General features: G+C 31.5%; 1 protein-coding gene across 1 annotated transcript; it reads left to right on the plus strand.

Moving 5' to 3' along the window:
• Positions 1 to 2,872: 2,872 nt before the first annotated feature.
• Positions 2,873 to 31,806, plus strand: LOC133323229 (uncharacterized; the record flags this gene model as incomplete). The annotated part of the gene is made up of 3 exons (XM_061532187.1): positions 2,873 to 2,920; positions 28,822 to 29,535; positions 31,794 to 31,806. Coding segments are annotated over 3 exons (775 nt in total), but the record flags the coding sequence as incomplete, so codon positions are not given.
• Between the last annotated feature and the right edge of the window lie 40,283 nt (positions 31,807 to 72,089).

Below are 72,089 nucleotides of genomic sequence, written 5' to 3' on the forward strand. Positions count from 1 at the left end.
GTATTACATCGGAATCAAATCAGCTAGAATTTGCTGTTACCTTTTATAATTTCAAAATTCTCTTCTCGAAAAAGTTTAGAATTTTTATCAGTTCTAGTAGGGAAAGAAATCTATGGTGACAATATTGAAATACATGACCTTAAATACATTTATTACATTTTATATGGGTATATGATATTTACAACTTTTTGAGAGTCGAAAAAATATCGTTACACGGACCATCCCTGGCAATTGTATATATATATATAGATACCATATATAATTTCTTCCAAATTCATATAAATCGTGCTTCTGTCGCATTGCTATATTTTTGACCAAATTCATGTAAATGGAACATCGAAGTCCCCAACAAGTACGTCCGAATGACATTACATTTTGCATTGCGAACCGAACCGAGTATAGAATGAAATGTTAAGTTTTGTTCAATATGGGTCCCTTGTTTAATATGGTTCGAACGATTTTATAAAAATGGTGCACTAAAAACCTGATGTTTGTTCGCAAAATAAGCACAGCGTAACGAATTGAAGTTAGATTCACTTGTGCCGAGTTTGATTTAAACCGGTACGATTTTCATATTATTGCCCTAATTCGACCGGATATAAATATATATCAGGGTGCGCAAAAATTCGCTCGCGAATGAATTAATATACATTCTTTTCGTTTTGTGCTCATTTTAAGAATGTTTTTAGGGCGATAAATTCTTTACCAAACGAGCATTCGCCAAAGAATGTTCACACACACATAACAAACGAATGAGAGAACACAACAATGATCGTTCGTTTCGTTTGGTGGTTGAAATTCTTTCTGACATTCTCTCACTAATGAAAACAAACATTCCCGAATTCTCGCAAATGTTCAAAACAGCAACAACAATTGGACATGTGTTTTGTTATTTCACACACTTTCTGCTACACACACATTCATTCGTTGTGTGTGTTTACTTTTTTATGATTTGTTTGTTTGTGGAAGTTTTTAACAGTAATCGCGACCATTCGCGAACATTTGTTCTTTGAGTTTTTCAAAAGAATGTTCTTCAGCAAAGAATGTTCGCTCGCGAATGAATGAATGAATCGACGACGCTTGCAGCGAAGTTTTATCGTTCGGGAGAGATTGCATATGTTTGTTCATTCATTCTTACTTTATCATTCGCGATAAATTGAAAACATTCGAATTCTCGCCCGTGAGCATTAGTGAGAAAGAGTGTATTTTAATCATTCTTCGCACCTTGATATATATACATATAAATATGAAGATCGCATTTTTAACTTCCTCTGACATCATTTGAATGGTGCTATAAAATTACAACGCCTGTTCGATGAGCTGAACATTTGCTAAATTTGGTTCAAATCGTTCATAGAAACACCTCTTGCATATAGTCTAAATGGTGGCCTGTTCGGACAGATTTTTTGAGATTGTTGTGTTTGCTCTCTACGATAGACGAGCTAAACCCCCACAGTTCATTTTGGCGACATCCACATGAACAGGAAACATATTGTTTCAATCTGTGATTTTTGGAAAAATGGCCTCAAAATGCTAATCGAAGGTCATTTTGGGAGAATGCAATCGGTGTTTTTATTTAATTTTATCTACAGGTTATCTATCCCAATGACGTATTAAACATATGCCCATTAAAATAATTTATGACGGCATCCATTTGGAATTTCAATAGTACATATTTCCTATTCCGTATACAGTTTATTAATATTTGTTATCTTATCTTATCTACTCTACGAAAATATTTTATATATGACAAGTGAAAAAGCGTTAAGTTCGGCCGGACCGAACTTTTGATACCCTCCACCATAAAATAAAGGGAACATACCAAAAAGTGACCTTTCTACAAACTGTAGAAAACCATAATGTACACCAAATACAAATTTCAGCAATTTTTAATGAAAATTTATATCCTCAGCCTTATGGCTAATGAGGGTGCATACACTTTGGTACAGTGAAAATGTGCCTCGTCGAAATATTGGTTCTAGACCCCACGTTCTTTGGACCAAATCCAATTCAGAAAATTTTGATTTCATCTAAATTTTGTTCAAGTTCGAAGATGGGAAATATCGGTCCACTCATTCTGGTACGTCCCACACATGGGCTAGGCCTAGGCCTAAATCCGGGCTATAGTTCATATATAGTACATTATCGAACCTTACGTTCTATCCTCCGCAGGTGAAGTGATTACAACAGAGTCTTAGAACCAAACCCAAAACACCGAACAAATCAGATAACTATTTTAATATAAAAAAGGGGGTTATATGGGGACTACGCCAAAAAGGGGGCAAATATTAATAATTTTTAGTAGGGAGATTTGTTACCATATACAACTACAAAATACCAATTTGCAGCGAATTCGGTTGAAAACGCGCTGAAGACCTTACCCTTATATGGGGGCTACCCGAACAAATTGATCTATATTCATAATTTTTTGTGGAGAGATTTGGTACCTATTAAGAACTCAAAATACTAAATTACAGCCAATTCGGTGGAAAAATAGAACCAAAACCCCCAAAATACTGAAAATTATGAGGTACCGTTATATGGGTGCTATGCCTAAACGTGGACCGATGTTGCCCATCATCGAACTTGACCTGCCTGCAGACAAAAGGCGACTCTATGCAAAATTTTGGCGATCTATCTCAATTCGTTTAGACGCTAGAGTGATAACAACAGCCAGACGGACATGCTTAAATCGTCATAGAATTTTACGCTGATCAATAATATATATACTTTATAGGGTCGGAAATGATTATGTCGATGCGTTACAAACGGAAAAACAAAACTAATATACCCTCCATACTATGGTGGAGGGTATAAAAATTGCAATGTTTCATATATTAATCTCCATTATTCTATTCCCCTCTATTTTTAGCAATATGTTCGCCTTATGGTATTTATCATTGGCCGTCGATGAGATGCGGTAAGTACTACTAAACAATTTATTTCCATTTAAATGCAAAAACGCCATAAATGTGTTGATAACGGATAAATGCAGCACACAAAGAGAAAGCTTTTCAATATGTGAAAGCTTTTCTAAACAACACACAAACGAAAGTAAAAGTAAAGCATACCTTTAGGCGAAAAATAAAATTATATTGTGTATAGAGATGACAATATCGAAATAAATATGAAAAAATCTGATTTGTTTTTAATATAGGACTTTTTTCAAAACGATGTGTTTTATTTTATCTATGTGTACATATAACGGCAGACAATTTTTTTTTTTGATTTTTGATATTTTTGTATCGAATTATATTTCACGTTTGTTTAGTGACAGAATTTAGCATATCATCATGGGAACTATAAATGAGCCTAGAATAATTATTTTATGTGTTATTATGCGTTACAACAAGATTCTTAGAGAACCTCTTGTATATACCCAATGTAGTGTGGGTATCCTAAAGTCGACCCGTCCGACTTAGGACTTTTCCTTCCTGTCTTCTTTTTCTTTTGAAATTGTTAATAGTTGTGTATTTATAAAAACTTCTGATTACGTATGCAAAATTTTATTTCATCATAAAAACAAACAAATCTAATAATAAAAATAATTAAAGGTTATAATGAATTCGAATTATGTACTTATTTTGCCTGTCTCTATAATGTATTTATAATACCCTCATTTGAGAAACACAGTCATAATGACGATATAATTATATATTCATTAAATTCGTGTATACATTGTTTAAAATGTAGCTACTGTTAAATGTATAATTGTATGTATACATTTAACAGTATCTCATTTCAGTTCTATTTAAAAATTTTTTTAATTGCAACACTTCACAATGTATGTCTCTGTATAAAAGAAATGTGTGTAAAAAAAATTACGAAACAAAACCCAAAAATCTAAAAAAATAAAAAAATGTCATTATGTGCAACTAATTACACATGATTACATATATACGAGGGCTACTCCATTCATTTCTGCGCAATTAATAAAATTGCTAATATTCATAATCACATAATAGTTTTTTTTCCAAAGTACTCTCCAACATGAGTTGAAAATTGTCGAAGTTCTTTTTTCACTCCAATTGTGATACCTTGAAAACTTGAACTCCATCATCCAGATGTGACCTCCTACGCTTCAGTGCTCCTTTCAGGAACATCTCACATCTTCTTAAACCCCCGTTTGGATTGGATGACTTTTTTACATGGTTATGGTCTCACAAAGTAAAAAATCTGCAAAATAAACCAATTGTATGTTTATAGAAAATCGTATGCTATGTTATGGTATATACAAATCATACGATTTTCTATGAACATACACCTAAGTCTGTTTTTACACGGTATTTTTGTACACGGTTTGAAAATTGAATATTTTTAATTTTTTTAGACGATTTTATTCCATTTAGCACGATTTGAAATTTTATGTACTTAAATTTTTTTGTCAAATTTAATTTTTGCGAAGTATGTTCATATCACAAAAAAGTATTTATGAAAGAAAAAAGTCTGATACCATCGATAGTATCGATAGTTTGCGAACACTAGCTTAAAGATTTAAGTGAATTCCCCTTTAGCGCGTACAAACAATTTTTACTGGTCAAATCAAATGTGACTAGCACTAATTTAGGGGAATTCCCTTTATGTATAAGATCAATGTCTTTTTTTACACGGCTTCTTCTGGAACCAATCTACCGTGTAAAAACAGACTTAGGTGTACAATTGGTATATTGTTCAGACTATTTACTTGTAGATGGCGCTGGGAGTAATTATACTTCTAGAGTTCCTTTTTTAAAAAGGAACTAGTTCCTTAATGTAGTTCCTTTGTTCCATATAGTTCCTCTACTCTATACAGTTCCTTTGCTCCATATAGTTCCGACTCCTACATAGTTCTTTTGAATCTCTCTCTTTCATCGTTCTTTTTTCGTTTTTTCCATATGTAGTTCCTTTGCTCCATAAAGTTCCTTTACTCAATATAGTTCCTTTGCTCCATATAGTTCCGACACCTACATAGTTCCTTTGAATCGCTCTCTTTCACCGTTCTTTTTGTTTTTTTTTCGCTCACATAGTTCCGTGTTGACTTGTTAATAAATACAAAAATTGAAAATTGTGCAAAAATGAAGGTAAAGAGTTCAACTGCAGGACGATAAGCACAAAATACTTTTTTTATAAATAAATAAAAATATTTAAAACAAAATAAAAATACAATTTAACTATTTACACAAAATTTGAAATACGAACGAATGAAGAATATGGGAATAAAGGAACGAAATAAAGAAAAATGAACTATATTAATTACAGAGCAGGAACTAGTTCTGATCGTTCCTCTCTCGGAATAGTTCCAATGAACTAGTTCGTTCCGGAACTACCCAACTCTAAATACTTCTTTTTAGAAACCACATACAGAAATTCATAACTTTACTACTTCTAATCACTCAATAACCATGTATAATATTTAGTAGCTTCTGTGTCTTTTATAACCAATTAAAAAATCAGTACACTATTTAGAACAGAGTATGCCAAATTGAGTATGATTGTAAGATACCATTTAAAAAATGGAACTCATTAACTTAATTAATGTTTGTAATTTTAATCATAAGTTATCATTCACCTGTTAATTGAGTAAAAAAGTGTCCTACCCTTAGTACTAATATACCAACATTTACATTTATTTATCTTACCTTTCAATGTGGTACAATATTTAGTATATAGTTAATCTATTTATAATAGTTAATCTACATATTACGCTTTAGATTTCAATCGCTACCGTTTCCATTAAAATCTAATATTTAAAACTATTGTATTATTGTTTTATTATTTATAACATTTTAGTACAATTTCCAAAAAAATTTTTTTTCCCATTATTCTTTTTTACCAAGTTGCAGATATCTAGCCCTACATCTTCCATTGCTATATAATATTAAGTACTTTTTAGTACATTTAGTACTAATTTCCAAAATTTGTTTATACATGCCCCTTGCAGGTTTAGTACTATTTAGTAGGGGAGAGGGGGCACCCCTCCCCCGTGGTGCACCTTTGAACGTGGTACATCCTTGAACACCGCTCATAAAATCTAGGTTTAAAACTTTTCCAACCTGCAACATTTTTTATGGTAATCTTGTTCTCTAGCAACTTAACTTTTTAGTTGTCGACAAAATGTTGATGAGTGAAAATTTGTTTAGCTGTTTTCGCAGTGCCTTTGTAAGTTTTTAATTTTTTAAGGGCGCAGGAAGAATTCAGTGATCGTTTTCTTTCATTAAACATTTTTTTGCATTCCGACAATCATTTCAAACATTAATGTATTTTCTTTCATATATATATTACCTATTTAAAAATGATCATAAATTTCCGTAAAGTGCCACAGATGGTGCACCTTTCAACATGCCCAGTAAACTCCAGTAAAAACGGATTTGTTAACTTTTGGCTTCGATATCTCTACATTTGAAATGGATTAATAAGACTACGGAATTAACTGTAATTTTCACTATATTAATTTTTGATTTTATGCCTTTTTGGACTATAATGAATTTTGTAAATTTCGAACATTTTTGATATTTTTTTTTAATAAATAAGTACATTTCTGATATGTATGAATAAAATATATAAATATTTGAACATAATCACTGTAAAAAAGTGTTTAAAAATGCCAAGCCTTATTCAAAGCTGGGGGCGGGGTATGCGGGTTTCAACATAATGACTTGGTACAGCAAAACAGCAATAAAATATTTAAATCAAACTTAAAGTATGTCATATGTAAATTCACTGCGGATTTCATTCAAATATAATATTTAGTACCTCTTAGTATTAAATTCCAATATGTTTTTCTCCCATCATCTTATCATTGACAAAGCTACCTACTAATTTTCAGAGTTCTACTTCCAACCGTTCCCGCGTAATACCTTTTTAGTACTAATTTTCAAAACGTATTTTTGCACATCATTCTATTTGTAATAGCTTAAGCTACATACCAAGTTTCAGATATTTATGACTACCGATTCCATTCAAATATAATATTTAATACTTTTTAGTACCTATTAGTACTAGTACCTATTAGCACTTCGTTTATCATAGACAAAGCTGCATACCAAATTTCAGAGTTCTACTTCTAACAGTTCCCTCGTAATACAGTTTTGGACTGGACTCACCCTACAAAACTATCACAGAATTTTATCTTGCTGTGGAACTAAAACCCGATTCTGGATTACATTTCGCGACATTTCTAACCTTTAGTGTGGTGATGGCAATACGAATTCATATTCGTGTATGAGACCCATTTACATATTGTATTGATGTATCAGTCATGATCAACCATCCACATTGCATGTACTGTCAACTTTTTCAATCTTGCTTTTGGTCCAGTTCATCTGCTTAATAACAATAGATTCTTACAAAAAACTATAGGTGTATACAGCTCCACTAGAGTTGGTTTCCGAAACGAACTAATTCATTGGACATATTCCCATAAAGGAACGATATGAACTAGGTCCAATTCTTTAGTTCCTATAGTTCCTTTTACTGATTAATTGAAGGAGATCAACTGTTGTTGAATGCGGTAGCTTCTGAATTTTAACATCAAATGAACTATCTAGGAGTCGGAACTATATGGATGAAATGAACTATTTTAACGACTAGTTCCGTTTTAAAAAAGGAACGAGAAAGATCGAACCTCTACGTGAACTTGATAATCCAAAACTAACTATAGGAACACTGAAATTTATTTGCATTGATGTTTCATATATACCATAAATGTGGACCTATACGACAAATGAATTAATGATAATTTTATAACCATCAATAATACTAAATAATCATCGTTACTACATTTACCTAAGATCCGGAAATTGTGATAAATTTTATGTGCCCAATCTGGCAAGGAAAATTTACTGCTGCTCACTCAATTGGAAAATGTGTCTAAAATCCTCAAAATACCGTTATATGGAGAAATATACCTAAACGTGGATCGATATTCATAATGGGGACCAAGGTATATTAACCAGGTAACCGTATCGAGCCAGGTGATGGTAACATTATATGTCACAACAATTTGTTGATGTTTGAATTCGCCGTAAAAAAACTATTTCAGAAGACAATTTTTAAATAAATACAAATCATAAAGTCTTCGATAGGAAGACGTGTTGCCTTATAGAATGGATGTCCTGCTGTATTTAATATGTAAAGAGGAATTTTTGGTCCCTAAGACAAAATTATGAATAATTTTCGGTACTACATAAAATGATTTTGTGGTCTTTGATTGAACTATTGGATTTTTGATTTTATGAAGAGATATGTTTGTCTTCTATAGATATTTTGGTTTATTATAATTATACATTATAATCTTTTATACAAAGGCATTTGGTACATTTCAAATAAAATTATATCCTTCATGGTCAGGTGGTTCTATATTGAACCGAGAGTTTAATTCGTTTATTTGGCGGTGAGGGTATATTCCGATCCGAAACGATAGCTTCCACACATTCTTTTGATAAAGATGATACAACCATATAAACAATGGAACCAAAATCACTTTTTGAAGGTCTATTATTGAACACCAATCAGGCAGAATTCAAAAATATTTCTTGAATTTGGACTTTGGTATTTTAAAAAATCTGTCAGTTGCTCCAGCTTCCATGTAGTAATACGTTCGATTTCGGTTGTAATTTCACAATTTTGAATATAATGCAATATTTTGTTAAGTCTTGACCACTCAGATGCTTTAAAAAACTTCCCGAACTATGTTGATTATGGGTCCAGTTCTGTGTGTACCAAAAAATTATCCATTGCAAGCCATTTTTAAAGATCCCTTGCGTCATATTTAATTTATACGGGTATGTTCTGGAACTCACGGTGTGTTCTTTTCACTTCACACATACACTTCACCTCAGAAGCTACCTCCCGTTCTGCTTCTCACGTGAATTGAAATTTTGAACTGCGACAAAAATAAACGTCGACATGGTACTTTGCAGAAATAGTGTTGCCATACAATATAACTGTATTCGTTTTTAACATTGTTTCTGTATTTTTTAGTAATTTCGTTAATTCTAACGACAATTTTATTATTATTTTTTAATATTTTATTATTTGCAACACAAAATATATGTATGAAAAACTCTGTAATATCATTAATTTGTTGATTGATTTAAGGGGAACCTTTGGTAACCTTATCTTCTTCGGCCTTACTTCAAATCAGCTGTTTGTGTCAAGCAAGAAATTCAGTTGAAGAAAATTCAAAACAAACCTTAGTATCTATTTAGAATTTGTTTTAATGGTGTTTCATGTACTTTTTGCGATTTTAAACAAATTATACGCAATAATAACATATCAATCTATCATCATGTGCGTTTTTTATTTCAAAAAAGATTTTCTTTTATATGAAAAAACATGAATACACCCGACTCTCACTATGGAAATGTAAGTGTAAAGAATACACCTCAAATGGATGTAAAGTGTGTTACAGAACACCTCGGCGTGTGTTCGATACACTTCTGCCGTTGAAGTGAATGCCGGAACATGCCCGATAAATACTTTATTTGAGAAAAATTATGGAATTTTAAAAATGTAAACAAATATTACACTCAAATGTTTCAAATGTTATATGTCACTGCGAATTAATGTATAATCGCTTTGTTTACAAATTTTGACATATCATGTTACCAATTCGCCGATGCGGCTACCTTATATATCTACCTTGATGGGGACAGTATGTCTCTTTTAGTCGTTTTTCTTCTAAATTTCTATCATTTCTTCTGTCATATTAAAAAATCAATCCCAGCAATTGTTTTCAATTTATGTTATCAACAAATTTATTTTCCGGCTTAACTTTCGTTTACTATTTCTATTATTTTTTCCCATTTATAAAAAAAATCATTACCGATTTTTATTAAATATGACTCCACTATCTACAACAATATAATATTAGCTCTTGGATGGGAACAAAAAAACAAACATACAACTCATAGCCGCTAACTGGCAATTAGAATTTGTACTAATACCATTCGAAGTCTGTTATTAGTTGTAGAGATAATACCCTGCAGCGTATCGCTTACTCATTTTAGTTAGGTTTTTTTCTTTCTTTTACTTCTCAACTTTGTGCTCAGTAACACAACCACAGAGCAGTTAATGTGCCGGTAAATGACGAATGTATGGGTCGAATGTGTTTGTGAGGAACTGCACGTATGACACCGTTGCTGTTTTTGTTGTTGGGTTCAAACAACTCGTGTTGTTCAATTAGCAACGATGATTATTAATTAACACTCAACTTCTTGTTTGTTTTTTTAACGTTGTGTCATCTTTGTTTATTAGAGTGGAACGTGCAAATTGTGTTGGATACAAATGAGTTACGCAAAATTACAATCAAATTTCCATAACTCGAACCACCATTATCTCGACAATCAACACCCAGACGAAACGTATGAAGCTAGAATTTTGAAATTTTGTGTGAGGGTTAACCCTTTCAATGTAAAAAAAAATTTGTCGGAATAAAAAACTAAAATTTTTTTACTTAAAATCATATGAAAAATTGCAAAGGAAGAGAGTAATTTTAAATGTCGAATATATTCGACAAAAACACTGAAAGGGTTAATATTGACACATACTTACTTAGCTGGCTTATGGCAGAACGGTTGTCCCAATTAGCCGAGCTTAAAAAAGATTTCCAAGCGCGTCGGTCTTGTGCGCACCTCATTCAATTTGAAAGACCATGTTTCGAGATGTTGTCTTCTACTTGATCTTTCCATCGGAATCGTGGCCTTCCCCTTTTGAACCATCGTGAACCATCACTTGGTTCGCCTTTTGAGTGGGGGAATCCTCATCCATTCTCACAGCATGACCTAGCCAACATAGTCGCTGCAGCTCGATCCGTCTGACTATGTCGATGTCCGAAAATTATATGGTATATCTCATGATTCATTCGACTACGATATTCATCGTCTACCCCGATCAGCCCATAGATCTTCGGAGAAATTTTTGTCTAAAATACTCCAATTAGCTCAAAGGCAGCTTTTACCGCTCGCAATGTTTGACTCATTATGCCGATGTCGTCGGCGTAAATGAGTAACATGTGTTGTTGGGTGTACAGAGTGTCATTTCACTGTTCACCTTTGCATCTCATATGACCTTTTCCAGCAGGATGTCACACGACAAAATGTCAACTTGTCTTAACCCTCGTTCGATATTAAAGGGCTCCAATAGGCCCTTTCCGGCTTTAACTGCTGACCTTGTGTCAGTTAAAGTAATCCTGCATAGCTTTATTAATTTTGCAGGAATGTCGAACGCAGACATGGCTTTAAACACCTCTGAACGGATAAGGCTGTCGAATGCGGCTTTATAGTCGACGAATTGGTAGAATGTGTCGATGTATTTTTTGTGGGGTTTTTCCAGGATCTGGCGCAGGGTGAAAATCTGGTCAATATGGTCGATTTACCAGGCATGAAGCCGCATTGGTATGGTCCAATAATGTCATTGACCATTGGCTTCAGTCGTTAACACAGTACGCTGAATAGCACTTTATATGCGATGGTAAGGAGACTTATTCCTCTATATTTGCCACATATCGTCTCAGGTTCCAATCATTGGGCATGTATTCCTCTCCTCCAAATTGTACAAATCAGCTGATGCATGCTCGTGATCAGCATCTGATCATCGGTCTTGAATTGTTCGGCTGGTAATCCATCGGCACCTGCTGCTATATTATTCTTCAGTCGATTACTTGCTATTCTGACCTCATCTTGGCTAGGTAGTATGCAATCTATACCGACATCTCTTATTGGTTCTGGGGTATCTTCTTCACCGCCACTATTCGGTACCTCCCTATCTCTATATGTTACCAGGTTTCCATTTTCATCAGGAGGATGTGCCTGCACCAAAGCCTTCGGTTTGCTGTTTTACACGTTGGTAAAATTTCCAGACTTCATTGTGACTCCTGTACATATTGATTTCCTCACGCTCACGTTTTTCTTGTTTTCTGTGAAAATACGTTTTTCCTCTCCACTTTTCTCCCGATAATCCTCCATCGCATTATGTGTTGTTACAGTTTGCAGGGTTGCCCTGCGTTTTTCACATCAGTAGCATTACGACACTCCTGATCGTACCATGGGTTTCTTAATGGTGGTGTTTGGTATCCATGTGTTGCTTTTGCGGCAATTTGTAGGGAGTGGACAATTCTTTGCCATTGTGCTTCTACATTATTATCGGGACGGATTATGCTTCTGCTATCTGTTGTGCTTGCACTTTTTCGACGTCGATTTTCCGTGTTACATTAGATCGCACCTTTGCGACGGATGCGAACCTTCACTGTCACAAGGTAATGGTCCGAATCGATATCCGCTCCTCGTATCGATCGAACGTCTAAAACACTGGATGAATACCTTCCCTCTTTCACAACATGATCAATTTTGATTTCTTGTTGCTTGATCGGGAGAAATCCAGGTGACCTTGTATATATCGAGATGTTTGAATCTGATGCTGCTAAACTACCATATTTTGTGCTGACGCGAAGTCAATAAACCTCATGCCGTTGTCGGATGTTCCTTCATGGAGGCTAAATTTTCCGACGGTGGGACCAAAAATATTTTCCCTTCTGATTTTTGCATTAAAATCTCCTAGCAGAATTTTAATGTCATGGCCAGGGCAACGGACATATGTTGTTTCTAGGCGCTCGTAAAATATGTGTTTGGATAATTTTTCGATTTTTTCCAAATTCATGTATTTTTTTATTTTAAGTCAAACTATAAAATACTTTTTTATCGGCCCCATCTAATATACTTGTAAATACAGCGACATACATATTTCTAGGTTCACAGCCCTTTTGCTTAGTCACGTCAAAAATAAAAGAAATATATCACTCCAACTGAATTTTGGTTGTTCGGTTTGATAGACGAAATGGATAATCAATGTCAGACACGTTTCGATGTTGCCAAGCCCCCTTTACTGCCCTTATCAATTAAACATACGAACCACTTCAACCAATTTTTTTTGTTCTGGAACTAAAATACAACTCTTCAATGCTGATGTTGTTGTTGTTCTTTCTCTTATCACATATGGCAGATCAAATCAAACAACTTTCATTGGAACAAACAATAATGTTGTTGTAGACTTTCTATTATTATTATCACATGATGAACATTAAACTGCACTTGAGAATAGTTCTCCGCCTCCACCTACCCCGCCCTTATTGTATTCCCCCAAACATATGTACATTTGTATGTATGTGTGTGTGAATTCCCTCAGCTGAAACAATTCACATGTGCTAAATATTTGAATTTGCAATTTCATCGTCGTGCAGTTCTAGAACATTTCCCCTATTGCAAAAAATTAGCACAGAATTGATAAAAGAAATGAATAGAAATCGCAATCAGGTGTTACGCATGGCCTGTCCTTATCATAAAGCGAATGAAGATAAGTTTTTTTGTTTGAAAGTGGGGAGTTATAAACCCATTATGGGTTATTTGTCATCAGAAATTGAATGTTCTGGTCGCAATGCAATGGGAAATGAAATGCTCAATTAGGTGATAATGGAATGATGTATGATTTGATTTGTGGATAATAAGTTATTGCATAATAATCTTTCGTTTTTTTTTTTTTTTTTGATAATGCTTTTGACAAATGTCACACAAATGGAAATTAAAGATTGCAAATTTGATAAACGTCTACAATGCCATGTGTGGGACATTTAGAAAATTATATTTCAAAATAAACCAGTTATTATAAATCAGTTTCGCGATTTTTATTGCGGAACCTTCATCGATTTTTTTTATATATATTTTTTTTATATATTTTGCTCCAAAGTTACTCTGACTATAACTTCTTACAGTATTGCCATTTAGTGGACCTTTGGCCCATAAAATAACTCTCTAGACGTTCCAATAAAAATATAAACAAGCGATCTTTAATGTATACCCTATTATCCAACCGCCAGATGTTTTAGGTTGGGGAAAATGAAATCCATTTTTTTTGTGTGTAAATGGTTTAAAACAGTTTTATGGTAGATTTTTAGCTCCTGGGCTATGTTACCATGATTGCTACCATGTCGGTCAACTTCGATCATTTCTTCATTTTTATCGACGACCGGTCTACCTGTGCAGGAGCATTTTTAACATCAAAAATTTCTGAATGGAATTTACGAAACCAAAATTGCACATAATTGGTTGTTACAGTATCGGAACCAAAAACACCATTCACAATTTTAGCCGCTTGGCTAGCATTTTCGCCTTTGTCCAAGAAATGCTGTAAAATGTACCGAATTTTCTCTTTGTTCACCTCCATTTTTAACATCCTGTAACTCACAACTGGAGGCACCAGTCTAAAAACAACAACATAATTTTACTGTGTCACCCTTGTCATCCTTCCAAAGAGCATACATCTGAAATTGTTTGATCGATACTTTACGAGAAATCTATCAGTACATCAATCTACCAAAAAAATAATGGATTTATTTTTCCCCAACCAAATAAAACCTCAAATTGGCTCAAAATACCTTAGAATCTTCATAGGAATACAAATATTTTATCTATATTTCGACAGTTTCCGATCCTAGGAAAACACCTCATTGGGCTGAAGTATGTGCAGATTTGGTCAAAGGATAGACCATATTGTCAATATTCTCCAAAAGTGTTGTTAACCCACCAAGAACCTTTAATAATAAATTACAGCCACTATGGTACGAAAATTTGTCTATCACCATGAACATTTTAAAAATGACATGGGACTTCATATAGGGTTGCTTACTTAGCTGGCTTGTGACAGAACATTTGTTCCATAAGCCGAGCTTAAAAAAGATTTCCAAGCGCGTCGGTCTTGCGCACAGCTCTTCCAATTTGAAATACCATGCTTCGACATGCTGTTTTCCACTTGATCTTTCCATCGAATTCGTGGCCTTCCCATTCTGCGTTAACCATCAGTTGGCTCCTTTTTATATGCATTTTAAGCTGGGGCACCGTCATCCATTCTCACAACATGACTTAGCCAACGTCGATGTCCGAGAATAGATGCTAAAATGCAGGATTCATACGATTGTGAAATTCACCGTCGACGCAAATCGTTCTATAGATTTTTCAGAGAATTTTTTCTCTCAAACACTCCAAGAGCTATCTCATCTGCTTGCGCAAATACCTATGCTTCTGATCCATACCCCAGCATGGGTAGTATCAGCGTCTTGTAGAGTGTGAGTTTGGTCTGGCGAGAGTTGCCTTGTTTCTAAATTGCTTACTTAGACCATAGTAGAATCTGTTGGCCAACACATTTCTTCTTCTTCTCAGTACTGATGTCATCTATATATATAAGAGTTGCGTTATAAGTGACTGACTGATCATCAACGCCCAGACGAAACGGCTAAAGCTAGGAACTTGAAATTTGGCATGTAGGTCGGATTCGGTGCGTAGGCGTGTTAAGGCGGCTTTTTCTTTTTTTCTTACTAAAAGGTACTAAAAACTGTATTACGCGGGAACGGTTAGACGTAGATCTCTTAAATTTGGTATGCACCTTTGCATAAGATAAGCGAAGTGCTATGTGTGAAAAAATTTGGAATTTAGTACTAAGAGGTATTAAAAAGTTATATTATAAAAAAAATTATATTTGAATGGACATACATATCTGAAACTTGATATTGAACTTAAATAAATAGAATGATGTGTAAAAATATATTTTAGAAATTAGTACTGACATGGTACTAAATAGTACTAAAAACTGTATTACACCGGAACGGTTGGAACTAAAACTCTGAAATTTTGTATGTAGCTTTGTCAATAATAAGCAAATCAGAATGTTTGAACACATTTTGGAAATTAGTACTAAAGGTACTTAAATGTACTAAAAATTATACTACGATGAAACTGGTAGGGATAGATATCTGAAATTTGGTATGTATCTTATGCTATAACAAATAGAATGATGTGCAAAAATATTTGGAAATTAGTACTAAATAGTACTAAAAACTGTATTATGCCGGAACGGTTGGAACTACAGCTGGTATGCAGCTTTGTCAGTGATAAACAAATCAGAATGTGCGAACAAATTTTGAAAATAACTTATTACAAATATAATGATGGGTAAACATATTTTTTTGAAATTAGTACTAGAATATATTAAAACCAGTAAGGAAAGTAGTAAAGTCGGACGGGGCCGACTATATGATACCCTTCACCACTTGTGTATATTCAACCGATGAATCATAACAGACGTCGAATTTTCGAAGGACCACTAACATGAAAATCGATCCATAAACATGCCATTCTGCAACCTATACTAAATTTTTCCTTTGGTCAGATATAGAAGCTATATCTAAATCTGAACCGATTTCAGGAAACTTAACACACATCTAGACCTAATTCATTACGCTGTGCCAAATTTAGTGCAAACCGAAAGATATTAAGGGACTTTGGTGCACCATTTACATTAAATCGGAAGAAAATATATATGGGAGCTATATATAAATCTGAACCGATTTTCAGGAAACTTAACACACATCATTCTAGACCTTATTTTGTTACGCTGTGCCAAACTATGGGTCTATCTCGTTTCCTTTTGCCTGTTACAAACATATGCACTACGACATAATACCCTGTACCACAGTGTGGTGAATGGTATAAAAATAATTTGGTTGAAGAACCTCAACATACCGAAAATTGGGGGGTACCCTTATATGAGGGCTACCAGAAAAAATTGACTAATATTTATAATTTATAGTGGAGAGATTTGCTACCTAAAAAATACGTACTAAATTACAGTCTGTGTGAAAAAAAGATCAGAACCCCCAAAATACCAAAAATTTTGGGGTACCGTTATATGGGGACTACCAGTAAAACTGGACCTATATTTATAATTTTTAGTGGAGTAATTTGGTACCCAATAAGAACCCAATGTACAAAATTTCAGAGAATTCAGTTATAAAACGAGCCCATGAACCCGAAAATACCGAATATTGAGGGTACCCTTATATGGGGGCTCTCCGAAAAATGGACCTATATTTATAATTTTTGGTAGGGAGATTTGCTACCCAATAAGAACTCAATGTACAAAATTTCAGCGAATTCAGTTAAAAAACGCGCTCAAGAACCTCAAAATACGGAAAATTTGGGGGTACCCTTATATGGGAGCTATGCCTAAACGTGGACCGATTTTCTCCAATTTCAATAGGGTTCGTCCTTGGGCCAATTAAGTGACCTGTGCCAAATTTCATCCAATTCGGATCATAAATGCGACCTGTACTTTGTTTACAATTTAACATGGACAGACGGACGGACAGACGGACATGCGTAAATCGACTCAGAAAGTGATTCCATGCATATTCTCAAAAGGAACCATGGGTCTATCTCGATTAGTTTTGCCTGTTACAAACATATGCACAAAGACATAATACCCTGTACCACAGTGTGGTGAAGGGTATAAAAATATAAAATGCCTATTTTATGGAAATTAATACTAAAAAAGTACTAAATAATAAAATACAATGGAACTGGTGGACGTAGAACTCTGAAATTTGGTATGTAGCTTACTCTATTGCAAATAGAATGATATTCATAATTCGTTTGAAATTAGTACTAAATACTGTAGAACTAAAATGGTACAAAATATTAAATTATAATGAAAATGATAGAGATTTAAATCTGAAATTTAGTATGTAGCTAAACTATTACAAATACAGCGATATACATAAATATTTTTTGGAAAATTGTATTAAATATTGTATCACAGTAAATGGTAAAATATAAATGTAAATTTAGAGTACAAAAATGTCCAACTCTTTGTACAAATAATAGGCCAGTTTAGTGGAAATTCGTACTAAATGGCATAAAAAATAAAATATTGTACTGTGTGAAAAAAGTATAATTGTGAAATTCGATATGCAATTTTGTATATTATAAATAAATAGAATACGAATGGAATACAAGTACTAAATTTGGTGTACTGTGGACAAAACAACGTTTGCCGGGTCAGCTAGTTAGTATATAAAATCTTTGACTACCTCGAAGCTGTAGTTCTCAAGTTCCACAGTGAGTCCGAGTCTACTAGACATTTTGCGCGTTAATACCATCACTTTGGTCTTTTCGCCATTTACTGCGAGATCCACTTTGACAAACTCCTTCTCAAATTGTTCAAAGGTGGCTGTTACCGCTTGCAAAATTCGACCCATTATATCGAGTAATGTCGGCGTAGGCGAGTAACATATGCTCTTTGGTGTCAGAGTGTAATTTCTATTCACTTTTTATTAATTAATAATAAAGTTGATTCTCCAGATTTATTATCGTTAGTACCCATGTTTGTCCCACCGAGGAGTGTACGTGGACCCTTAACTCGTACATTTTTGAGTATAAATTCAATTAATAATAAATTACATTGAATTGCATTGATTTTAGTATGTCTAAAGAAAATGTTAAATCAATTTTATATGTAATATAGCTATATTAACTAGCTATATTATCTTAGTCTGTAAGTATACTTAATTCCATTGACTAAATAAATAAAAAATAAAATAAAAAGTAGATAGCTCTAATATTTACACCTGCATAAAAAACTTTTTTTGAGTTCAGTCTTCTATGAGAAGAGTATCTTATTCTTCGACAAAATGATTATTTAGTTTTTTTATAAGAACATCGTTTGGGCTAAGAAAATTATTCAATATTCTATAATATGATGACAGCAATTAGTCTTTTTTATGAATATCATTTGCCAAATTTTAAAATGTTGCTCCCAAGTTCATTCTACGTTTCCATACTCTTCTTTCCATTCACTTCACAATCTAATTAACACTTCAATTAACCTATGCCTTTTTCATCGAATTTTCATACTTTTTTGTTTTATACGTCTGTTTGTTGAGATTCTGTATATTCCTATTATGAGATGAATGGGCAAAGTAGAGACAATTGCCTGCAATTTGTTTTTGGTATCTCACCATTTGTTATGTTAGCGAATTTTCTCGAAATATTCTTTGCTAAAAAAATATTTCCAGCGTCTCCCAGATCTTGACGTCATATTTTTTGCTTTTGGGCAAATATCTATAGTATACATATGTTTGTTCGTAACGTGATTTTGTTCTTGTTTTTTTTTTTTTCAAAATAATTTTTTAGTGTGAAAATTACTGTTGTTGTTTAGTCGTATTATACAAATTGTACCTGTCCGTGATTGATATGCCCAAAGTGACTTTAATGGACTTGGCACGTGTTCCGCTATTAGAACCACTTGAACAAACAAAAAAATGCTTGTATAAATAAACTGTTATTATTTGAATTGCATAATAATGTCTTGTGTGAAACTAATGCAAATGCAAATGAATTTTGTTTACTTAAATATATTTTTTAAATTAAATATTGATTAATATGTTTTTAGAGAGATTATAACTAACTGACAGATCGTTTCATGGAAGAAAAAAACGTTGGCCTAATATAAGAAGTCGATCTAGACATGTGTGTCCGTCTGTCCACTATAATTTGTAAAAACGATACAGGACCAATCGTCACGACATTTTGTATGTAGGACAGTTTACTTAGAGAAAGGTGTCTGACCATAGAATAAGCATGATTGTTTTTATGAAGATCGGTCAATTAAATTCTTGTATGTACTCGGATGTGGGAGTTATACGTAAATATTTACATTAATCTACGTATTCTGATATTATTTAGTAACCCCTTACTACGTAGAAGTCGGAAATATAGCGGTAATCCCTATAAAATGTTACACGAAGGTCCGATTATGGTCCTTCGTTCGGTGATTATCAGGAAAAATTTATGGAATGTAATGAACCGACAACATAATTGTTATTATTTTTTTTTTCAAGTCGCGTCATAGGCCACAATTATAAGCCGAACATCATAACACATCACATGGGGAAGGGAATCTGACGGGTCAAATCACCCCGGAATAATATGCCGGGGTAAGAAAGAGGAAATATTGACCTTAAATCGATCAAGAGGATGCAAATATCGCGAATTATTGATCAGGCTCAGAATATATATACTATACTGCATTAGAGTAGAATTTGGTCTTCTGTAAAATATCTTATGGACTTTTGTAAGAAAAGCTTCAAGTCTTCTGGACTTCCGAAAGAAGATAGTCTTATTCTTCAGGTTTCCTATAAAAATATTTTCAAATCTTCTGTTTTCGGTTCTTCTTGTGAAAAATGAAATTATTTCGTGGAGAATGCACTTCGAAAAAATGGTTGCGGCTTCTTCTTTTCTCGATGCAGACCATTAAGAAGTCCTTTATTGAATGAACTAATGGCTATTTTGACTGACCTTTACGTAGACCCTATTAATTGTAAAAATTCAAAATATATGACCATTTTCGTGAAGTATGAATATTTCTTATCAGCAGTAACCATTCTTCTCACTTTCTTCTCTCTTTTTCATCAGTTGTTTATGATTTTGACATATTTTTGTAACTGTTAAATTTACACATGTACAAATATACATATGTATGTTTTATATGTATTTAGATATGTGCATAAATGCATCGATCATTCCATATTACAATGTCGGGTTGCCAGATGTATGACTTATGAATGAGAAATAATAAAGTTCGCCTGGATTGAATAACTAAACCTCAGAGGAGGAGTTTTTGATCGAAATCGATAAATTTTTGGCAATAAATTTGATGATGATCGCATTGAAGCAAAACGTAAAAACGGCATTAAATTCCGTCAGGACGGACATTTCCATTATGTTTAAAAGAATATCTTCTTCAAAATGTCTTGAATCGCTTGGTTTTATTTGAGGTTGTAGGTTGTATATAAGTACTCATGGTACAATTATAAAAGGTAACAGCAAATCCCAGCTGATTTGATTCCAACGTAATACTAGTGTCAATATAAATTTGACAAATTATGTTTTTAAAAATCACCCAACAGGAAAATTGGGAACGCATACAATTTGAAATTGTTCTTTATTAATGTACTCCCGTATTCAATTTACTCAATCTGCCTGCTGGGAAAGTTTGAGGAAGCAAATCTTTCTTGAGGGAATTACTCGCTATTCCCAGCATTGTCATATGTGTTACACATATATATGGCAATGGCTCAATTAAAGGAAAGATGTGGAAGCGATAGAAATATAAATTTGATAGATTTTCATACATGTTTTTCAATTTTTATTTTGAGGATTCGAAAATATTCCATTTTCAAAATAAAAAACATTTGTTTGTTTGTTTACATTTTTCCATGTGGTTGTTGTATCGTTTTTGGTACAACAACACTTGCTGTTACCTTTTATTATTATACCATGATAAGTACTCTGACAAAACAAAAGTAAGGCGATAAAATTTTGAAAATAATAGTATGTATAATAATAAATAAGATTAAAAAAAATATATAAAACGTACATTTAGATTTACTTATAAATATATAAATTAGTTAAAAAGTCGCTATGTACGACGGGCCAAATTTTTGGTCTGAAGCGAATAATCTTAGGATCTACGCAAATTTTCACATAGAAACATAGAATCCAAAATATCAAATTTACAAAAATAAATATTGATGAAGGTTTTAAAAATATAGATGACAATGATGAGAGATTATAGAAATAGATGACAAATAGAGGACAATAATTTTTTAGATGACAGCCTGTTAAAATAGACGATTATCATCTAAAAAAGAGGACGAATGGTCACCTATCTTACAGAAATTCCAGTTGGAAATTAGGTAATTCAACTTACTTGAAAATAGGTATATTTAATTTTTTTAGCGAAGTATAAATTCTTGATTAGAACAAAATTCTATGTCGATGTACCCATGTCCGTCACAGACATTGCTAGTACTCCTAGGATGTTTGGTATTGCAAATGGGGTATATCAGTCCACGTTATGGTGTAGCCCCCATATAACGGTTCCGAATTGGCTGTAATTTGGTATTTTGGGTTATCATTGTATAGCACAACTCCATACTAAAACTTATTAATATAGGCCCAAATTTCAGGGTAGCCCCCAAATATTCGGAATTTTGAAAATTTTGTATTTTACAATTAAATTATTAATATTTACACAATTCTTACTACCAAAAATATTACATATCGATATATAAATATATAACCCCATATAACGGCATTTGGTTGCAATTAGTATTTTTATTTTGACTAGAATTTAACCAAATATTTCTCTCAAGTTGTGGTATAGCCACATATAACAGCAGACCCGCTATTTGATATTTTGAGAATTTAAAACATATTTCACTCGGTGTTCAAAAAAGACGCATCGGATTTTTTTTTACAATGAAAGCACGCATTTCAAATTTTTTCATGCGTCTATTTTGAACACCTGTTTCTATATGAAGGAGTTGTCAGATCGAAACAAAATGTAACATGTGTTCATAACAGAGATTGAAGTTTCCAAAATACTGAACTTTTTTCTGTTTATATCGCGCTCTTTGTGATAGGCTAAGAACTTTCCGAACTACCGTCGTAATCCACAACGACGATGTAGTCAGGCTCGGTTGTCCTTCCTGATTGATTCATACACATGCGAATTTTTAAGTTTTCTGTCAAAAAGGTGTAAAGCATAATCTGTATAAAATGTAATAAATAAAACATTTATATCAATATTATCAGCATATGTCAAGAATATATATTATTTTTAAATATATCTGACTATTTTCACTGATAAAAATTTCTAAATTTTTTTGAGAAGAAAATTTTGTAATTTTATATCGATTTGAGTAAAGCATGCGTAATTCCCAAATTGATTAATGGAAATAGCTATTTTGTCAAAAACCTAATGGATTTAGGTAGGTTTCCAACGTTTCTGACGTATGTATTATACGTCGGAAATGTATGTCATTTACGTCACTGTTTCTGACAGGCTGTCTCTGTTCATATATGCTTCCAAGCATAATCTGATAAATCGATCTTTCAAAGTATGAGAAGTTTATTATTTTGCCATCAGCAGAACGTACATAACTAAGGAGGAAATAAAAATTGCAATTTTTAATAATGAAGGTACAGCAAGAACAAAATTTTGAACATATGAGTGTACGAGACTACATTTCATTTTATACCATGGGAGCCCTCATTAATTTTTAGATATTACGAATGTCAACCTCATGGTGGAGGGTATAAAATGTTCGGCAAACTTGGCATTGTTCTTACTTGTTTTTTAGTTACAAATTCTAATGACTAGTCGAAATATGACGATGCTAACAATTGCTTCTCTACGAAAAAATAATATCTTTAGCTTCCATAGTCCCAAATACACAATCGGTATGCTACGCTGTTCAAAATTTCATCACAATCGGCAAACAACATGAAATTGGACGACAACATGTAGGTGTTATATCTAAATCTCAACCCAATTAAACGAAACTTAAGGTAACCCCCTCCATTCTCGATTTTAATTTTTCAAGATTTTCAATGGACTGGCAAATCAATACCAATGCTTGTTAAGGTTTGTAACTTTGCACATATATGATTGAAGATTTAAAAGAGAAGAAAAATAATTTACAAACATTTTTGTTATTGTTTTGTTGTTGTTTTTGTAATTAAAGAAAAGTCCTTATTTTTGATAACTCCTCACTGGAACATCGGAATCCGAAAATTCAAACGGTGTTACAAAGAGTACATGTCTGGCTCTGGTATGAACTAGGATTATTGACTTCGCTCTAAAATTAACAAAACGGTGGACCTTTGAAAAAATATTTTTGAAAAATCGCCGATTTTTTACCAAAAACCAAGCTAAAAATAAGGAAGATCTTCGCCGTTCGCAAAAGAGAAAAACGCGTTTAAAGTTTGAAAATTTAGTTTGGACAGCAGAGGCACAAGCGGCACTGAGCGTGAATATTTAGCGGTCATTCAAGCCATCAAAAGATTTCGATGCTATCTTGAGATGCAAGAATTTTAAGTAATAAAGGACCACAGTAGTCTTGTATGGCTTATGCGTCAACCCAACCTAACCGGAAGACTTGCTCGCTGGGCCCTACAACTGCAAGGTTATAAGTTCAGTGTAAGTCACCGGAAAGGTAGAGATAACGTGGTTCCTGACGCCTTATCCAGAATTCCTGACTCCGAGATAGCATCAATGGAAGCAATAACTCCTGAAATTGATCCTGACTCGCCACATTTTCAAGACAAGGATTATATAGAGTTAAAAGGCAAAGTTGTTGACAATGAGAATAACTACCCTGATATTAAAATTGTAGATAATTTTGTGTATATTCGAACTGAACATTACACAGGGGAAGATCTACAAACAACAATGTTGGAAACTATGGATACCTTTAAATCTTTAGCCGTCACTTGATGCTGACACAATAAATCGGCAATATCTTCAAGAGTTCTTGAGTTTTTCACTTGAAATGTTGTAGGGACATTCTATAATTAGTGTAGGTTCGAATTATATCAAAAAAATTTTTTTGCAATATTGCCTCGCTATCGGGCACACTTCATTTTATATTAAATCGTATGGAAATATATGTATGTGGAAGTTATATATGAATCGATTTCAACAAAACGTAACACACGTTATACTAGATTCAATTCAATGGGCCATGCAAAATTTCGTCTCAATCGGACAAATCATGAGAATTTGTTGCACCATTTAAAACAAACTTTACACATTTTATTATTGCCAAATTACATCTAATTGGGATAATAAATGCGAGCAGTACTTTGTTCGACTCAGAAAGAGATTCTATGCATAAAGTCAGAAGTAACTGTGGGTCTATCTTGTTTCCTTTTGCATGTTACAAACATATGCACATAATATCCTGTACCACAGAGTGGTGAAGGTACATAAAAATCTGGCAATACCGAACACAAAAATAAATTCATTAACGCCAACTCATTATCTCCGAAGTGAAGATTATTTCATTCAGAGCTGTGCTCCGAAATAAAAGTGTTTCATTTCTGCTCTTTTGCAAGAATTCTGCGTTATTCAAGGTAATTATCATCAAATTGTCAATGAATTAATTCAATATTAAATTTTGTCATATGTATTTTTTATGGAAAAAAAACAAAAAAAAAAACAAATTTTCAAAAAAGTTTATTAATTAAATTAGTAGTGAAACTCTAAGCTCAGCCAATGACAATTTTTTCTTTTAATTTCCTTTAATTTTTTTATGCGGTCCCAAACCAAAAATTTGGTTATTAAATTTTAATTACATATTTTTTTCGCTGTCCTGTGTCTGTGTTTTTTAATTAAATATTTACAATGTAAAGAAAAACATATTTTTTGAAAACGTATAAAAATAGTTTATGAATAATAAGTGTCAAAAACGAAACTGCAGCACATGTCATATGTTCGTTTTTTTTTTTTTTTTTTTTGGTCAGTGACGGCGGGCCTGACAATGCGGAATATAATGAGAAATGAGGTCTCTTTGAAACAAAATGTTTTTTTGCAAGCAAACATGATTGGTGTTCATTTATGTCTGGCCTGGTCGGGTGTTGTCTGTTCTGTTCTGACTATTTATCATTGTGTCCGTCTGTCGATGTTCCCATCAACATAGCCAGCCCAGCCCATCCTATTTTATTTTGTATTTTCATTTGTTGTTGTTGGTCTCAAAACGGTTGCGGCTCAATGCAATTTCCACTTTAATTAATTCCTTTCTATGCAATTTGATTTACTCTCCGTGCTTTTGTTGTTGTTGTTACTGCAAAATGGATAAATCCGCAACAACAACAACAAACGTTGAATAGAAGAACTCTGACAAAATAGAGACCATAAATAATGACATTACGTTGTTGTTCCGTAGGTGCAGTAGAAAATGTATTTTACGAGTAATTAATGTGGACAAGAAAAAAGAAGGAGGGAATGAAGGAGAATAGGAATAACGCGAGCAAACGAATGGAAAATTTCATATTTCGTTTTAAATTGAATTACTTTGTGGCGCCTCTGAATTTGTACTCATGTACAAATATTTTTACACAATCTCATGATGATGTGTGTGTCCCATGTGCTTCTGCTTTCGAAGTTGGTTTAGGTTAGGTTGAGGCTCCAAAAAATGAAAATAATCGGAGAAAATATTAACGGTGGCTGCTCAGAAATAAGCATACCCTACCTAACAAGCCTTTGTAACTCCATAAATTATGAGTCTTAGGCCCACATTTTAATAAATATACCTATCATCATATATCCACTAACTGAATCAATCTAGGAATGTGTGTCCGTCCGTCTTTAGACAAGGTACAGGCTGCAGTTATTAGACAATTGTAACGAAATTTTGCCGTGCAGATTCGATCCTGGCCGAATACGACAATTGTAGTTTTTTTTATTCAGACTTAATATCCAGAGGATCAAATGGACCAAAAAAAAATACTTTTATCTACTTTTCTAGCCCTCTAAAGACCACAAATATGACCCGAATGTCACGAAATTTTACACAGCGAAGAGGATATGGCTCTCGAATAAGGTTAAGATAAATCAATAATGAACCAAGATTTATGTAAAAATTTTTACAAATGTTGCATTTTATGGCGTATATATTTGGCAGTATATCCAGGAACAGTGGTGAACCTTTAAATTGATATAATTATATAACATTATTATATCCTCTAATGAAATTCAAAAATTGAAAGGATGCTACCTTTAGTTTTCGTTGATGATCTATTAATATTTTGGGAAACAAATGGACCATAAATATTTATTTGGATCTTTTTTTCCTAGTCGCTCTCTATACCATATTTTCGATCTGAAGACTACAAGATTTTCCATGAGAAGTGGGTCAGAATGAGGATGCATTTCTGCATGATGATCAGTGTGAAAAATTATAAAATTTAATTTAAGGCATGCATGTTTTCTCCAAGAAGTTCAGATGTGGAGATGCTGCCAAAATATTAAAGACGGTCTCTTATACGTCAAATTAATTTTTTACTATATGATCAGATACATTATATATTAGTATTATAAGGTAAAGAATTCTATATTCTTTAATATTGTATAGTATTATTAGAAGATAAATATCGACTTTCACAAAAAATTGTATAGAATCGAGATTTAGATCCACTGAAAATTTAAGTTCTGTGGAAGCTGTGTAGTGTACCATTCGATCGGTCTCAGCTGACACTACTGGTCAGCAATTTTTAAACCAAAAAATAAATGTTTGTTAAATAATTATTTTTCAACTATTCACCTTCGGAATACCTATGTCTGATCTGAAGGTACAGTGTGAAAGTTCATATCCTTTACCTTTCGGAAATATTTTATTCAGAAATTGTTTAAACAGAAATTTGAAGGAAAACATATTAAAAAAACGTTAAAGGTAATATATTCGGAGAATTTTGTTCAGAATTTTTTTGGAACAGAAAATAAAAGAGGACCTCTGTACGGGGACTATAATACCTGCGCCTGATCTGAAAGCTCATCTCCTCTATTTTTCGAAAATATTTTTCAGAATTTTTTGAAATAAAAAATTTAGAAAAAAATAATTTTTAAGGGCTAAATATTCGGAGTACCATTGTGCGGGGACTGTAATATCATACGTACGCCTGATCTGTTTGAAAGATAATCTTATTTACTTTTCGAAAATATTTTATTCAAAATTTTTGGAACAGAAATTTGGAGAAAAATAATTTTGAAAAAAAAAATAATTTTTAAAGGTAATATATTCAGAGAACCACTGTGCGGGAACTTTAATACCTCCTCTACTTTTTGAAAATATATTATTCAGAATTTTTTGAAACCGAAATTTCGAGAAAGAAATTATTTTGAAAAAATTTAATTTTTAAGGGCAATGTTTTATGAGAAACCACTGTACGGAACTATAATACCTATGCCTGATCTGAATGTACTGTGTGAAATTTAATCTCCTATACTTTTCAAAATATATTATTCAGAATTTTTTGAAACAGAAATTTGGAAAAAAATTATTTTAAAAAAATTTGGTTTTAGAGCAAAATATTCGGAGAGCCACTGTGCGGGATCTATGATACCTACGCCTGATCTGAAAACACGTCTCCCATACTATTTTTGGTAAAAGAAATTTGGAGAAAAATTATAAAAATTATTAAATTTAATTTACAAGGGCAATATTTATTTGGAGAACTATAATACCTACGCCTGATCTAAAGGTTCCGAATTCGAATTGCATACCTTCTTCTATATGGAATCTTTATTAAGGATGTAATTATCTATATCTATTAAAATCGCGATAGAGCTCACAATATTTAAAATAGAGCTTTGAAATTGTATATGTCGGGTCATTTCTTGATATAGTCCCATGCATAACGATATTTTTTCATTTTCGATGTTTTGAGGGTCCTAGAGGCATTTTCCAGTATATAGGCTGTAATTTGGTGTTCCTGTATCTTGGATAATGAAAAATATATTTGCAATAAAGTTGTCAATATAGGTCCATGGTCTAGCATAATCTTCATATACAGATCCCGACCAATTTTATATATATATATTTTGACGGCCCTAAATAATATTTATAATCGGTGTTGCTAAAAATTGCAATTTTCGATCATTAGTGGATAGAAAAGTAGATTTAAGGTGCGGTCTGGCCACATATAACAGTACCAACTCATTATCGTAATTTTGAGGGTCCTTGCTGCAGGCGATCAAAAGCTCTGAAAATCTTCTTCCACAAAAAAAAATATGTTGCTCATAATCAATTGTCCTTGAATCCTTGAAAAATTGATCCGGTAGGATAGTGATGGATTTTGTTAACTGAGAAAAACATTTTTCAGCAGCTAAGTATAAATTTTTGTATATTTACTAAAAAAATCAAAAGTTATCAAATATTTTTTAAATTATTTCTTGTCAAATTTAATTAGGATTTTTTGGAAGATTTGTTTAAAATATGAACAAACATCTAGCCGTATAACCCAAATACCTTTAATATTATATAACCCCTATAATCTTAAGTTGTTTTCCCCTTCGATTTAATATATTTAAAATTTTTATTTATTTAATTTTTATAATTTATTTAAATTTTTTTATTTTATTATTTTCTTTTTTATATGTTCTCAATTTTTTTAGCAAACGTTTTGGTTGGACATTTTTTGATATTTTTTATACCAGTAATAAGACTGTTAAAACACCAAACAAGGCCTTAGATAATAAACCTGCCAACAGTTCGACCTCGACGACTACTACTAATAAGCCAAGTGAAGCTAGCAGTTCGAAAGCGCCCGAACCAGCGAAACCAAAACCGGTTGAAGTTAAACCTGCACCAGCTCCAGCTGCTCCCAAACCCGCAGAAGTTAAACCTGCACCAGCACCCGCACCTCCAAAACCTGTTGAAGTTAAGCCTGTAGCTCCTGCACACCCAAAACCTGTTGAAGTTAAACCTACACCAGCCCCGGAACCACCAAAACCCGTAGAAGTTAAACCTGAACCACCAAAACCCGCTGAAGTTAAGCCCACACCACCACCTGCACCAGCACCCGTTGTCCCACAACCACCATCCGTTTCGCCACCAAAGCAGGCACCTTTTCAAACACCCCTTGCTCCCATTACACCAATCGAAGACAAAATGCCAGTGCCCATTGCCGTACCCAATCCTCCAGCTAATGCTGATTTGAAAACGACCGAGAATGGCACCGCCCAAGATGTCATGGACAAGAAGTTGCAAGAGAGTGCAGCCCTCAAGGAGAATGGCGAAAACATTAAGAATAATGCGAAAAATGCCACCGCTGATTTTTTGAGTGGTGAATCGAAGTCGCCCTCAAAAATTATGAAAATGACCGATGGGTAAGTGTGACGAGAGATTTTATTTATTATACCCATTTTTTATTTTATTTAGATTTCAATTTTTAGTTGCGTATTTTATGCTTTAAAAATTAATTTTATTTTTTTTTTTTATTTGAAATATTGGGTAAACGACAAATTTGAGAAATTTTGAAATTACAAACATATTATGCGGCTTTTTTATGTAGATTAGATAGATTTTTATGTTGAATAAACAATTCCGCAAAGGGAACAATCTGTACTTAGTCCAATTCTTTCGTTCATCTAGTTCATTTTGCACTAGTCATTCCGTTTTGCTCCCGTCCACATAGTTCCTATTGACACAATCGTTCATTTTGATCTTTACCGTCATTGAGCGGGCTGACCAATGAAGGATTGAACTAAAAGAGACTATGGAACTAAATGAATGTCCTAGTTCTATTGGGAAACAAACCGACAAAATCAATCCGCTTCAGGAACGAGATTACCCAACTCTTATTTACAATGGAATTAAATGATGATAAAAAAACATATTTCCCTCCGTTCGTCCGAACTTGATGACATTTTTACAATCTAATTTAATGCCGGTGGTTATATTAGATATTTGCACATGTGTCCCTCCATCTGTATTTTTATTTTACAATTCTCTTTTTTCACATCAAACCTCATCTAACCGAACCAAGCGAACTGAACTGGTCAATTAACGTTGGTATAGCGTAGGTTGATGATATCGTTTGCAGTTCTATTTCAATTGCAGCACATGCCGGGCATTTCCTTTTCTTATTTTTTCGATTTTCTTTATTTAAAGTGAAAATTGTTTTTTTCTTCAGACCTCGTGCCAAGATAATTTCAAAGCAAGAAGGTGTTTTATTTTTATAAATTTAATGTCTCAAAACTATTCCATTTGAGTTGACAGTATAACGCATGGTGTCGGCTAATGTAAACCCCTACCCTGGCTGCCGCACGGCAACAGCGTGTCTGCGGTGCATTCACCCCGTTAGCAATTAAGAATACCTCCCACAGTAGTTCAAAAAAAATTTTTGGTTACGCATTTCGTGAGGATGTCTTCTGCTCGACATCATGCGTGGCCAGTCAGTCGGCAGCCAAGCATATTGTTGCATCGCCTGCATTTCTTCCTCTTCTTGGGTTCAATAAACTCTATGTGCAACTAAAATAAGTTTTTGGGGAGATTTGAGATTCTCGTTCTTTTTGGGATTCTGATTTTTTTCTACGTGTAAATAATTTTAGGCATTCGCCGCTTGGCGACATGTGCTGCACAAACAAACACACACGTCTAAGTTTATAAATTTCAATCATGTTGTTGTGTTGGCTTTACTTGCAGGAGGTTGCAACTCATTTCCTGGTTATGAAAAGAAATTTTCATTTCATTTTCTAAAATTAAGATTTATTCTCTGTTTAGGTTGACAGCAAAAAATATAAAAAAAAAATTGTGGACGACAAAAATATTTGTTGAACTGTCTGCATGTCAGACGTGATTAGAATAATTTTAAAATAAAAATATATTTTTTGGTGATTTTATTTGTGGTTCCATCAGAAGATGGAAGGTACTGCATTTAACGCTTATATGCACTCAAATCTGATCAAATTTTATATACATTTCTCATTTGAATCACTAAAAATCGTCCTAATTCAAATGTGCATATGAGAGTTAAAATAAATATCCAATTTTTGTTTAACCAATTTAATCAAAATTTTATTAAATTCCATCCATACTTGGAACAAATTCAAAGATGCAGATAATCGGTCTAGTTCTTATAGAACCTCCCCAATTTAATTTCATTTTGAAATCTATACATTCTTAAAATGTCTGAAAGTACATCTACATATACGATTTTAAATCAACTCGATTAACGAAATCCAGAAATACACACTAAATGTTTACACATACCTTTAATCATGTCAATCAACTGATGTTTGCTAGTATACATACAAAATTATTAATTTGCGCCAAAAATATATGTTTGTTGGACATGTTCATCTAAAATTGTACAAAACCCGTTTAGACTATGCCCTCTAAATTGACTCCATTTGTAAATCGGTGACCGAAATCCTAGCTGTTTAGACTAGTATTAAATGATATAATTTTGATTTATCAGCTGTTATTTGTTTACATATACATAAACATTTCACTGGCTTCATAATGATCTAATTGTAACACCAATATGGTGCAGCTTAACAAATATATATATATATATATATATATTTTTTTTTTTTAATTTATTTATTATTATTATTATTTTCTTCAACTAACTTGATTGCAGATTCTTTAAATAGATTTTTGAATGGGCATATAATCAAAACAACTTTTATATCGTGATCATGACACAATAAATAGGTAGTCCATTTAGCGCAGATGATGTCTCGATTAACTGTCAAGTGGGTAATTTCTACTTGAATTTGATCTGCCGTGTTGCCAACCATGTGAAATATTATAAGGAAAAATTTGGCAGATAATCGAGACAAAGACAAAAACAAAGGTTTTTATTCTGATACACCACCTAATTATCGCATCATTATCTCCATTTATTTGTTAAATCGATATAATTTCAAATACAACACTGTTTTTGCACAAAAAAATATTACTTTTATCCAAAAGTAAAAAAATGGCAACTCTTATTTACTTTTAAATTCAAATACGAAGGAATTAAATTACATTTCGGTTTTTATGATGGAAAGGAATCCCTAAGAAATTAAAAATAAGGAGTGTATATGTGTACATAAACAAATATCAGCTGACTGACAATTTTATATTATTTTTTCTAGTTTTAACAGCTATGATTTAATTCTTCGATTTACAAATCGATTTGATTTAGAAGGCATAATCTACACTCGTCTTAACGTGTGAACTGATCTTCACCAAACCTTAAGTGCTGCTTCAACATCATTGTGTCTCCTTTTCTCGGCCACATATTTTTCAGGTTGGAATATTCACCAAATTTTCATTATTTGTCTCTACATTTTTTAATTTCTTAACAGTAGGTTTATCTACATTATATTATTATCGTAATAATGTACATTATATCCATTAATGTGGTAAATCGAGCAGAATTTCCCTCTATAGGTACTCCATTTAACGCAGCTGACTATCCGATTAACTGTCAAAGTGCATAGTTTCTACTTGAATTCGATGTGCAATGTTGCCAACCATGAGAAATATTACTACATAAAATGTGACAGATGGTCGCATAAAAAACAGCTGTTTTTGTTTTGATACATAACATTATTATTGCATCAGGGATTTAGCATAACACTATTTTTGAACAAAAAATACATCCACTTTCCTAAATTCAAACTAGTTGCTCAATAAAATACAAGGCCGCATCTGAAAATTTTTAAATTTGTTTATACATACAGGGATGGTCCGTGTGACGAATTTTTAGGTTTTCCACTGTCAAGAAGGTGTAAACGTCGAAAACGTCATATACCTGTATAATATGTAATAAATGTAGTAAACGTCATTTACTTGAATATTATTACCATATACAGTTATTTTCAAGAACATATATCATTCTTAAATATATCTGACTATTCCTTACAAGAACTGATAAACATTTCTGAACGTTTTGGAGAAGAAAACTTTTAAATTTGATATGGATTTGAGTAAAGCATACGTAATTTCCAAATTGATTGATGGAAATAGCTATTTTGTCAAAACCCTAATGGTTTTGGATAGGTTTCCGACGTTTCTGACGTATGTATTATAAGTCGGAAATGTATGTCATCCCTGAATATATATTATGAAAATATTGATTGAGAAATTGCCACAAAAATTATGAAGCCAGTGAAATGTGTATGTATACGTAAACAAATAACAGGTGACAAATCAACATTTTATCATTTAAAAGTCATTTGAGATCGAGTGGATTTATTAGTCTAAACATGTTTTATTACTAGTCTAAACAGCTAAAAGGTACGTTTTGATTTACGAAATCCACTCGTCAAATATAATCCACTGGATTTGTGAACAGGATTAACGTGACGTATACCCAAGGAATTAACATTTGAGATCGAGGGGATTTAGTAGCCTAAACGTAGCCTAATATTAGGAACCCAGATTTACAAATCAAGCCGATTTTAGAGGCATAGTGTAAACTCGCCTTTAACCTTGAAAATGAACATGGGAATCAATATGATATGAACAAATACCAGCTGACTGACATCTTTATATAATAATACTAGTCCAAACAGCTAGGCTTTTGTACATCGATTTGGATATTCAGTAGATTTAGGAGGTATAGTCTAAATGAGCCTTAAATCATTTCCCTACCTCATCATAAAAGTCCTCCGAAAAAAAAATGAAATCAAAAAACAGAAATGCAATTTTAATTTCTATCATAATTTCTATCTACATTTTAATCAATTTGCAAATTTCTAAAATTGAAATCAAATTCTTTTTAAATTCAAAATTACAAAAATAAAAATGTTGTATATTGAAATCAAATTCTTTTTATATTCAAAATTACAAAAATAAAAATGTTGTATATTCTCAATTTATAGTTGGTGTAATTTTTTGGGCTATTGGCAACAACAGAATTTAAAATACTTTCATTTGTTTATTATTGAAACAGTTGTTGGATGTTTTTTTTTTTTTTTAATTTTTATTCAGTTTTATTTTCTATTTCAAAAAAGAACAAAAATATTTAAAATGTTGTTGAAATTTTGCCAAAAAAGTGAAACAATGGTGGCTGTTGTTTTCCCGGTGATACGTTCCTCGGGCGGACGTTCTAACAAGTGGCAAAAAATAAATAAAAAAGTGAAGAACGTTGGCCAAATTTCAAAATTTATGCAATTATATAGTCCGGCATCAAATTATACATCATATTAGATACACGTTTATATTATATGTATGTTTGTTTAAACATATATATTTTCGTTCTAAATGTGAAATATTTTACTTAAAACATCTGAAAATATGTATACGTATATAAATCTGTGTAGATATGTTCTGATCTCGATTATATATTTGTTTGTTTTATTTTTTTGTTTTATCTTAACAAAGAAAATAATATTTTTTCCTTTGTTCGCGATTATATCTGTTTGCCATCCGATTTTAGATTTGATTTTTAAAATATATATGATTTGGTATATAACATCGAAAATTAACTTTCCAAAAGAAATTTAAGCCACAAATGTGTCATCATCTCGATTTAAGTACTAAATCGAGCTGAATAAACCTCGAATTACCATACAAAATTAAATACACTCGTTATCTCGATTTGCTTGAAATCCTATGCTACATCTGGATAATTTTAAATGAAACACTGCTTTTGGACCAATTACTTCATCTAAAAATACCAAATCAAAGCTGATGTTTACATTAAAATTCGAAATAGTTGTCAAGCAAAAAATGGCCGATACCGAAAAAATTTAAAATTTTTTAAAAAAATATTATAATTATTTCTTTATTTTAAAACAATATTTATTTGTCTATCAAAATCAAATTTATGAAAATATTGACTAAGAAAAATTGTACGTATACACATAAACAGTGAAATGTGTATGTGTATACGTAAACAAATAACAACTGACTGTCAACATTACATCATTTTAATAATATTCTAAACAGCTAAAACGAATTTACATATAACATTTAATCATGAATAAAGGCTGAATCAGGGTTTATTTTCTTAATCAGGCCGAATTCACCACGATTTACCATACAAATTTAAATCATCGTGCGGCAGGGTTTATTTTAAATCTTGGTCGAAATCCTGATACCAATGAGATGCAACGAGGTTTTTGTACGAAAAAATACAACTCTCTCATAAAGTACCAAAATTTGCAACAGTTTTCACATGTTTTTATATTCGACGGGTGCCAAATGTAAAAATGAAAAATTAAAGGAAAACAAAAATTATTTATAGAATTTTTGAGATTTTAGTTAATTTTTTATACGGCATTTACATTAGAACTTTTTACCGGTTTAACCTACTTTATGAGGATTAATTTGACATATATGCAAAGGAAGTGACAATTTAAACCCACTGGGTTAACCAAATCCGGTACAATGTAAACGTACTTTTACTTTCCAAATGATCCAAATGATTGCAAAAACAACTCCATTGTTGTACTTTTTCTTTTAATTTTCAAATTGCAAACACATATTTTGGGCGCAAATTAATAATTTTGTGTGTATACTAACAAACATCAGCTGATCGGCGTTTAGATCATGATTTAAGGTATGTGTAAACAACTAGGGTGTATTTCTGGATTTCATTAATCGAGTCAATTTAAAATCGTATATGTAAATGCACTTTAAGATTTAGTAACTCGGTCATGATTTAAGGCATTGTTGCACGAGCCATCAATGTCATATGTGCTATCAGTTTTTCTGTACACACGACATTTTGCATTTATGTCAAAATTGCTTCTTTTGTGTTTAATTGTTTTCCTTCCACAAATTTAACTTCAATTCTTCAAGTTATATTCCACCGCAAATATTGGTCTGCATTGGTACTGCAAGAATCTACTAGATTTCACTATTTTATATTTCGATAACATAAAGGAAAATTTGTTATCGTAGTAGAAAGTAGTTTATTCTTGCAGTAGGGGAACAGGCCGTATATCTTCACCTACCAAACAATCAAAATAGCCATATTTGGTTTACATATGAAAACCTTTACAGAAATGGAGTGGTTCCTAAATTACATATGTGTTGTCATATCATTTTAACCATGATCCAATAATAATGTGATGTATCAAAATAAATGCCTTTATTTTTGTCTCGACCATCTGTAAATTTTTTCCATATAATAGTGCACATCGAATTCAAGTACAAGTTACGCCCTTTACCAGTTAATCGAGACATCAGCTGGACTACCTATTTATAGTGCCATGGTTTTAACAGATGCAATTTTAATTTTTAATTTCTGTCACTTTCAAAGATTTTATTATTTAACAATATATTCGCCATCACATATTTTCTTGGAAGATAAAAACACTTCTCTTCTCTGTATTTCTCAAATGTATCATGTAGAGAAATTCACGTTGCAACATTTACAATACAATAAAATAAAACCACAAATATAAATGCTTATCTTATATTTATTTTTAAAATAAATATTACTACTCATAAATATCGAATATAACAAAGCATGTGGTTTCGTAGATTCGTTAAAATAATATAAATATGTAATTATGTTGTATGTGCGTGTGGTTTAATACCACAAAATCTTAAAATATTTTATAACAACTTTTATTATTTCTAAATGTATATTCTTCAAATTGTTTACTAAAATCGTTAACTATGAATAAAATGGCAATTTTCGGTTAAAGATTTTTTAAAAATACTTACAATTTGTTAATCTTTAAACGCACATTTACATATGCGCTTTATATGATGTGGATTTACGAAATCCTGAAAATAAATTAATTTTATGTACACTGGCTTTCAGATCATTTAGGAATGACAGTCAGCTGGTAATTGTTTACATATACACAATCACACTAGTTTGCAAAAAGAAAAAAATATTACCAACAAATTTTAAATTAAAACAAAAAGATTTTAACTCAATTTTTTATTGGAATTTGCACATCGAATTCAAGTGGAAACTACGCACAAATTTTTCCATATAATATTTTACATGATTGTCAACATTGCACATCGAATTTAAGTAGAAATTACGCACTTTCATAGTTAATCGAGATACGAGCTGCATTGAATGGACTATCTGTTTATTGTGCCATGGTGCATAGTTTCTATTTGAATTCGATGTGCAATATTGCCAACCACGAGAAATATTACTAGAAGTAATTTTGACAGATAGTCAAACTAAAAAACAGATGTTCTGGTACATCACCATATTATTGCGTTATACCGTATCCGATGTTCGTCACTTTGTAAATTATTAAGAGGAGAATTGTTATAGTATATCAAGGCACATTTAGACTATGCCTTCTGGATCGATTCGATTTGAAAATCCTAAAACGGCATTTACATTAGAACTTTTTACCGGGTTAACCTACATTCTGAGGATTTATTTGACATATATACAATGCAATTGACAATTTAAACCCACTGCGTTAACGAAATCCGGTACAATGTAAACGTACTACAAATTACTATTATTAAAATTATATTTAGTTACCAGTCAGTTGATATTTGTTTATCTTTCTGTGGCCATTATTTGCTGATAATATTTTCATAATTCTAATAGGAATTTTTGGGAAAAGTGATGCATTTTTGGTATAAAAACAGTGTTGTATTTGAAATTATTTACCAAATTGAGATAATTAGTGTTTTAATATTGTAATGTAAATCGATATAAAATTCAATATATGTAAAAAATAATATGTAGTCACGTTAAATTTTTATTTTCCTATCTCATGCATACACCTTATCAAGAACGCCTTGGTTCATTGCAACCACTTGCCTTTTCTAATAAATGTAATCAATATTAAATATGAAATGAAATGCCATTAGAGTATATCTGACGTACCACCAACCTCACTCCCCCATAATTGTTTTAACTTTGAAACATGTGAAACTATCACATAAAGCATAATTTAATACAATTGTTTAATTGAACTATCGCATGATTATTTATAAGAATTCCGTAAAGGAAAAGAAAATTGAGACAAATGTCATTTAAAGGACATTACAAAAAAACACCTGAAAATCAAATTGCTCTTTACAATATGACCACAATTACAAACGTCAAACCACCATAGTCCAATATTCCAGTTGGAAAAAAATTCTATTGTCACAAAAATTGTGGCCATTAAATGAAATAAAAATGTGTATGAACCATTATTTTGGAAAAAAAAAACTAAAATAAAAAGGAATAGGAAAAAAAACACATGCAATGAAGGTCAACTAATGGAATTATTTGTGTATATATATACTGTTCGTTTGAAGAAAAACTACGTAACGAATTTGCCATCCTGCGAAACAATAAATCAAATTCAATTAAATGTACTTGCACTGGGAATGACGTGTTCCCAAATTGGTTTCATAATATTCTGACTCAACGTAGCAATGTTACTTAACTTAAATTGCATTGATTTATTTCAGTTGATTTTGTGTTTTCTGTTTGAACGCCTAGACGCTAAGTTTAGACCAGATTATCTAGGCGCTTGTTGGTTTTTCTTTTCAATATGTATTGCTCCATAGTATTTGAATGGTTGCCAAAAACAATTTTTAATTTAATTGTTTGTCTGTCAAGCAAATTTACTTACATATAAGAAATATACATATGTATGTATGTATATATTATTCAAATAAACGTAATGAATTAATAAATTAAATATAATGGGACTGACATGGTACAATTATAAAAGGTAGCGTATATTTTCGCCACAAATGAAAAATACATATCTACCTTGTTGCTGTATGCATTTGACATTTTTACTACAAAACGTAACGTTCTTTCCAAAATCGATCTCTTCAGCCCCTCAATCCTGCGTGCAATCGATATAATTTCAAATACAACACTGTGCACTAAAAAAATGTTTCACTTTTCACAAAAGTTTCAAAATGTCAACGATTCTACTTGAAAGAGTGTAGTTTTTACAATGAGAAATATTACTAGATAAAATTTGACAGATAGTCGGGTAAAAAACAAATGTTTTTCTTTTGATACATTAGCTTATTTATGTATCATGGTATCACCCATGGGAAAATAAATTTAGCGCATATGATATCTCGATTAACTGTCAAAGTGCGTAGTTTATGCCAAGATGCAATAATAAGGTGATGTATCAAAAACATCTGTCAAATTTTTCCTTATAATATTTTACATGGTTTCCAATATTACACATCGAATTCAAGTAGAAATTACTCGCTTTGACAGTTAATCGAGGCATCAGTTGCTCTAAAAGGACTACCTATTTATTGTTTTTACTTGAATTCGATGTGCAATATTGCCAACCATAAAAAACTTTACTAGATACATTTTGACAGATGATGCAATAATAAGTTAATCGAATCGTCAGCTGCGCTGAATGGACTACCTATTTATTGTGCCATGCCTAATAGTACCAAAATGACACCTCTTTAAGGCGTGTTTAGACTATGCCATGATGCAATAATGATGTATCAAAACAAAAAACTTTTTTTTTTAACTGAAGGTGGATCCTCCTCCAGCTAGTCCTCTTTCTATTAAAATAGAAGATATAAGACCATACACCATATGCAGACACCGTCTAACTATTTATGAATCCTTTGGATTACTGTTGTATAAAAACGAGATCTTTTTATATTGTAAAATTTTGAATTAAAAATTTTAAGAAAAAATAAATTTTTGCATCCTATGCAAATATGGCTGTTGATTTTTATACCCTTCATCACACTGTGGTACAAGGTCTTATGTCTTAGTGCATATGCTTGTAACAGGTAAAAGCAAACGAGATAGACACATGGTTCCTTTTGAGAATATGCATAGAATCACTTTCTCAGTCGATTTATGCATGTCCTTCCGTCTGCCTGTCCATGTTAAATTGTAAACAAAGTACAGGTCGCGTTTATGATCCGAATTGGATGAAATTTGGCACAGCTAGTCTATTTGGCCCAAGGACGAACCCTATTGAAATTGGGAAAAATCGGTTCAGATTTAGATATAGCTCCCATATATATTTTCGTCCGATTTTATGTAAATGGTGTACAAAAGTCCCTATATCGGTTCAGATTTAGATATAGCTCCCGTACTGAATTGAATCTAGAATGATGTGTATTAAGTTTCGTAAAAATCGGTTCAGATTTAGATATAGCGCCCATATATATTTTCGCCCGATTTAATGTAAATGGTGTACTAAATTCCCTATATGTCCTTAGATTTAGACGAAATTTGGCATAGCGTACTGAATTAAGTCTAGAATAATGTGTGTTAAGTTTCGTGAAAATCGGTTCAGATTTAGATATAGCTCCCATATATTGTTGCCCAATTTAATTTTAATTTTGCACGAAATTTGACATAGCGTACTGAATTGAGTCTAAAATGATGTGTGTAAAGTTTCCTGAAAATTGTCCTATTTTAAGATCCAAAGTTAGGCAAATTGCCACACAATTTTGCTCAACGTACTAAAGTTTGTGTAACATAACATTTGTCAAGTTGAAATCAGTTCGGATTTAAATATAGCTCCCATATATATTTTCTTCCGATTAAAAAGAAAATGGAGCACCAAATACTCAGGGTTGGGCCGATTGACCCCAATCGGCCCCTATAGTTTCGTCCGATTTTATGTATGATCCAATATATGTCCATTTGGAACAAAACGTGCATAAATTAGTCTAAATTAGTTTGTGATCTAAGTCGATTCACATTTAAATAAAGGTCACATATTTTAGTTCATCCAATTTCACGTTAATGGTACTTCTGTTAGGATGCATCTTTTTAATACACCCCAGTGGTGTTTTACCTAACGCCATATAATTTATTATATATTTCGACAAAATATCCTCATTTCAGTGTACGAATGAAGGAATGAATCAAGATTGTTAATAAATTTTACCGGTAATGCCATGTACAGACGAGCGTTGTTCGCTCTCTCATTCGTTGTTCGACCCTTATGCCATGTCCAGACGAGCGTTGTTCGCTCTCTCATTCGTTGTTCCACCCTTAATTATGAAGGAATTACTTAGTTCCCCATACAAAATTGTCTGAGCGAACATATGAAAAGTAAAAAATTGTATAGTTTTTATATATGCAGCAGGATGTAAATTTTGTTTTCTACATAATGCAATATGCATTTCTTTCCCTTGGTTCTAATTAGCGTACAAAACAAGAAACAAATGTGGGGCAACTCAAACAAAAAATTCTCCAAAATTTTATTTGTGACAGTATGTGACATTTGAATTGAGAAAATATAAAAATGTATTAAAAACAACAACATTTTCAGAAAAAATGAAAAACATGAATGAAAAGTAAATAGATATGGGTTCATACTATAGTCAGGAGAAAGAGAATTATTTTTTCTATTTAGATCCCTATGTAATTCACTAAAATATGTTACATATTTGGTGTAAAACAAGAAACAAAAAGTTTGAAATAAAAAACTCTGATGATATGAATTATGAATAGTGTTGTATGAACGGGTTAATTCATGTACGTAATTCTGAGAGCGAACTACGTTGTTCGGATGCCCGTCAGAACATGGCATTAATTATGAAGGAATTACTTAGTTCCCCATACAAAATTGTCTGAGCGAACACCGACTTTTGTACGTTGTTAAATTCAAATCACTCTCTGAATAACCAAGATATATGTCCCATCCCTAACAATTGAGAGTATTTATCGAAAATAAATTAATTTTGACAGTTTGAAAATATTTATGAAATTTTCAAACTTTTTCAGTAAAATTGAAAATCATGAATGAAAAGTAAAAAATTGTATAGTTTTTATATATGCAGCAGGATGTAAATTTTGTTTTCTACATAATGCAATATGCATTTCTTTTCTCTTGGTTCTAATTAGCGTACAAAACAAGAAACAAATTTGGGGAAACTCAAACAAAAAATTCTCCAAATTTTTATTTGTGACAGTATGTGACATTTGAATTGAGAAAATATAAAAATGTATTAAAAACAACAACATTTTCAGAAAAAATGGAAAACACGAATGAAAAGTAAATAGATATGGGTTCATACTATAGTCAGGAGAAAGAGAATTATTTTTTCTATTTAGATCCCTATGTAATTCACTAAAATATGTTACATTTTTGGTGTAAAACAAGAAACAAAAAGTTTGAAATAAACCAGTAAGGAAAGTAGTAAAGTCGGACGGGGCCGACTATATAATACCCTTCACCACTATGGGTATATTAAACAGAACTATTAACATGAAATATATATGGGAGCTATATAGACCGATTTTCTCGAAACTTGGCAGACATCACTCTAGGCTCAATTCAGTACGTTATGCCAAATTTCGTGCAAATCGAAGGATATATAGGGACTTTGGTGCACCATTTACATGAAATCGGACGAAACTATATATGGGAGCTATATCTAAATCTGAACCGGGCCCCCAGGGCTCCCCCCTGTGTACGTCCCTGATGGCAGGTATATATAAATCTGAACCGATTTTCTCAAAACTCGGCAGACATCACTCTAGGAACAATTCAGTACGTTATTCCAAATTTCGTGCAAATCGAAAGATATATAGGGACTTTGGGGCACCATTTACATGAAATCGGACGAAACTATATATGGGAGGTATATCTAAATCTGAACCGATTTTCTTAAAACTTGGCAGACATCACTCTAGACTCAATTCAGTACGTTATGCCAAATTTCGTGCAAATCGAAAGATATATAGGGACTTTGGTGCACCATTTACATGAAATCGGACGAAACTATATATGGGAGCTATATCTAAATCTGAACCGATTTTCACGAAACTTGGCAGACATAATTCTAGGCTCAATTCAGTACGTTATGCCAAAATTGGTGCAAATCGAAAGATATATAGGGACTTTTGATGCACCATTTACATGAAATCGGACGAAACTATATATGGGAGCTATATCTAAATCTGGACCGATTTTCACGAAACTTGGCAGACATCATTCTAGACCTAAATGATTAGGCTGTACTAAATTTCGTGCAAATCGAAAGATATATGTGGACTTTGGTGCACCATTTACATGAAATCGGACGAAACTATATATGGGAGCTATATCTAAATCTGGACCGATTTTCATGAAACTTGGCAGGCATCATTCTAGACCTAAATGATTAGGCTGTACCAAATTTCGTGCAAATCGAAAGATATATGTGGACTTTGCTGCACCATTTACATGAAATCGGACGAAACTATATATGGGAGCTATATCTAAATCTGGACCGATTTTCATGAAACTTGGCAGACATCATTCTAGACGTAAATGATTAGGCTGTACCAAATTTCGTGCAAATCGAAAGATATATAGGGACCGTTTACATTAAATCGGTTAAATATATATATGGGAGCTATATCTAAATCTGAACCGATTTTTCCCAATTTCAATAGGGTTCGTCCTTAGGCCGAATAAGTGACCTATGCCAAATTTCATCCAATTCGGATCATGAATGCGACCTGTACTTTGTTTACAATTTAACATGGACAGACAGACGGACAGACGGACGGACGGACATGCATAAATCGACTTAAAAAGTGATTCTATGCATATTCTCAAAAGGAACCATGTGTCTATCTCGTTTCCTTTTGCCTGTTACAAACATATGCACAAAGACATAATACCCTGTACCACAGTGTGGTGAAGGGTATAAAAACTCTGATGATATGAATTATGAATAGTGTTGTATGAACGGGTTAATTCATGTACGTAATTCTGAGAGCAAACTACGTTGTTCGGATGCCCGTCAGAACATGGCATAATAAGGCCTTCTGTGGTCTTCATTGACTGTCAAAACTACTTTTTTGAAGAATAAATAAACAAAAAATATTTTTATTCCAACAAAACTATACGTGCAAACTTATATTATTACTTTTTTTAAAGATATTTTATCCTGTTCTGGTCAGTATTTTCCGATTAAATAGTTAATAGCAAGAGAAAACTAAGGCTATTTAGAAAATATTTTTTTTTATTTTCCAATTTTTTCTTTTTAATGCCCAGTTTGGGCACTGCTGTTAAACGGCATTTACATTAGAACTTTTTATCGGGTTAACCTACTTTATTAGGATTTATTTGACATGTATGCAATGGAATTGACAATTTAAACCAACTGGGTAAACAATGTAAACATACTATTTCAGTTATATTTATGGGAAATAGTAAAGAGTAGTTTTATAAAAAAATTTATATTTTTCCGAAATTCATATAACAAAAGTTATCGAATATTCGAATTTTGTTTTTCCTCATCCATTAAATGTGCTGACTAAAAAGATTTTTCAACAAACAAACCGCCACACAAAATTTCAAAATGACAAAGGTTGATTTCAAAAGAAAACAAAACAAACAAAAAATGACAGATCACACATTTAAAGGTGACTTTGAAGTTCATGGTTATTATTAAATTTCCACAGAAGAAATAGAAAGAAGTGAATGTTTAGAATTGACTGAAGAAAGAAAAACACATTGACAAAGGTGACAACTATCTATTTATGGAATGTTCTAGCCCACCTTTAAGAAATTTGTATGTACTTTTTAAAAGTCCCATGTCAATTTTCTGAAATTTTTAATATTTGTATTTTTTATTTATTTTGTTGTTCAATAGTGTTGAACATTAATTGACATTTTGAATTTATAAGAGATTCACAGAATTCTGAATAAAGGGGGAAACTCTTACGAGGATTCAGGCCTGGCATGTTAAGTTGGCTTAGTATGAAATGTCAACTTATAAAGGGATTCTTTTATTCTTTTACAGCAAAAGAAGCCAACTTAACATGCCAAAGCTGAAGACCTTTTATGTGTTCCCCTTAAATGTAAAGATTTCGATGTGTTTTTGAAAAGACTCCGACTACATGTTTCAAATGGAATCTAATTCTCTAAATGGCAAATAACTGCTGTATTTGGGGTTAACAACAGGAACAAGGTTTTCATAAATATACGTCTGTGATATAGATTTTTTCGTCTATTTTCGGTATATGAATCTATATTCTAATCACGAAGCAACAGTAATTTCGGTGGGAAATACCCCTATAAGATTTAAGATACATGCAAATTAGGGTAATGCCCATATGAGTGGGCTATACCAAAATGTGGATCTATTTTCATATATGGAGAATATAATAGTTCCGTTCCAGAACCTAAAATAATCTACTAGATTTTCAAGTTTTGCAACATTTTACTCGAAAATCGTTCCTGAACCACCAGAACATTGAACCAAATTTAAGAGAACACAAAACAAAATGGCGTTGCCTTTGTAAACTTTTTACTCGAAAAATTTGTCCGAGTTTAAATGGTAAACAGGAATGCCAACTTCTTTCTCATGGGCTGTTATGTTGATTTTGAAGTATTGTCATCTAATTTTGACATATTTACTAGATTTGCGTTCCCGATTTTGAAATGTTTCCCTTTTACTAGTTTTACTATTAAAAAGTACTGGAACAGACCAAATAATGCTGAAAATAATTTTTGGATAGTGAAAAATCGGATATATCCGAATTATATCCCATTCCATATATTGAATATGGACATCGGATATAAAATAAAAATTGTGTTGGTTAACATTCACTAGTGCCTAGGCCCATCTTTAATCTGTAGGTATTTTCAAATTTACATCTCCAATTAATCACATTTCCGTCTACTGTTGGGTTCACACAATACGCTGCTATTATTCAATCCATATGGGCATCATACGGAACAAACTGTCATCATTACGTAAGTGGTTAATGTTCCGAGCTGCAAATGAAAGATTTATATTCTATATCATCAACACATCTATACATACATACACACGTACATACAATCCGCAATATTCTCTCAGCTGTATTATTTTCTCAAGAGTATTGTTGTTGTTATTGTTGCGATTCGCTTTGCTTTATTTTTCTCCAAAAGTCAATGAGACTGTTTATGGTCTATGTACATATAGAAGAATTGGGGGCTTGGTGCCAATAAAAAAAAACAAAAACTTTTATTGTAGTTGTAGATGGGAAAATAAAATACAACTGTATATACATACATATATTTAGTACATCATATAGATTATATGATGCTTTTTTATAGTTTTGTCTACACATTCACTTTATTACTATTACTATTTCCATGGACGTCATAGGTGAAAATGAATATACATACGTATGCGTACATACATTCGTGTGCAAGTTTGTACTATTTATATAATTACACGGGGAAATGGTTATAAATTCAAAGTTTAAAATGAATATGTTAGAAGAAATTTTAATACAATTTTAGCACATTAAAATTAAATCCCTTAGTGAGTATAAAACGGCATTTACATTATATCTCTTTGTAATTGACATTTGAAACCTACCAGATTTACTAAATCCAGTGGAATGTAGACGTACAGTATGGTTTCGAGTCCGAAACTAATCAAACACACATACTTCCTTTGAAAGTACTATAGAGCCTACAAGATTTAATGGCATCATCGAATTTGCTTATAATTTGGCAAAGATCTAATGGATAAGAGGCCCACAGAATACTGAATAATTATAAGGTTTAAGCTATTATTAAACAGACTTCGTCTGCAAACCCCAAGTGGACTTCAAAAATCGACGTATTTGTTAATCATTTAAAGTCGATGTTGAACTGAAACGAGGTCTTTAGTTAACATGGTTATTTTTATAACTACAGTAAAAACTCGCTAATCCGGATAATTGATTGCAGACCCCAATCCGGATTACCGAGATTTCCGGTTTATCGAGTTTTATTTAAATTTATATTAATTTGGTGATAATTTAATTATTTTTATGTTTTTATTAAAAATGAAAATTATTCATTTCAAAAATATGAACTTTGAATATAATAGGTACCATTTTCAATTAAATTTGCAACGATTTTTTTTATTAAAATAAAAAGTAACGTATCTTTACAATCCGGATTTTTGAGTCAAATAGGTCGATATAGGATACGCAATGGGTTGTGAAATGCAGTCCGGATTACCGAATAATCCGGATTGTCGAGGTCCGGATTATCAAGTTTATACTGTATTTAGAATTAGGAATATGAAAAAAGCTGTCGGATTTAGGTCGATCTTCGAAGTTTAAAAAAAAAATGATTTTATATGTAAGCTACATGATTATTTAAGGGGACCTCCCACTCCATTGAATTTTGGTTTTCTATTTAATTCGAACCTACACTTATTCAATAACGTCAAGTGATAATACTAACAACTCCCTTAAGGGGACCCCACCCATTCTCGGTTTCAAAAAATTAAATTTTTTATTTTGATTTAATTAGAACCTACACTTATTCAAGAATGTCCCTATAAATTTTCAAGTGAAAATCTAAACAATTTTTGAAGATATAGCCAATTTATTGTGTTAGCATCAGGTGACAGCAAGAGGGCATGCCAAACTTTAAACGCGTTTTTCTCCAAACAGCGTTTTTGCGAATGGCGAGCACGATAACTCAAAAACTAATAACCCAATCGATTTCAAATTTTGGGACGTTTCTCTGTGAGTGTATAGCTATCGTATGAACTAGGATAAAGCCAATCGGTGAAGATCTTACTTATTTTTTAACTTAGTTTGTGGTCAAAAATAGGCGATTTTTCAATAAAAAATTTTCAAAGTTCCGCCATTTTGTTAATTGTTGTGCGAAGTCAATAATCCCAGTTCATACGAGAGCCAGACATGTACTCTTTCTTTAGAATTTTCGGATTCCGATGTTCCAGTGAGGAGTTATCATGCCCGCCATCAAAAATAAGGTAATTTCTTTGATCACAAAAAACAACAACAAAGCAACAACAAACATTTTTTGTAAATTATTTTTCTTCCTTTTTAAATCTTCAAATATATATTCAAATATTGGTATTCATTTACCAGCTCATTTAAATTCTTAAAATTAAAAAATCGTGAATGGGGGGGGGGGGGGTGTTCCCTTAATAGAATAGAACAATCTCGTTCCTGAAACGGTTCGATCTTTTGGTTTCCCCAAATTTTCGTCATTTCGAGTTCTTGGGTTAACCCACCAAAAACCCGTCTTCGCAGACACTTTTATACCCTCTATGTCGATTTATGTGTGCCCGTCTGTTGAAATCACGATAGAGAATATTTAAGATAGAGCTCTAGACATTGCTAGTATTCCTAGGATGTTTGGTATTCCAAATGAAATATATTGGTCCACGTTTTGGTGTCGCCCCCATTTTACGGTACCCATCACAATATTCGATATTTTGGAGATTTTGGACCCCTTTTTCAACCGAATTGGCTGTAATTTTGTATTTTGGATTCTCATTGGCGGTCAAACCTGAGTATCAAAAATATCAATATTGGTCTCCGTTTTAGTATATATATATATATATATATATATTGAGAATTTCAATCATCTTTTTCCCTCGTATTTTTCGGTATGTTTAAAGTCCTATCACAACATGAGTTTTCTCCTAGGATCCCCCATTAATTGTAGATATATTGATTGTCATCCCCATCGAGGAGGATATAAAATGTTCGTCTGGGCCGAACTTAACATCTTTATACCCTTCACCACACTGTGGTGCAGGGTATTATGTCTTTGTGCATATGTTTTTAACAGGCAAAAAGTATCGATATAGACCCATGGTTCCTTTTGAGAATATGCATAGAATAACTGAGTCGATTATTCATGTCCGTCCGTCTGTCCATGTTAAATTGTAAACAAAGTACAGGTCGCATTTATAATCCGATTTGGATGAAATTTGGTACAGCTCATTTATTTGGCCCAAGAACCAAATCCGTATATATCGTTCGATTTTCCACGAAATTTGGCATAGTGTACTGAATTAGGTGCAGAATCTGTTTGCTAATTTTCGTGGAAATCGGTTGAGATTTAGATATAGCACCCATACATATTTTCGTCCGATTTTATGTAAATGGTGCACTAAAGTCCGTTCGATTTGCAAGAAATTTGGCATAGCGTACTGAATTGAATTTAGAATGATGTGTGTTAAGTTTCGAGAAAATCGGATCCGATTTAGATATAGCTCCCATATATATTTTCGTTGGATTTTATGTAAATGATGTACCAAAGCCGTTATATTTCCTTCAATTTGCACGAAATTTGGCATAGCGTACTGAATTGTGCTTCAAATGCTGTGTGAAAATCGTTTTAGATTTAGGTATAGCTCACACATATATTTTCGTCCGATTTAATGTAAATTGTGCACTAAAGACCCAAAGTTTGGCCGATTGGCACACAATTTTGTACAATGTACTGAAGTTAGTATAATCGTACGTGTGTCAAGTTTTGTTGAGATCGGTTCAGATTTACATATAGCTCATATATATATTTTAAGTAAATGGTGCACTTAAGCCCTATAGCTAGACCGATTGCCAAAACCTACTGAAGTTAATAAAAATTAATCTCTGGCAAATTTCCTTGAAATCGGTTCAGATTTAGATTCGATATATAATTTCGATCTATTCTTGTTAACTGTACACCAAATAATCAATGGGTGTCTGATTGAGATTAAATTTTAAACCTTGTTTTCGATTTTCGATTGGTTTGGCTAAACCATGATATTTTAAATTTAGTTTCAAGAACTATCAATACATAGATGAAAATGTTTTGATTGGGCCTAAATAAACTTTTTCACTTAGGTTTTTTTTTCAAATGAACAGTTTCATATTCATTATAAACATCTGGATAAAATTACACGAAAAATACGACAAAAATTAACTAAAATACAGTCTCCCTAAACAAACACCAATTTTAAAAATATACCGACCTCTGCAGGTCTTTGGAGGTCTTTTGTTTGTTTCACTGACAGATTGCCGAAATTTTCTTTTGTTGGAAATATTTCATTTCTTATTTATTTAATTTGTTCTACTATAGCCTATGGTATTTGATTATACAATAAAATATATGTAGATAAATCTGGAAGAATACCTAAATCCCCCACTGCCAACTAGGTGGGGGTTGCCTAGGTATTAATAATATCAAATGTGATCATATTTTTCATTACTCTCGGCTATACTATCGACATGTGTGCGTGTGTGCCTGTCTACAAAACTATTTTTTTTTTTCTTAAAAAATAAAAAACAAACAACAAAAAACATATTTTTCTTTGCGAGTTTTTTTTTCTTTTTTGGCAAAATTTCAAAATTGCTGCTATTGCCAATAAACATTTAACTTTTTTTCTGTTTTATGGCTGACGCTAACTTGGCTGATGTCGTTGCTGTTGTGGTGGTTGCTGCTTCTACAGCTGACTGACGTAAAGGTACACTTGTATCTGATCCGACACCACCAATAACAAAGCAACATCATCAAGTTCAAGTTCTTTGAAAACAAATTTCAAATCAATGGTCAACACGACGAAATACACGGTGATGAAGAAGAATAAAAACAACAATAATAACAAAAATAAACGAAAACAATAAATTTCTATAACATTTGTTAAACAGAAAAATAATTCTTTTATCATAGATTTTCCGATTTGTTGTTTCTCGTTTTTGTTGTTGTTTGTTGTAACTTGTGCATTGTAATGCTTCATTTATTTTCATTCTCGTTGTTGGCTTTGATCATCGTTGTTGGCTCGAATTGTTTGATTGCATTCGAGCAGCGATAATTGCCGTCAATGAAGAAATTTAGCAAAATAATTAAAATGCAATTGTATTTGAGAACATCCGTTATTATTGCATCGCGATGCATCGTTGTAATGCGAGAATAATGTGTGAAAGGCAGCCTGTATTTGTCGGCAAGCCGGCCATTGTACCAACAACCAGCCATTAAGACGTCTTTACTATTGCCAAATCGGTCAACAATGAAATACAAACAAAAATAACAATAATAAAAAACATGATTACAACAAAATCAGGTATTCAACGTTTTTTTTTCACATTCAAATGTCATTAGGCCATTTGGAATAGTGAGCCTTTCAAAGATCTTTTACAAATATTATTCAATAAAATGTTCTATAGAAAACCCATTGGAAAATGGGACTTTCCGAAACGAAGAAATTTTTTTCTATGTAGAAAAACATGTAAAATCCGCCATGATGAGGTGGACAACCTAGAAAATCTATTTTTTAGTATTCAAAATAAATAAATAAATAAAAATATTGTTTGATTTAAGGGAACCCCACCCATTCTCGAGTTTAATTTTTCAAGATTTTCAATAAAGGTAAAAAATACCAATGCTTGTTAAGGTTTGAAACTTTGTAAATATATATTTGAAGAATTAAAAGAGAAGAAAAATAATTTACAAAAAAATTTTGTTATTGTTTTTTGTAATTAAAGAAAAGTCCTTATTTTTGATGGCGGGCATGATAAATGCTCACTGCAACATCGGAATCCGAAAATTCCAACGGTGTTAGAAAGAGTACATGTCTGGCTCTCGTATAAACTAGGATTATTGACTTCGCTCTAAAATTAACAAAATGGCGGAAATCAAAAAATATTTTTTGAAAATTCGATTTTTGACCAAAAACCAAGTTAAAAAATTGTTTTCGCCGATTGGCTTTATCCAATATTCAAATAGCTATTTCATAAAGAAACGTGTAAAAATTTGAATTCGATTGGATTATTAGTTTATGAATTATTTTTGCAAAAGAGAAAACGCGTTTAAAGTTTGAGATGCCCTTCAGCCTTCACTTGATGCTGACACAATAAATCGGCTATATTTTCAAGAGTTCTTGAGATTTTCACCTGAAATTCACTTGAAAAATTCTTGAATTAGAGTAGAATCGAATTGAATCAAAAAAAATTTTGACCCCGAGAATGGGGGGGTTCCCCTTAAAAATAATATAATGAAATCAAATACACATATTTTAGGACAAATTTGATTTTTTTAATTCAAGAAAATGTAAATAAATTGTTTTTTAAAAAAACCAATATTCAAATTTGTTATTTCAAAAATAATAATATAAAATTAAATTGTATAATATGGATTATTTTTGGAAAAAATGTTTAATTAATAGCCATATTATTTTTATTTAACTTAAAGAAAACCAAATGTTTTATATTTCAAAAAATATATAATAAATAAAAATTTTTGAATAGTATATAAAATTATTTTGTTTTTAATAAAAAACTTTTTTAAAAAATAAGTTTTTTTCAATTTTTTACAATTAAAATTATTTTGTTAAAAACTAAAATTTATTTAAAGAAATATTTTGAATTTGCAAAAAAAATAAATAATTTTTTTATAAAAGTTTACATTTTTTTAATTTTCTAAAATTGATTTAAAAAATAATATAATGAAATAAAATACACATACTGTAGAACAAATAGGATTTTTTTTAATTCAGAAAATATAATAATATATTTTTGAAAAAATAAAAATATATTAAAATTCATTATTCCAAAAATAAATATTAAAAAAAAAATTATTGAATAGCATATTTTGTTTTTAATTTTTAAAATACATATACCAAACACATTTATGTTTTTCCAATTTTCTAAAATTAAAACAAATTGTTTAAAAACAAAAATCAGTTAAGGAACAGTTGGAATTAAAAAAAAAATTAAATTATCTTTTAAAATTTAGATTTTAATATTTAAAAAAACTGAAAATGAAAAAAAAAATGTTTTAAATTTTCAAAAAAATTTAAACAAATTGAGAAGAATTGAAACAAATTGGCAAAAACATACAAATTATTTAGAACAATATTTTGAAATTTATATCATTAAAGGAGGGTTGTTTTAGTAGCATATTTTAAGATAAAAAATTATAATTTTTGTTAATACAATTTTTTGTTAGAATAACTATTTTTTTAATATTCAAAACACTTTTTTCTTCTACTATAAAAAATAAAATTGAAAAAGTATATATTTTTTGACAGTTCCCATTTTTGTTTTTTTTTTTGCAAAAATTGAAAAATCTGATCGATTAGAAAAAATATATAAATGTAAATAATTTTTTTTATATTTTTTTCTTTAATTTTTTTTTTAATTTAAAAAAATATTCTTAGAAAATTACAAAAATAATATTTTTTTAGCTTTTATAATTAACACTTTCAGTGTCAAAAAAAATTTGTCAGAATTAAAATCTAAAATGTTGTATTTAAGATCATATAAAGGCACAGAGTTTAGAACAAAATAGCAATTTTTATTTTAACCCTCGGACAGTTTTGACTGTCTTTCAGCAAAAACAAGAACATCAATTGTAACGGTACATATGATAACCGAAAAATCGCAAAGAAAGATAGTAATTTTAAATGTCGAATATATTCGACAAAAACACCATTGAATATCCACCATTGAAAAAATTTTCTGTAAAGTTTATGTATGTTTTTTTAAATATAAAATATTTTTAGAAATATTATTTCTAAAAAGAATAATCCGCTATAGGGGTCTAATAAATATTGCTTTTAAGAATCCACAAAAATATATTAAAAAAAAAAACAACAAAAAACATTTAAAACTCATAAAAACATTTTTTTGAAATATCCAACATTTGGAAAATTTCTTAAAAATTCACTGAGTATTTGCTTTTACATTATTTCTTATGGCAGGCTTTCTAAAAGGGGTGATTTTTTTTTTAATTTGGCACTTTATTTTCCCATATAAAACTCAACAAAAAATGTTTTCACTTTTCTATATATCTAAAAGGCTCGATGGGTTTATTAAAACTACATTTAATAATTTTATTTATTTGCAAAAAAATCCATTTCACAATTCATAATTTACATATCGTCTGATATATTTCTGGTGTTGTTAGGCCAACATTTTAATATGCAAATAATAAAAAAATTGCCAATTGATGTTTCATAATACCCTTCTTCTAGAAGATTTTTTGTGCTTTGGCTTTTTATTTGACTGGCAAATATCTACTTTTGACAAATCTATTATTTGTGCTCATAAATCTTCATTAAGAATAGTTGTACGTTTTTTTCTTTTGTTTGTTAAAAAAGGAAACAACAACGACAGCGATGAATACATCGTCGAAAACAATCGTCAGACAGAGTAGCGACAATGAATGCAAACAATTTAACTAAAAAACAAAACCAAAAAAATACTTAAGGGAAAAATAAATACAGCGCTGCCACAATTGTTCTTAAAGAATAAAAAAACATCAAATGAATGCAACTAATACCACATTACGTTTGGCAAGGCGGGAGGTGTAGTTCCATAAACGTTGGCAGGCATTGCAGCACCTACACTTTCACCCAGGAATTGGCCTCACGCACACTGAGAATCCAACCTCCCACCCAATACAATTGTGAACTTTTTGAATGGCCCAACAACCTACAAATACTACGAAATAATTTCACACACAGACACATGCTGAGAGATTTAACGAACAAAACAATTTGAAATAAAACTTCCGTTACACTTGTTCTTTCACTCGGTGTGAATGTGTGGGTGTGTGTGTGCGTCACGTGTAGTTGTATTCACTTTCCGTTTCAAAAGACCCAATTATTTAGTTTCCCTCTCTCAATCGATATGTGTCGTCTGACAAGCGGCAAGGAGATCTTTTATAGCAAAAGAGAAACAACAGAAAACTCTATTTTTATAGCAAACTAGAAGCTTTTGAAAGAATTCATATGTATTTGACGTTAGCACACGATATGGTTGCCATGGCAAAGTAAATAGTCAAATGTTGTGCATGGAAATGTTTTTTTTTTTTCTTTTTCTTTGTTTGTTTTGAATTTGACTGTTTGCCAATTGAGTGTTGAATGCAAAAATATTAATAATAAGTAAATAAATATTTCTCTATCTTGCATTATGCAAATAGATATGAATGGACATAAAAATATTTTGAATGACTTGTTTTTTTGTTAAAATGTAGATATAAATCAGGGATATAGATATGAAAAAAAAGAAATATAGATATGAAGCAAAATTCATATTCGCACACTTACTAAATATAATAAATGTACAAAATATTTAATCCAATAAACAGATTTTTCAAAATTTCATATAATATTATTTTGGATATCATTTTTGTTTTATAAATAAACTTATACACATAGACATGGATTCGACTATCTGGCAGGATATCTCGGGAGATATTTGACCACATTCCGATGCTATGATGTTTCAACTTTTTTTCAAAAATTTACCACAAATTCTTAATAGGATTAAAATCTGGGCTTTGAGAGAGTATTTTGAAGAATGGGGACAGTTATAAAGGATCCAAAGTCTGGAATTTACCTCAATACGTTTGGGATCATTATCCTTTTGAAAGATAAAGTCCCGCGAGGACTATATAAACAATTTCAAGTTTTGCTTGGAACTGTGGAGAAAAAACAGTCCCTTCTTGAGAATTAGGAACGGTTCAAATTTCGTTCTGCAGGTCTATTAAAATTTTTCATTGTTCGTATGAAATTAATTTTTGATTTTTATCCATATCGAGTTTCCCGAACTTTTTTTTGGTAAAAGTTGAGCTGAATTTGATATATTTTGATAACACTTTACCAAACAATAAACGGCGTTATAAAGTAAGTCCCCAAACAGAAAATTAAATAAGTCCCCAAATTTGGGGCTTCATTTCTTTATAAAGCAACTTCCCAAAATAAAATGAAATAAGTCCCTAAAGGGCTAAGCAGAATTTTCGCGTTGAGCATTTTTTGTTATCGCGTTAACGCACGCAAAAAGTTTAAATATATTTAAGTACGATATTTCCGATAACACCTATTGCGACGGATGCCTAAACGCGGACATTCTGTTTAGCCATTAATAAATTGTTTTTTATATAATATATTTTTATTTTATTATTAAGAAAAAAGTGGAAGTTTTTTTTCTAAATTTTGCCCAACACTCCATTATACGCCTCTACTGCAGATGTAGTTCGAATTTTATTATTGCAAACGCAAAGTTCTGGATTCCGATCTATAAATGAGATTTTGTTTTTACTATTCATATAAACAATAGATTTTTAAATATATGTATCTACCTTCTACATCCAAAAACCATCTAAACATTTTATGAATTGCACAAATAACCCTTCTCCGTCCATTAAAAACTTGTTTAAATTTTATCAGGGTAAATGTTTCATTAATTAAATCCCCAGGTTATAATGGCAAAGCAAACATTTTGTGATATAGACTCGAAGCGCTCTTCATTGATCTTATGAAGTCGAACAAAGTCATATTTTTTAATTAAGTTTTTCCTGGCAGCCTGACAAAAGTAAAACCTAAAGATATATAATTATGTCTACTGTTATACATGCAATGCATGGAGGGCCGACCATACGATACCCTACACAACTACCACGGAACTCAAACTTTCTGTGGATGTTTTTTTACCCTCTTGGATGATTAGAGATCAACAGCAACTTTTCCTTACACTGACATATTTTCCGAATATTCCCAATATTCAGTACATCCCTTCTTATTACTTCTCTTCACTGTGAGTTGTGTTGTGATGATCGGCGTGTGGCCTATAGATCGACTCCAAAAAAAATTAAGTTTTCGGTCCATTTGATCCTACTATTATTATCTGATAATCACCGAAAACGACAAAAATTAAATATTTTGCCCATTTCATCCCCTAAATATTAATTGATCATTACCAAAAACAATAAGGATCTTCATTGGGCAAAACTCATCACCATGCAAAATTTCGTGTCGTTAAAACTTTTGGGTCTGCACAAAGCAATAATACCCTGACAACATAGTTGTGTGGGGTATAAAAACAGATCACACAATACGACAGTTCGCATAAAATATGTTTTGAGCAATAAATGACTTTGGAAGAAATATTAAAAGGGACCAAATCTGAATATTTTAATCATATAAAAATCTGAATAAATTTCTTCAAGTTTTATGTCGTGTTCCTCATGTTTCCTGTACTGTGACTACTCTTTAGTCCACTATCATATGTTGGTTTGTTGAGCCACGGTAGAGCTCGCAATATATAAAAATTTTCACATAAATTGGTACCATTTTTAAATATCGGTACCATGGCTCCCTATAATAATCCACGCAAATATTTGGCATTTTATGGTACAGTCGACTCCGCGTTACTGAAACGGAAAAAAATCTGGATGTTTGTTTCAGTTATCCGATGTTTTCAATTAAGCGGAGTTTGGAGTTCGGTTAACTGAAAATATTTTCAATTATCCGAACTTCTCATAAGCGAAACATTTTTCAGTTTTAGAAATTTCAATAATCCATATTTTTCGAGTTTTACGAATAAAGATATAGAATATAGATAGAAATTAAAACTGGTTCACATGTTCATTTCTTATGTGATTTTTATTATGAACTGTCCTTTAATGCGTATTTCTAAAATGTGCAGCTTGTAACGTAGTCCATCGTCTGCCGGTTGCAATGCTAAGATCTATTTTAAATATTATTCCGACAATAATATATTATAATATTTATGATACATCTTAGATGGATTGATTTCAAAAACGGAAAATATCGAACCATGTCTTTGAAAATGTTTCATATTACGCTACTAGCCGATTTTAAGCCTATTTAACACCTGACTTGGCTGTAATATGCAATATGCGGTTGTGAATGACTAACATACTTCCTTGATAAATCTGTTCATAATAGACTCACATTTATACATTATTCCTATATCATCTATTCTTAAAGGTTTTAAATAATCACTTAGAGTAGTTACAAGTGGACAACCTCCTCAAAAGTTTGTTAATTTTATGGGACCTCGTATTTATATATCGCATTTCGCTTTGATACAATAATTCGAATTGATTTCAAAGGAAATAGCAATATTTGACTCCAAAAGATATTTCAGTTATCCGATATTTTCAGTTATGCGAAGTTGCACTTATCCGGAGTAAATTGTGGGTGACTAACCTAAAATGAAATGGCGCAGGAAATCTATTTCACTTATCCGATATTTTTCAGTTAAGCGACTTACAGTAAAGCGGAGTCGACTGTACGCTTTTCAATCGAATTGGCTGTAAAACGACATGTACATTAGAACTTTTTACAGGGGTTAACGTTCTTTATGAGGATTTATTTGACATATATTCAAAGGAATTGACAATTGAAACCCACTGGGTTAACGAAATCCGGTTATATGTAAACGTACTATAAAACGGCATATACATTAGATTTTTTACCGGGTTAACCTACTTTATGAGGATTTATTTGACATATATGTAAAGGAATTGACAATTGAGCAAAGCAAGCAAATTGGCGGTATTTTGGTATTTTTAATTTTCATTGGGTAAAAAATCTGCCTACCAAAACTATAAAACTATATATGTATAAGGATACCTTCCATTATTCGGTATTTTATAAACCTTTTATATTAGGTTTACATTGGATGTAAAATCTTACAATTAATCATAGAACGATTTTCTGTGTTTTGAATGTCCACCAATTACTAATTTTTTAAAAAGTTTAAACGTGCATTAAAAATAGGTTAGATAAACTTCTAAAAAAAAGTCGCACATTTTTTAGAAGTCTAACTAGCCTATGTTTTCGTTATGCATGTCGGAACATACTGTGGTAAAATCAATTCAGGGGTTTTTGAGTTTATAATATAAACTTTATATGGACGATTTTTTATATATAGCTATATATGGGTGTTACCTAACGTAATTTATTATTTTCCAGAATATATACACTATATGTCATATGCAATCTAAACACTTAGATACGACAATTTACGTCAATGATACCAAAAACTGCATAATGACAGCTAACATTTCTATAGATGTGTTATGTATTGGCAACACTGCCCCAAGGAACATAGGTTGCCATAAAACAATTCAAATTTCTCTCACAGGAGAACGGTTAGTAAATGGCAACGAAAAGCTAAACAAATAACCATTTGCTCTTTATAGCAAGTGAGGTGGGTCAGAAGGGGGTAAATGAGAGCTAAATTTAACTCACAAATACACATTGGCGTACACAATTGAACTCTCTGTGGGGCTCTTTTGGATGTGGTGAACAACCACAAACAAAATTACTAAACACATGACAACTGAACTTTTTTCGCTGTGTTGTTCTGTTGTCGTTGCCGGCAAAAGTATCTGCTAGAATGTGTGTGTGTGAGTGTGGGGGGCCAGATACATATGTACGTACGTACTAGATATATTAATGAAAGAGTTGCTTTTTATAGAATTTCAGAAAACCCAACAGTTGGAAGAGAGAGTGTGTGTGCGAGAGAGTGGCACTTTCTTGGTAAATGTTTAGGTGAGAGGGGTGATAGGATATAGCTCAGCTAACAAAAAAAGAAACACAACAAATATATGTATTGTTGTTGTTTGCATTTGGCCAACTGCATGTGTGTGAGTGGGTCTATGGGAATTTTGAAAGTGAATTTAAAAAAGCGAAGTGTTGCAGCAAATTAAAACACACGTTAAGATCATTGTAACGTTGAACGTTGAATTCTGCGGTTGCAAACAGTTCTCTAAAAAGGTGAGCTCCACAGAAAATTATTCTTTACTACAATTTTTTGGTTTTATTAACTTGTGCAAAGAAAAAAAAAAAAATAAATCAATAAAATGGGAATGTGATGAACAATTAAAAAAAATAATAAAGACAAATACCTACTTGGAATATTAAAACAATTGAAAAGAAATTAAATAAACAAGAAAGTGTTGAAGTTAAAAAATTAATGTATTACGACAAATTCTGAAGAAAAAAAGATTTCAATTTGATTTTGTTGGTGGTGATCAAACATATTTTTTGCTGAGATTTCGTTTTGTGTGTAAGTGGAATAAATTGAAATTGTGTATTGCTGAGGGCAAAATACTCATTGAAAACCGGTTACCGGCTTGTTACTAAACTGGCTATGAATCACATCAAGTCAATTGAAGTTATTATGCCAGCAATAAAACGAAGTGCCCGTGTTCCCAAGTGCTTACAATCCAACCAACCACACACACACACACAATTGTGAACAATAATTACTTATTTTTTAAAAATAAGTACAAAAAAATGATGATAACAACCTTAGCCGGCTCTTTAGCCTTGGCAATTGTTGGCTATTGATGACCAAAACGAAAAAGCATTTTGGTGTTTTTTTTAATAATTTGTGGGTTCGGACTTGTGATTGCTTAATTATATTTAATTTGTGCAATAATGTTTGTTTTTGTCGTTTATTTTATATTTTGCTTTTTTTGCAAACTTGCCAAATTACCCGAAAATAATTTGAGTGTATCCTATTTCCCCTGATGTTGCATAAGTTTAGTTTTTGTTTGTTTTTGCAATGCAAAAAAAGAAACGAAAAATAAAATTCTTTAGCAATTGTTCTGCTAACAAAGATGCCAGATTTTTTTAAGGAAAAAGTTTTACCAAGAAGTTGGAAATCAGTTCAAATTTTTTTAATTAAAAAATTAAAAAAATGGTGAAGATATAAAATTCCAAAAAAAGGAATATAAATTAAAAAACAATGTTGTTATAGGCACAAATTTCTTTATGGTATAATTTTTTTAACAAATTTTAAATTTTCAAAAATGTTTCTAAATGTTCATGGAATAACAAAATAATTGCTTTGATTTTATTTCAAAAATTATTTTTTGAATGTTCCACTATTTTTCCTATTCCACTATATTTCCATTCTTGTTAAACTATTTTGAAATTTTTTGAAATAAAATTTTTTTCTTAATTTTTCAATTAAAAAATAATACAAAAAATATCATTAAATATGAATAAGATTTTTTGTGTTTGGAATTATAAATTTAATTGAAAACTGTCCAAAACCCGAAATGGAAAATTTTTTATGAAGGCATTTTTTTTTTCAAATTTAAAATTTAATTAAAAATAACCAAAATACCGAAACTAGCAGATTTTTTGTCGATAATTTCTGGTAAGGAGATTTAAACAATTTTTTTCATACAGGCAAAATCCAAAAATACCAAATTACTGTAAAATCGTTTGAAAAACGTAACCAAACGCTGCAAAATATCGAAATTTAGAAGATACTACTTTATATAGGCTAACCTAAAAATTCGACCAATATGTTTAATTTTTTTCAATTAAATATTCTCTCCTTGTTGTCTATTTATTGCACAATTAAAAATTCTATAAAAGTTATCTATGAATATCCAAAAACAAATTAAATACTGACATGTATATCTTGGGACCCCCACCCCATTCCATTCAAACTTAAATGTTTACATTACTTAATAAACAATCTAAATATAGATAAATAAATAAGCTCTGATGGATACCGGGCAATTTATCGATAAAAACAAACTACTACCACAAAGAAAAGCTAACAAAAAAATGTAATGAAAATCGAAAATGTATTGTTTTCAAACAATCAACAAATATTTATTTCACTAATGCTCTACACAAAACGAAATCAGCGGCATAATGTGTGTGTTATTGCCCATAAACAAATCAACAAATATCAATACAAAAAGAAGAAGAAAAAAACAAATATCAATTATTTTTAACTCATATCTAATGATAAGTTAGACAAACATTTTATTCTCCTTCCCCCGTTTTCCTCTTTTTTTTTTTTTTGGGAGGTGTGTTCCATCATCCATTAAATTGTTGTGGTTGGGATTTTTTAAACTTCCAGAATTTCTTTAAGTGTAATTTGTTGAGTTGAGTCAACCAACTAACCAGCCATTCAATCTATGACTACTGCTTCAAGTCATGTTGCCGCAGTTGCCACCGCAACTGATGATGATGATTATTGTTAATTATTCAATTGAAATTTATTAAAACCATCAACAACAACAACATCATCATCATCACCATTTGTCTGGCTGGTATTTTTAACACATACTTAGACAGATAGATATTCAGATGAGCATGTACATATAGTTCAATTAAATTGTATTAGAATGTGAAAAAAATATTGAATGAATGGTAACAAAAAAAACTAACTGAAGAGCAACAGCTGAAAGGCAAGGGAAGTAAAAAAATAGTAGACAACTATTCAATTGTTAGTTTGGATAGGGGTAGTAGAAGTCTTTTAAGCTGAGTAATCAAATGCGGGATTTGTTGTTGTTTTTATTTCAATGTATGCAAAAAATTCCATTTCAATCGAATTGTTTTCCGCAAATACACATACATATGTATATGGGCCTAAGTTAATTAACCGGGAGCCAGAGAAAAAAATATTGGTTACAGTGGTTGGTTGGAATTATTCATGTGGACCGACAAATAAAATTCCAAACATTCAAAATTCCAAACCCATGACAACAATTGTCAACCATTATACAAATAAAAACGTTATTATGTTTCGGCCCGGCTCGAATTTTGGTATACCCTCCACCATAAAGTGGACATTCCAATCGAGGTATAATTAATAGAATTTATCCCAGAACTTGGCCCAATATCGGTCGGATGAGATTTGCTGCCAAATTAGAATCCATAATAACAAATTACAGTTAATTTGCTGGAAAAAATGTACCCAAATTCACCAACATTTCGTAATTTGGCAGTCACCTTCATAATGGTTACAAACCTAAAAATTGGACCCATATTGATAATTTCTGGTTGATAATTTCTAATTTCTTCCCAATTAGGATCCAAAATACCAAAATACATCCAATTTACTTGAGATTAGGTAACCAAATTGGCCAAAATACCTAAATTTAACAGCTGCCGTCATATGGAGGCAACCCTAAAAAGTGGACACATTAATAATTTCTGGTACAGAGATTTTCTAACCAATTATAATACAAAATACCGCATTGCAATATTTTTGCTTAAGAAAATGTACCCAAATTGACCAAAATATCGAAATTTGGCAGGTACCGTCAGATGGGCACTACCCTAAAAAGTGAAAGTGAAAAGTAAATTTCTGGTAGGGAGATTTTCTACCCAATAAGAATCCAAAATAGCCAACTCAAATAAAGACATTTAGCAGGCAACGTCATATGGGGCCTACCCTGAAAAGTGGACCCATATTGATAATTTCTGGTAGGGAGATCTTTACCCTTTTAGAATCCAAAATGCCAAATTACAGACAATTTGCTTGATAAAATGTACCCAAATTGCTCAAAATTTTGCCGGTCAGATTGGGGATACCCTAAAAATACCCAATACCCACCCAATTAGATTCCAAACTACCAGCCAAGTTGCTTAAAAAAATGTTCTCAAATACTCCAAAGTACTGAAATTTGACAGGTACCCTAAATGGAGGTCCCGTATTGAAATTTTTTCGAGGAATATTTGATACCAAATAAAATCTTCCAAAATTCCTTAAATTCCCCCCAAAAAAAAATCTGATAATATGGCAACTATGCATTTTGTTACCGCATGACACTTTCATGTGGTATACAGATGTCGATGGCTTGCAACATTTTTGTTTTTTGGGTTTTTGATGTTGACGTCAATTTATTTTTCTGTTAATCGTTGAGATAAAGATAAGATACTGTAGATAACATTGTGGCTAAATATATCTAACAGTCTGTTTGTGTTGCCATTAAAACTTGAGAGAGATAAATTTAACCACTATTATCTTTGAAAATAAATATCTGGCAGATAACAGAATTTCATGTTAAAGCTTTCTGTTAAAATTTAAAAAAAAACTGTTAATTAAAGCATAGCGAATGTTAAAGAATTAAACGACATACTTAGCAAAGGCAACAACCACAATGCACAACAGCTGCCGCATATCAATCACACATAGATGGCGCTAAGTTGCAAACAAAATCAATCTCTTCTGACAAATATTTGGAAATCATTGACCCAAATATTTTAATTAATTTTATAGTACATTTCGTTTGGGATTTCGTTAATCCAGTGGGTTTAAATTTTCAATTCTATTGAATATGTGTCAATGATAAAAACAAGGAATATAGGGATTAAAAATATTTTGAAAAAATAACTCAAATATTTTAATTAATTTGAATATATGTGAAATAACTCTTTATAAAGTAGATTAACCCGGTAAAAAGGTTCTAAAATATCAGTTTTATTTAATTTTCTATTAAAAATCTCCTGTGCTCATTTTCTTTTTGCATATAAATATTTTTTCTTCAAGAAATATAATCTACAATGTTTGTTCTTCCCATTAATTCCCACACAACAACGTGTGAGTCCAAGCGTGTTTGTGCACATTTTTTTCTGTCACAATATCCAGAAAAATAAAATGTTTTGATTTTTTGTGTTGCCTTTTATATAAATTAACTGCATCCGCTGTTTAAAAGAAAGAATAATAATAAAATAATGTCTTTATTCGGGATGACAGGCGTCAGTCTCCTCACCATTCAAGTATGTCATAAGTAGAGGAATATCTCATTTTTTCGTGAGTGTGTGTATGTATGTTGGCTCACATTTTTGCAAATTTATAATAGGCAGAATTTTTTATCGTTTTATATTTTTAATTTTTGTCTTTGATATTCGAAATATAAAACCTAATAGATATTTTTATTGTGATATTGTGATATTTTTAATTATATTTATTTAATAATAAAATAATTTTTATTAAACATAATTAAATTCGGAATGTTTATGAGACTAAAATACTGACAATAAAGCAATTAACTGGGAAGAGTCATCAATAAAGCATATTAGGGACATTTTACAAAACTGGCATTTCCATGCCCAATTTATTAAAACGTTATTAGTTTGACATATAGCCAATGCAATTGATAAATTAAATTTAGAATTTTATTAAAACACATGTGATGTAAACATGAGAATAAAGAGATTTTTATTTGGAAATTTTGCATTATTTTTCAATTACACCTGGTGTAAACGTTGCCATAGAAATGCAATGCATATTAGTGTCCTTTCATACCACTAAATCCACTCGATTTTTAAATGTCAATTCCATAGTGTATACATCACGTTAATCCGTTCACAAATCCAGTGTATTATTTGCGTAACTCTAAACGCACGTTTTAATTCCGTTTATACAAACATTGATATAATACAGCTGATCATAACAAACAGCTGATCACAACAAACAGCTGATCACAACACACAGCTGTTCAATTGCCCATTCACCTTAACTCTTTTACTTATTCCTTGTTCCCCTGTGTAAATATGTTATAACCAATGGACTTTTTGGACTTCCCTACCACACAATCAATGGCCTTCCTAGTTTTCCCTATTTTATAAGTTAGGCAAAAAAATGTTTATTGCAAATTTGGCTAGCCAAATCCGTTCATACACAAACACACATACACAAAGATATCAATTACACATTATGGCTATCGTATGGATGAACGGATGGCATATTAAAATCAAAATATTGGCAATAAACTCTGAGACAAAAAGCAAAAAAAAATAGCAATTATACAAACACACATAGATGTGTGAATACCATAATTATAGTTAAATAATGGCATGCCACTAAATAAGGTGACTGAAAAAAAAAATATTCACTACTATTTTTTTCTGTCAAAGACTCGTGCACTCAGTCACTGTAAAAATAATTAAACTGTGGACGTATGAATGAATGAATGTCGATGGCGGCCAGTTGTATGCTACGACACCTCTGTGGTTGGCTTAACTACCCCACTTTGCCCGTAACACTTGTTAACGTTTGTAATGTTTATGGTTAAATTCCGGTATAGTTTTGTTGTTGGTGTTTTGTGTGTGGCACAAAATAATTGCAATTGTTAGACACTTTCGATTTTTTGTTGTTGTTACTATTTTACAATTCATATTAACTTCATAGAAATTGTATTGAAATAAATGTTAGAGGAAAAACATAAATATATTTTTATTGTTAAATTGAAAAAATGCAACAACAGCAAAACAAAACAATTCTGGGCCACACTGTAATGTTTTGTAAAAACATTACAAAATAGAAGCAGTCAAATGGAATTTTAATTACTAAAAATTCAAATTAAACAAAAATCTGGAATGTGGCCAGCTTCCCTATAAAAAAAGATTGCTTTGTGTGAACGACATTTTATGATAAATTGAAGTCATAAAACGTCCTTAAACACATTTAAATATACGATTTCAAATCGTCTCGATTAACAAAATCCAGAAATATACCCGGATCGTTTACACACACCTTGAAATGATATAAACCACAGGCAGCTGATTATTGTTGACATATACATTACTTATTCATCATGGCCTGTTAAAGCAATAAACAGCTGCTGTTGCTCTAATTTTATGTCAAAAGTTTGGACCTTGTGTTTCAAATGTAATGTCAATTCACTAATAAATGTATTTTACAACTGACTTTAAAATACATTTAATTTTAAATATTTTTTTTTAATTGACTCATTCCGAACAATCATTAAATATTTTGCGACCTTGATTACATTGTCATTTTTTGTCGATTTATTTGTTGTTGACAAGAAGTATCAATTCCCAGATGTTGTGGTTAACCACATGAAATTGAAACTTTGACATATGGAATAATAATAAATTGACATTATAAATCAATGATATTTCCTAGCAGAAATATGCAAACATGAAAATGACACACTGTGAAATATTTTCAATAGAAATTATGAAAATTTTCGATAGGAATTAGTTAAAAGAAAACCATAATCATCAAAACAGCTGATTTAAATGAAAAATTATCAAATCTCATGTCAAATGACGTAGACGACATTTGACATAATCTTTTACATACATTGAAGTTCAAATCTCCTGTAATATTCGACTTCTTATAGATACCTGATTTAATAAATCCACCTTTCGAATAAACTAGTTTAAACTGCAACATTTTCTTAAGGCATCAGGCCACAGGTATCAGGCCACATTTCAACTCAAAATGTTCTTTAGTGAAAATTTTGTTTCATATATGACACACGACCACTGCGGTTTAATGTCTACGATACATACATTGAAGTAAACGGTTTCAAATCTTCTGTAATATTTGAAATGTTATAGATACCTGATTTTAAAAAAAATTATGTGTCCATGAAAATCCACATTTCAAATCAACTTCTGCCAAATTTTTTTAATAAAATTTGATTTAAACGACATGTACGTTAGAACTTCTTGCAGGTTAACCCTCTTAATGAGAATTTATTTGGCAAATATGCAATGACATTGACAATTTAAATCCCCTGATTTTACTAAATCCCGCACAATGTAAATGAACTATTAAATGATAATTTTTATATGTTTTATTGCTTGTTTATCAAATGTTTCTAAATACATATCAAGTTTTAAAATTATATACAGCAGAAATGAAATCAGCACAGAATCATTGAATAAAACTCGTATGTTTATACTACATTCTAAAAGATTTAAATGCTATCAGCTGATTGTCTTATTATGAACCCATAATTTACATTAGTTGAGGTACATACTTTAAAGATTTTATTCTAAAGTTTTACATTTTTAAAATTATGTAGCACAAATTATACCAGCACAAAATCATTGAATAAAACCTGCATGTATACGATTGCTACAAAGGCATTTATATCTGTTTTAATAAAACCTCAACTAAATCACATGATTTAGACAAAATAATTCAAATGATAAAAATATTACATTTTTATTTAAAATGTCAAATTTTTTTCTTGTGCTAAACACTGTGCATATTTAGTTTTCCTTTTTTTTTCTTAAATAAACATTTGATATCTTGAAAAAAAAGAAACAAATAAACCACATGAAATCTATCTAGATTCTTGTTTATTATTATTTGCCTTAGAAAATATACACACACTGGCATTACAAACTAATAGATCTATACAAATAGTATAGTAATTGTTTATTATTTGTATCTATTGTGTGTATATTCATTGCAGATTTACTCTTAATACTTAGACTACACCACAAGCTTAAAAAATACGATTTTTTTACTACATTTTGTGTTCATACACTGCATGCACACATTGTAATTTTTTTTTTTGCAGTACATTTATTTTCATTATTATTATGATGATTTATTTGGTTACGTTCTGCTCTTAATTAAACAATTAAAAAGTGAGTAGACACTATTCATTGAAGAAAAGAAGAATAGAAGAGCAAAGAAAGGAAAACAAAACTATGCCGCAAAAGATGCAAGCAAGCGAAATAAAAACGATTTTATTCAATTTCACTTTGCTTAGTTCCTCTTCGAGTTGGACTAAGAAAAGAGTGTCATCTACATGAATGACTTGCTGGCTGGCTGGCTGGTTGGCTAGATGGATGGTTGTTTAAATGGGTGATAGATGTGATAAGGCTGTCAGTGATTTGTATGGAACAAAAAGGATGACACAGCTTCTTAAACATGTTTGTTTACCTATCATAACAAATCCGACACCCACCCATATCATACCATACCACACGATATACCGTGCGACACAATAGCCACTTGAAAGTGTCATATAAAACTTTTGTCTTATCGGCCCGGTAATCATTAGCGTTGCCAGTATTTTGACATGGCAACCCGGTCCATCAAGTTCTGTTGTTAGTGTATTTGTGAAAGTAGTAGTAGTCGTAGTTGTAGAAATCAAAGTTATGTGACTGTATTTGTGCGCCATAACTAAAGGAATGAGCCATAGCCGTAACGTTAACATCAACAGCAGCAGCACAACTGGTGCACCACACATAGCCACCATTGCGACTTCAGTTAACGTGTTTAATTGTTTAATCGAATATCACAAGTTGGCATTAACGGTTCGCGTGCTATTTTATACAACAAACCAAAAAAAAAAAAATACAAAAATAATAATAATGCGGTTGTTGTTTTCAGTGATTTTGATTTGAAGAAAATCCACAAAAACAAAGATTTGAAGAAACAAAAACAAATAACTGCCTAGAAAAATGCATATGCAGTTCAAAAGAAATTTAATTTAATGTAAAATTTAACAAAGAAAATAATTTTTGAAAAAAAAATAGTGAAAACAAAAAATATATAAAATCGATTACAACTTGAAAATTCACAATTGTGGAAACAGAAAATAAATTTATTAAAAAAATGCAAAAGGATTTGATTTTGTGTTTGCAAATCTGAAAGAGAGAAATGAGCAAGAGAGCAACAATACCAAATCTATAATATATCACATGGATATAATAAAATAAATCACTTAGTATATAAAAATCAGGCATAAAGGAATAAACAAATAATAGTGCGTCCTTGACCATGAGAGAGGGGCAAAAAAAAATATGATATAAAGGCTTTCAGAAATCGCAAAGACCGTAATTTGAAAAACCAATGATTTTTTGTTAAACAATCAAATGGCGCATTTAATCATGCATGCAATTCCCCCGTTTCCTATAAAATATTTTGTCTGTACTAAATAGGTTTAACATTAAAACACATGGAAGACTTGTTAAGAGCTAACATTAAAATGTCCACAAATAGAGCAAGCATAATACCCAAAATGTCGCCCAATCTTTTCATCCTAAAAACTAAGCTCTGAAAAGAATTAGAAATACCAAAGGATGCATGGACAATGAAATTGTGAGGAAATGGCGCCCAACACTTTGTGAACACTTTATAGGGCTAATATTACCAAATTAATATGTCTAAAAATAGTATAATCGGATGCTTAAATGGCGCCCAATCATTTCATTGTATAGACAATGAAATTGTGGGGAAGTGAGACCATCGGGTCAAATTCTATTTCTGTAGAAAAAATTCTGAGACCCTCAGGTCAAACTTTTTTCTGTAGAATGCGTTTTTTAGTTACAAAAAAATGTCAGGGATAACTAACGCTATGTTCACAACAAACGTGTTTTAATTGAAATTAAAGCATGTCACATTCTTGAAAATTGTTTTCATAAAATTTTCTTCCAATTTTGTTTCTTAGATACTCGTAGTTCTTATTTTAAAATTTATTTCGCAAATTTATGTCGACCTTTAAGTATAGAAACAGTTTTTTATTTACAAAAAAATTACATGTGGAACATAACAATTAAATATAAACAAACGTGTTTTATTGAAATCAAAGAAAAATTTTGCAAAAATATTTTTAAATTTTCTTCCAATTTTTTGCAAATTAACTACTATGTTTCCTTATTTATATAGGCACATTTCAAATCGACACTTCAAACATTGTTTTTTGCGAAATTTTCGTTTCATTTAATTCAAAAAATTGTTTTTGCTCTATTTTTCATTACACAATAAGGCTAATTGTAGACATTTGCATTTTGCAAACATGTTAATTATCCTGTTCTTTAACCGTGCATGTGGCGCCAGCACTTTTTATTTTAAAACCTACCCCCACTGCCCCCGCTCCTAGGAATAATGTAAAAATGAAAATTTTACGCCCCATTTTCATGAAACATTTTCCCTATTCCATCATATCACTGCTGAGGGGTTGGTTGGCTGGTTATTAGTGGATGAAAAATAACGAAACATGACGTCATTTATAATAGAACATTGTAAAAAATTTTAGGCATAAAACCTTGCAAGTCAAAAATTGCTAACATAAATCACATAAAATGCTATTTTCACTGGCTGCATATTCAGATTAAAGATTTCCGTAACAAATGTCGGCTTTTCCGTATGTCCTCCTTTTTTTTGTGACAAATGATTTTTTGTTTTCTGCTGTATACTCTGCTTGGTTTATGGTCGGACATAGGCAAATATTTGTCATCATGTAAATATTTGTAGACGAGAACTTTGTGTCTGGGAAAAAGTGACTTACTTACACAAGAGCTTAGAGTTGTGAGAACAGAAACATCTGAAGAATTTGTATTTTTAAATGCTTGAAAATGGTTCCAAATGGGGTGGGGTAGAGAAGCGATTTGAAAAGTCTATTTGGCTTTTAATAAATGTGTCATTTTAATTGTTTGACATCTTCCATCTCTCCCCTAAATTTCACATAATGTTTTCATGTGTGTGAAAGTGACAGTGTTAATTTCTCCCGACACATTTTCTTACTATTTTCAAGCTCTATTAATATTGCTTGTATTTTTGTTTTCTATATTAATAAAAATTCAAAAGCAAAAAAATCAATAACGTGGCTCCTCATCAAGTCTTGTACTTGTTGTACCATTAATATTTAATAATATATATGTATGTGCAGACAAACTTACATTATTCGCCTATACATGTGCAGCAATGATTTTGATGTTGATTTTCTTTACCACTAACACGCAAAGACCATGGTTGCCATGTGTAAAGAAAAAAAGGATCAGTAAAAATGTTAAACAAATTTAATTGATAATATATAAACGCCTTACAAAGTGACATCTTAATCAGATGTTTAATAGTTAAAAACAGCTGTTGTTTGTTTACATATACCCAGTCAGCTGTTACGATCTTAAAAATAAAATTGTGATATAAACTCCCAGGGTTTTAAGATTGTTTTGTAACTAATATAAACTTCATTATTCTCTAACGGTTCCAAGCCACATTTCAAATTACCTAATTCGTATAAGTTCTAAAGGTACCAGGCCACATGAAAAGTTTGTTTGCAAAGTATTTGTTGTTTGTTTACTTATACCCAGTCAGCTGATATAAAATTAACATTAAAACTGTGATATAAACACCCATGTCTGCATGACGATTTCTGTAACTGATAAAAATGCACTTTTTTCTAAAGGTGCGAGACCACATTTCAAATTAACTGATTTAAGCATTTCTAAAGGTATCAGGCCAACTCAAAAGTTGTTGGCAAATTATTTGTTTCTTTTAAATTACACAGATTTATAAAGGAAAAAAATTGAGAACAATTAGAATTATAGAATTTTTTGGTATGAATCTTGTAGAATCATAAAATGTATGAATTCAAAGAAATCAGCCTACTGCTGAAAATACAAAATATATGATTTTTTTAAGATACTGATAAAATTTTTGATAAAAAAAACGTGCCTACATTAGGTGGGTGGGTACTTTCCATTTAATCTTATAAAAGATGTCGAATTTTTAACAAAAAAAATATAACGGTTTTGGGATAAATGCCGCATTGTGTTTCTATCCCCCTATAATATAAATTAATTATATGAAAGAGAATTCACCCCTAGCGAAACCTTCCTCTCTCGCTCATTTAATGTGATGTAAATCTCACATAAAACAGCTGTTAGCAGATGCGGGTCAAATATATGCTGAGGGAGGACAAAAGAGCATTATCAGCTCTTCTTAAATGATTTTGAAAATGTTATTATGGTGGTGGTGGCAGCTCAAATACATTTATTGTATTCCATATTTGTGGGGTGGCGAAACTAACACCAGCATTTGAGCATTTAAAAATGCAATTAAATGCCACTACAAAGTCAAATAGTTTTCCTCTTTTCATTGTTCATCAATTCAACAGTTTCGTCATCATCAAAGGAAATAATGCCGCTGGCTCTTGACCACCCAACCGCCAGCCAGCATCTCAAACAC

This window comes from Musca vetustissima, unplaced genomic scaffold (assembly GCF_032173495.1).
Source record: "Musca vetustissima isolate MV318-11 ecotype Yass unplaced genomic scaffold, APGP_CSIRO_Mvet_v1 utg6601, whole genome shotgun sequence".
Taxonomy (NCBI): domain Eukaryota; kingdom Metazoa; phylum Arthropoda; class Insecta; order Diptera; family Muscidae; genus Musca; species Musca vetustissima.